This window comes from Tauraco erythrolophus, chromosome 4 (assembly GCF_009769465.1).
Source record: "Tauraco erythrolophus isolate bTauEry1 chromosome 4, bTauEry1.pri, whole genome shotgun sequence".
Taxonomy (NCBI): Eukaryota; Metazoa; Chordata; class Aves; order Musophagiformes; family Musophagidae; genus Tauraco; species Tauraco erythrolophus.
The window spans coordinates 3,707,716-3,769,173 of NC_141468.1; the positions used below are offsets into that span (position 1 = coordinate 3,707,716).

General features: G+C 49.7%; 1 protein-coding gene across 1 annotated transcript; it reads left to right on the forward strand.

Annotated features, from left to right (window-relative positions):
- The first annotated feature begins 11,445 nt into the window (after positions 1-11,445).
- PODXL (podocalyxin like) lies at positions 11,446-57,064 on the forward strand. Its single transcript, XM_086609854.1, has 9 exons — positions 11,446-11,491; positions 42,193-43,026; positions 45,204-45,358; positions 46,151-46,216; positions 52,455-52,611; positions 53,477-53,535; positions 53,638-53,805; positions 55,485-55,541; positions 56,863-57,064. The coding sequence occupies exons 1-9, from the start codon at positions 11,446-11,448 to the stop codon at positions 57,055-57,057; spliced, it is 1,737 nt and encodes a 578-aa protein (XP_086465980.1). The 3' UTR covers positions 57,058-57,064.
- The last annotated feature ends 4,394 nt before the right edge of the window (positions 57,065-61,458 follow it).

Genomic DNA, 61,458 nt, shown 5'->3' on the forward strand with positions numbered 1-61,458 from the left:
TTCCTTCACTCTCATAAGTAAGCTAAATCCAGTGAACCTCTGGTTATTTTTTGTGGTGGATTCTTTTGCAGCCAGAGGGTTAGAAAGCTTCAGCTCTCTTCTACTGTAGGGTTAAATATATTGGCCATATGTTGTGATGCAAGCACGAATTTCCTTGTCTCCTCTGCACTTGTCCAGCAGGGAAATACAGAATTTGTATTTCCATTGTTATCAGTTTTTTGGTGATGCTGCATTCACCTGAGACAGACTGAATTTCTTCTGCTTCCTCAAAAGATGCTGCCCCAACCAGGAGTCACCAGCTACTATTAAGATCCATGCCAAGGAGTGAGCCAGCACGTCTTACTGATGCAGTTTAGCTCTGTTGTCCATTAAACATGCCAAATAAAACTGAAATGTGCTCTGATTTGTACTTGCCTTTCTTAGGCTGCAGGCATTTAAGGGGATCCTTTGTGCAACCGATGTCTTTCTGTAATTCCCATTACTGCTGATGAGAATGACGCATTTCCACTAACTGGATGAATGTCCCTCAAATTAATCTTCACTAAAACATGGGAGTAGGGAAATAAAAGGGAGGCAGTGTTTCAATTAGCTTCCAGTTTGTTTTTCATCTTGTCTTTAAATACAGGAAAACTCCATATAAAATGGATTAAAAAAAAAATGTTATTAAGCAAGAAGAACAAATGAGTTTATCTGTAAAAAGCTTTAGTTCTTGGAAATAATAACATTTATTATATCTACTGCATGCTCTTTCTGTAGATCTCAAACCCTTTCATAGACCCAGTCCACTACTATCTTGTTAATCTTCTTGAGATGCAGGATCCAATTTACAGCTTGCATTGGGAAACTGAGGCACCGGAAGAGAAAAACACATGCTAAAAACTAAACCAGCATCAGTATTAGAACTGAGACTTAGGAGTGGGGTTCATCTCATCTGGCTGCCATAAGTGACCCATCTGGCCTAGAGTTCCCAGATTTCCCGCTGAAGAGGGGAATTCCCCTTACAAAAAGCATATTTCTGCCCTTCATCTACCATAAGCAAATGCCAGCTTAAGGATCAGAGGTGCTGAGGTGACACGGGATTTACACCAGCTCTGCCATGCTGATATCCCAGAGAGCAGTTTTGCAGGAGGAAGGAAGGAAGCCAGCTGTGGTGACCCATATCACAGCAACCCACAGTTTGCACCAGACATAAGGGAAACTGCTCACAAGATGAGCTGGGAGCATCAACCCCATAGTCAACACTGGAGTAGGGGAGAGAGTATGAGTTTTTTGATGGTACTGAAGGAGGTGGAGGGGTCAACCACTATTCTGGGACATGAGGTTTCCATTTGACCCCCTCTTTACACTTTCTTTTTCAACCACATCTAAAAAAGCAGAAGATGTGAACTGAAATGCTTGCAATCCAGGACAGGACAAGAGACAGAAGCAAACAGAACTTGCCCAAGGCTACTCGACTCAACCAGACCATTAACTCTCCCATCCCAACTCCCAGCTCACCGCAACTCTCAGCAACCCTCGCTGTCCCCCATGCACCCCCACGCAGCCCTAACCACACCCTAAATCCACCGTGCCACCAATGGATGCTTCATGGAGGGGGCCCACGAAGAAAAATCACGTACAACAAGCTCTCCCCCATCCCTTTCCCCGGTCTGGGCTCCGAACGATTCACCTCATCTCTAATAATTCCATGAGCTTTGCCATGGCAGGGCAATGCAGTTAATGGAGAGTGAAATTGAAGAAGAATGTGTGGAAGTTGCAGCTTTTATCTCTAAAACAAATAGTGAATTCCTCGGGGCGGCTGCAGTCCTGAACAATGATCCGGGCTGCCGGACTTTCCCAGGTTGCCCTGGTAACTCCCAGGCTGTTTCAGGGTAAATCCTTGTCGCAGAGGGAAGAGAAGGTGGAGAAGCGCATGGGAAGAGATGCGGAGGTGATGTTTCAAGAGCAGCATGAACCCAGGTGGGAGGTCTGGAAGATATTTGGGTTGGAGGGACATGCTGGATCCAAAGCCAAGACCCAAAGGATCATCCTAGGAAATTCTCACCAAATCCAGGAGAGTTGGACCCAGAGGAGTTGCCCTGCTCCATCTGGAAGGCAATAGTGTTGATCCATTGTCCAGCAAAAAGGAGCAATCCACCCCAAATCTGTTTTAGAGGTCTCTTACTGGTCCTTTCCAGCCCACAGACCTCTGCAGGAGTTTGTGAGAAGGGTGAACAGAAGGCACTTTGGGGCAGGAGTGGTATAATTCTCCATTCACTCTGGGCTTGAAAAAAGAGATGCCTGTTTAGCTGGAGACATGCAGAGCAACAGGTTTCCACCAGTGCCTATTTCTAGCAGTGAAAAACATGCCCAGCTGCTTGCCTGTCCCTCCTAAAGGGCTGTTTGTTTTTCTTTCCTGCATCCCTCCCCCTTCCCTTTTAATACAAACCATTAGGTGAGCTCTGCATGAAGGACAATGCAAGACAGAAGCAATATGAAGCTTCCAGATGTGTCGATGAATGCTCCTCAGCCCCCATGGGGAGAGTTTCACCTCTCCATGCTGCCCTTTCCAATGCACCTGCCACATAACAGCCATTAATATCCAAAGCTGTAGCTCCACATCTCCTCCCTGGGAACAGGCTTCTTGCCATGAAGGCATCTCCACTTGCCATAATGACATCTCCAGGACCTGAGATGCCTCCAGGCACCTATGTCTAATCCATCCCAACCCCCCCACACCAATAGCTGAACCAGGGCTGCCGTGGAGCCTGCAGGGCAAAGGAGAAAAGCGACCATTTGAATGGAGCTCATCAAAATCATTTTTGATTGATTTTGAGAACGCAAATCATATCCTGGGCTGTATCAAAAGAAGCGTGGCCAGCAGGTCGAGGGAAGTGATTCTGCCCCTCTACTCTGCTCTCATGAGACCCCACCTGGAATACTGTGTTCAGCTCTGGAGTCCCCAACACAAGAAGGACATGGGGCTACTGGAGCGGGTCCAGAGGAGGGACACAAAGATGATTTGAGGGCTGGAGCACCTCTGCTATGAAGACAGGCTGAGAGAGTTGGGGCTGTTCAGCCTGGAGAAGAGAAGGCTCCGGGGTGATCTTATTGCAGCTTTCCAGTACCTAAAGGGGGCCTGCAGGAAAGCTGGAGAGGGACTTTTTACAAGTGTGTGTAGTGATAGGACAAGGGGCAATGGATTCAAACTGAAAGAGGGGAGATTTTCATTAGATATAAGGAAGAAATTTTTTACATTGAGGGTGGTGAGGCACTGGAACAGGTTGCCCAGAGAAGTTGTGGATGCCCCATCCCTGGAAGTGTTCAAGGCCAGGTTGGATGAGGCTTTGGGCAACCTGGTGTAGTGGAGGGTGTCCCTGCCCATGGCAGGGGGGTTGGAACTAGATGATCTTTGAGGTCCCTTCCAACCCAAACCATTCTGTGATTCTATGATTCTATGATTTCTCTTCCCCCACAAAGCCCGGTGATGTGCAGGCAGAACTTGGTGCTTTCCAAGCCCTTGGAGGTGTGAGAGCTTGATCTCTTTGTGCAGGATTCACTGAGGGGTTTGGAAAGGATTCAAGGAGGTGGCACCAAGCCAATGCAGTTACGTGATCTGGTGTGCAACATGGACTTCTTCTGAGATTAGGTTGGCTCTTGAGCCATCTGAAAGCAGTACTTCTCCGTGCACTATGTGTGTGACTCAGTCCCAGATTCAAGTGCCTGATAAAGCCTTCTGCAGAGACCTGAAGTGCCCTAGGTGGTCTGAGACATACCCCTGCGGCTGGTGGATGTGACATGGGACATGTGAGACAAACATGCCACTCTGGACTGACAGGTGGAGGTTGGGCAGGACCCCCTACCAAGCAAGGTACCTGCTTCTAGGCAATGGGTTGAATCTAAAGTCAAGGCAGCGAATGGGGTTTAGAGAGCAATTCAGCTGATACAGTGTCTTTGTGTCCTTCAGGCTGATAATTTCTGTCCAGGCTCTTCAGAGTAGGGTCAGGATTTGGTTGCTTAAACAGAGGCTGTAGGGGATGATTTTGCACACCATGGTGTAATACCAGCTGGACCAGAGCTGCTGCCTCAGGAGTCTTGGGTTTCACAGAAGCTTATCCATCCCCGTGAAGACATCTGTAGCACCTGAGATGCCTCCTGGCATCTATGTTTAAGCAACTGCCCTGTGCCCTTGTTTTCCAGCGATGATAACGGCAGCTTGAACACCACCTCAAATGGAGATACCGCAACTACCCTGGAGACACAAACACACAAATGTTCGTGCCTTGGTCCAGACCCAAAGCTGCCCACAGATGGGTTCATGTGAATACCTTTCTGTGGTCAAGGTGGTGACCAAGCTCCTGGAGCACGTGTGTTGCAGAGGGTGAGCAGCTTGCTGAAATCAAAAAGTTCCTCACTTCCTTCTCTTAAAAAACTAAAGCCAAGGCAATCAGAATTATACCTGTCTGAGGAGCCAAGTCCAAACCAAAGTGGAGGAACAGAAGTCCTTCAAAATAAAATCTTAGGAGCTTTTTTCAGAGCTGAGGACTGAACACAGATTTTATGTCTTTGTCTAATATGCCAATTCCAAAAGGATTTTTGCCTCTTCACTTGCAGGAGTTTGGGAAATTGCACTTGGCATCATGAGTGGCATCCCGGACTGTTCTTACCTTTCTCAAGACAATTTCTGCTCCCGAGGTAAGTTGTATTTCGGTTCCTCCTGCTGGGTCAGGTCCAGACTAGGGAACAGACCACCACATGACATTTCTGACTCCCCATCTTCTGAAACACAAGGAAATCGCCTTCGTTCTCCATCCTGTGCACACTACGAACTTTTTCCCTGTTTTTTTCTCATGAACAGCCCCTTTTCCTCACTTCAGATTTAGCTGCAAGCTTCACTCCATCAATGGTCCCATTTCCTTGAGACTATCTGTCAGGCAGACACAGAATCATAGAATCACAGAACGGTTAGGGTTGGAAGGGACCTCAAAGATCATCTAGTTCCAACCCCCCTGCCATGGGCAGGGAAACCCTCCACTACACCAGCTTGTCCAAAGCCTCATCCAACCTGGCGTGAACACTTCCAGGGATGGGGCAGCCACAGCTTCTCTGGGCAACCTGTTCCAGTGTTTCACCACCCTCATCGTAAAAAATTTCTTCCTTAGATCTCATCGAAATCTCTTCTCTTTCAGTTCAAAGCCATTGCCCCTTGTCCTATCACTACATGCCCTTGTTACAAGTCCCTTTCCAGCTTTCTTGTAGGCCCTTTAGGCATTGGAAGACGTCAGACCATAGATAATTTTGTCGCTTGCTGAAGGGAGGGTAGTTGGGATTGCTGGGTTTTTTTTGCTTTCCTTCCTGAAATAGCCACTGGTGATCATGACCCCAGGAGCTCACGTGCTGTTGTTCATGATGTCACTCACACCAGAGGTATCAACCTCATGTGATGCTGTTTGTCCTCCCATCTCAACCCTAAATTTGAATTCTAAACATTATTGCTTTGTGCCCCGCCGCACAGGGAAGATAGGTGATGACATTCAGTAAAATTGGATTATCGGCACGTTAAATGTTCCTAAGCTGGATCTCAACCCGAGGATTTTCATGCTGCGTAGACTTTCCTTGGCCATTTTCTGTCAAAAGTGGTAAGTATTGCAAGGATGCCTGGAGATGTCAGTCAAATGTTACGATGAATCTGACACAGCTGAGAAGGAATTACATGGTATAGAGAAGAAAAAGCTTTCTCTGGGAATATATCCCAGTGCTGTGAGGCACAAGAATGCCTCCTATGTTACATTTTCTTCTCCTTTGTTCAGTCTGATTTTAAATGGCAGAAGTTCAGCTCTGGAGCTCCCAATGTAAGAAGGACATGGAGCTGTTGGAGCGGGTCCAGAGGAGGGCCACAAAGATGATCCGAGGGCTGAAGCACTATGAAGACAGACTGAGAGGGTTGTTTAGCCTGGAGAAGAGAAGGCTCCGGGGAGGCTTTCTAGCAGCCTTTCAGTGCTTAAAGAGGGCCTGCAAGAAAGCTGGAGAGGGACATTTTACCAGGGCATGCAGTGATAGGACAAGGGGCAATGGCTTTAAACTGAAATTGGGCAGATTTTGATTAGCTGTAAGAAATAAATTTTTCTCTCAGAGGATGGTGAAACACTGGAACAGGTTGCCCAGAGAAGTTGTGGCTGACCCATCCCTGGAAGTGTTCAAGGCCAGGTTGGATGAGGCTTTGGGCAACCTGGTGTAGTGGAAGGTGTCCTTGCCCATGGCAGGGGGTTGGAACTAGATGATCTTTGAGGTCCTTTCCAGCCCAAACTATTTTATGATTCTGTGAATCTATGAAATGGGATTTGGTTTGAAGAAACATGAAAACATCTTAGGGTTTCCCCAACAAAGAAATTTTGTGTCATGTGAAGTCTTCCTCCTTCTGAGTCAGTTTCATGCCAGCTGAGTTACATACCTTAAAACCACTGGCTCGCTCTTCCAGTCTTTCACAATCTTAGATAAATATTTAGCTGGGACACAAGGAACCAGATGTACGTGAGTCTGTGTGCCTTATCACATCAATATCAAGCTCAAAAAAGACACCTGACTGACTTAAGTCCATGAGATTTTAAATAATAATAATGTCAATAATAAATTTTAGAGCAAATTCTTCTCTTTTTGTTCCTGTTTCTCAGGCAGATGTGCAGACCTTACTCCCAAGGGTTTCTCTGCACCTCTAAGGCACATCTTTTCATGTTTGGAGTTGAAAGCAAAAGCCTTTACATAATTTCCTGACCCCGTGGTGCTGCTATTTAGGAAAACTTCTAGAGCTGGGACATTCATGATAAAGCTCTCAGTTAGCAATGCTGCACGTCGTCGAGTGTAAAGGGCTGTTTACCTCTTTTCTATGAAACATCGGTGCCTTTTTGACACCCCTAGAAGCGCCTGGTTTCCCAAGTTAGAGCATTTTCTGACCTTTTCCCCCATCTGATGGTTAGGCATCGGGGTGGGATTTGCTTTAACAGCCATCCAGCTTTCAAAGCAGTCGTGCTAAATATCCCTTCCTTTTTTCCTTCAGCTGCTCATGATTCATAGTCTTGATCTGACACCCTCTTAGTAATTATCCCCTTCGCGGCAGAGACGAGAGGCAGATTCTGAGCCGATGCAAGTGGGCAGGTGCCTGTACCCTGCAAAGCAGCAGAAATAGTGTGAGTCCTTTCTGCTACCCCCTTGAAAAAGGAGGTTTAACACCACGTTTCTGGATGAAGCTGTTTTCCCAAGAAGCAGAGGCTGTGCCGTTATTTCAACCACCATGGTAATCACCAAGGCTTGCGTCAAGGGAGGAGCTGCATGACCACGCAGCGGGGAGCCATCAGAGAAGAGGCTGCAGACCTTCTGGAGATAGCCCTGCTAAGTGAGAAACAATACTCAGCACAGATAGCAGAGCCGTTGCAATTTGAGTATCCAATGATAACCACAAAATCCCCCAAAGGAAGCTTTCTGCACAGCATCCATCCTCCCTCTGAGGTGGCTGTGCTCTCCTCCACGTCTCTTAAGGAAAAAAGGAGGTCCGCAAGCATGCTGAGAGCACCCCTGCTGAGAACCGACAGAACTCCCTGCGTAAAGTGGCAGGATGCCTGTTCTGATGATTTAAGAGAAATCCTGCAGCCCAAATCAGCAATCTAAAAAGACTTAAGGCATCAAACGCTCAGGGAGGGAGGTTCCCTCCCCCCTGCACGAGGCCAAAGGACCAGCAAAGCCCAGACCTGCTGATGAGGGCAGCCAGACAGATTTCTTCTCCTCCTAACTCTCAGGACAATCGTTGCAGTGTAAACACAATGGCTGTCGAAACCAGACTGATTTTTAAGCGGATCTCAGGCTGTTCTGCTTTCCTTAGGTCTATTTTTGTTGCTGCCAAGGGAGCTCTGCTCTTGTCCGTTCTTGCTACAGCCCTCACCCACCGTGGAGACCCAACACACCTTGGGGGAACCCCAGTCTCCCAGGAAATGTTACCCCGGAGCGATGTCCCACAGGATGTTTTTGTGCTGTATTACGGGTGCTGGTGCAGTTAAAAGAGAATTCAAGGAGCTCAGCATCACTTTCCTCCTCTCCATCCCAGCGACACTGCTATACTGATGCAGCTCATGATTTCCCTAGGCTGTCTTGACTTGGCAGTTAACACCGAAACATGCTGATTGGGAGAGTGTGTGCGCGCAGGGAGGGGATGTGATCTGTTATTAAAAAGAGAAATATTCTGCAGGGAGAGAAGGAACTGCCTGTCTAATACTGGCAAGATTAATAATGTGCATCGACACATTCATTCATTTATTGCAAGTGGAGTTTTGTGGCTTTTAGGTACTGGGTAATGCAGAGTCGTAGCAAGAGGAGGTGAGGCTGGGCTGAGGGACGCGGAAAGTCTCGCTCCAGCACTGACCCAGAAGCTAAAATCAGGACAAGAAGCCTTTTCTGGGGACAACGTGCAAGGGAAGGCTGAGCGAGCTAAGCCAAGCCTCTCCTCAAGTCTTCTCAAGGTGACCTTGCAACGAGAAGGAAGTCCACCTTTAACTGAAGGCATCAAGAAAACCATATTTGAGAAGTCGTTTTTGGAGTGAAGGTTATTTTTACCATCTCTGGTGCCAGGCTGGGAAGGTTCATGGTTTCACTGGATCTGCCAGTGCAAGGAGGAGGATTCAGTGCAAAGCTCTGAGCTTATTTTCAGTCTCCTCCTAGCTGCGGCGAACGCTCCTTGCCTGAACACTAGATAAAAAACTTCCCTCTCACCACAAAAAAAAAATGCAAAGATTTGATAATAGTTTTGTCCTTAGTGCTTTGGGTACGTTGCTTCCTTCGAGACACTCTCAAACTGCTGCAAACCTTTCTTAGAAAACATCTTATGCAAATATGCATTAATTTATTTAAATAATATTTGAAAGCATCGCTTAGTTTCGGAGGGGGTGCTGGAATAATGTGCAGGTCCAAAGCTTGGATGTGAGCCCCGTGCCCAGTCTCCAGATCTAGGAGTCACCGTAGCTGCCGCAGCGGTGGGTGCTGCCCCCCAACAGGGCAATGACCCCCCCAGCAAGCCCCCACGCTGTGCATCCCCTGGGCCTTCGCCATCTCCTGTTCCCGACTTCTCATGTCACTAGTGGGGAAGAGAAGGGATCTGGGGAATTTTGTGCCATGAGAGCACAGGCAGTGGTGGGGGTGTACCTGCAGAGCGCAATATCAAATTCATCTCCTCCTCTAAAACCAGGACAGAACCCCAAATCAATCCCCAGCCATGGTGAGAATGTCAAATTAACCCCTGTCTAGATGAAAACCCCCAAATAAATCACATCCAGATGGGAATCCAAAATCAAACCCCAAACTCCCATCCTGATGAAAATCCCAAATCGAACCCCAAATGCCCATTCTGATAAAAATTCCAAATTTCCCCCATACAGGTGGGAATCCCAAACTGACGCCCACATCCCCATCCAGATGAAAATCCCAAATCTTTACCCATTTGAGTTGGAATCTGAAATGAATCTACAAACCCCCATTCAGATGAAAACCTCAAATCCCCCCCAAGCTCCCATCCTGACAAAACCCCCAAATCCTCTCCAAGCCCCCATTCAGATGAAAACCTCAAATCCCCCCCAAGCTCCCATCCTGACAAAACCCCCAAATCCTCTCCAAGCCCCCATCCTGATGAACACCCCAAATCCCCCTAACATGCAAGTGGGAATCCCATCCCCCTCAAGCCCCAATCTCAATGCAAACCTAAAATCCAGACCCAATTAAACCCCCGAATCTCCCCTCAAGCCTCTAACTCCAGCAAAACCACCAAATCCCTCCTATGCACAAGGGAATCCCAAATCATCCCCACTCCCCCATTCCAATGATAATCTCAAATCTCCCCATGCAGGTGGCAGTCCCAGACCCCCCTGCCTCAAACCCCCACCCCAACCAAAGCCTCAAATCCCCCCCAAGCCCCCATCCCAATGAACATACCAAAATCCCCCCATGCAGAACCCCAAATCCCTCACGAACTCCCATCTCAACAAAACCCCCAAATCACCCAAATCTCCCAATTCCAATGAAACCCCTAAATCCTCCCATGCAGGTGGGAACCCCAAATCCCCTCCACGTTCCCATCCTGACAAAACCCCCAAATCCCTCTTGAGCCCTCATCCTGATGAATATCCCAAATTCCCACCATGCAGGAAGGAATCCCACCACCCCTCAAACCCCCATCCCAATGAAAACCCCAAATCCTCCCCAACCTCCCAATTCCAATGAAACCCTCAAATCCTCCCATGTAGAAGGGAACACCAAATCCCTCCCAAACCTCCCACCCTGTCGATAACCCCAAATCCCTCCCAAAGCTTCATCCTGATGAATACCCCAAATCCCCCAATGCAGTTGAGAATCCCAAATCCACCCCCAAATCCCCATCCCAAAGAAAACTCCAAATCCCCCCCCTGCAGTTGAGAGCCCCCATCCCAAAGAAAACCTCAAATCCCCCAAACCACCCAATTTCTTGAAAGCCCCAAATCCTCCCGTGTAGGAGGGGACCCCAAATCTCCCCCAAACCTCCCACCCTGATAAAAAAAAACCCAATCCCTCCTAAGTCTTCATCCTGATGAACAGCTCGAATCCCACCATGCAGTTGAGAACCCCAAACGCCCTCCAAATCCCCATCCTAAAGAAAACCCCAAATCCCCCCATGCAGTTGAGAACCTCAAATCCCCCCAAACCCTTATCCTAAAGAAAACCCAATTCCCTCCCCCATGCAGTTGAGAACCCCAAATTCCCCCAAACCTCTATCCCAACGACACCCCAAATCCCCCCCTGCAGTTGAGAACCCCAAATCCCCTCCAAGCCCCCATCCTAAAGAAAACCCCAAATACCCCATGCAGTTGAGAACTTCAAATCCCCCTAAACCCCTATCCTAAAGAAAACCCCAATTCTCTCCCCCATGCAGTTGAGAACCCCAAATCCCCCCCAAACCCCCATCCCAACAAAACCCCTAACCCCCCCCCGCAGCTGAGAACCCCAAATCCTCCCCCAAATCTCCATCCCAACGAAAACCCAAAATCCCTCTCATGCACTTGAGAACCCCAAATTCCCCCCAACCCCCCATCCCAACAAAACCCCTAACCCCCCCCTGCAGTTGAGAACCCCAAATCCCCCAAACCCCTCCTCCCAACAAAAACCCCAAATCCCTTCCATACCCCCCACCCCGACGAAACCCCCAAATCCCCCCTTACAAGTAGAAACACTCCCCCCATCCCGCCCCCACCCCCCCCCCGCGGGTCTCTCCCTTCCGAGCCGGGGGGGCGGAGGCGGGGGCGGGCCGGGGCCGGGCTGCACCTCCCCCGGCGGGGGGAGAAGCGGGCGGGGGGGGGGGGGGACCGGGGCCGGGGGAGGGCAGCGGCCGCCCGCCCGCCCCGCCGGGGAGAGAGCGCCGGGAGCCGCGGCGGGGACGGCCGCGCCGAGGCACCCACCATGCGGGCACCGCTGCTGCTGCCGCTGCTCCCGCTGCTGCTGCTCGGTAAGTGCCACCTCCCCGCACGCCGCTTCCCTCCCCTCCCCGCTCCAGCTGTCCCGCTTTTTTGCCCTCGCCTCGCTTTTTTTTTTTTTATTTTATTTTTTTTCCCCTCTTCAAGCATCCCTCCTCCTTTTCTTCCCTCCCCCCCTCCGCCTTTTTTTCCTTTTACTGTTGGGTAGTTTTGAAGCAAATTGGGCGGAAAGGCGGAAAATAAACTGGGGGATGCTGGGCGCCCACCCGCTTGCTGAACCCAGGCTTACCGAGCCTCTTATTTAGAAACTGAGCCCATCAAACCATCCACGGCGGCTCGACTCGGGGCGCGGGAGCCGCAGTGCTTGTTTCTTTATGCGACGGTGCGAGCCAAACACGCCGCTTCTTCGCTCCCTCATCCAGCTTCACAAAGCCCCTGGTCAGGGGGGTGGGCTCTTGCAAGACCCATGTGCAAAGCATTGAGCCTCACACCCTTCTTTTGGGGTCCCGTCGAGCGAGGGGAGACCTTCGGTTCAGTTTGGTCCAGCGTGCCAGGTGCTGCATGTGTTGAACGTGAGCCCTCACCCCTGGTCCGTGGAGGTGTCATGGGAAAAGAGGGGAAAAATGTAGTTGGAGACAGCAATTTCCTGATGGAAATTGCAAAAAGAATAAACTTTTGGAGACCCGTCGCTGTAGGGCAGCCGTGGACCTGTGTGGGATCCATCGTGCTGGGCAGGTTTGGGAGTCGGAGTGGAAAGAGTGGGTTGGGTCCTGTGGTAGTGCTGGGGTCAAGGGTGCTGTGAGTGATGCAGCGGGAGGTCTAGTTCTTTGGTGGGGTGTTTTGGCAGAGAGATGGCCATAAAGTGCACCAAAAAGTAACGGGGAATGGGAATGCACTGATTATTTCGGAAGTGCATAAAGGTAGGGAGGAGTGGGGTGTTTCTTCCCTGTATTCAGGGAAGATGAAGGAGGGGGAAAATGAGATGAAATGACATGAAATAAATTGAATTGAAACGAAATAAAATAAAATAATAAAATAAAATAAAATAAAATAAAATAAAATAAAATAAAATAAAAGTGAAATCTTGCTTTGGGTCGTGTCTCCCAACAGAGCCTCTGCTGAGCCAAATGTGCTTTTATTCAAGGTAACAAAAGCTGAGGAACGCTCCTGGAGGCAGGGCCCTGGAGATTTAACCATGGGGGGAATTCACAGACGTCTGGCTGAAATCTCTGCCTGCCTGGTGTTTTCCTGCTCCTCTCGAGACTCGAGGTGCTGGGGCTTGGTGGGCGAGCAGGTGCGAAAGCCCCGTCACTCCCTGATGCCAAGGTGGGCTTTAAAAGAGAAGATTTCTCTTCCTGTTAAAACTCGGGAAGCCTCAGCCTCATTAATATTGGCAAAAAGTAGGAGCTGCTAATGCAATTTTTCTTGTGCCGGCCAGAATTTTGCAGAGTTTAGCTGACTTTGCCTTCTCAGAAGGTTTTGTTCAGTTTTTCGAAACGGAGTGATAAATATGCTGGGATTGGTAGGAAACAGGCTTTTGGCGGAGGGATGGTGGAGGGACCTGTTTCTGTAGAACTCTCAAGTGATCCTATTGCATTTTTCTCAGAAATTATTTTATTAAGTCCTTCAAAACTGTTTTCTGCCATTCGTTGCTGCTCTTAAGTTTTGAAATAAGCTCCTTAGAGGAGCTTCTTTGGTGCTCCCTGTGTGTAGGCACCGGGATTTCCTTCCCTAGGAGGCAAAATAGGCATCCTTCCTTGCTGGGTGTTTGGGCTTGGAGTCCCAGCAGTGCTTTACTCTGAGGCTGGTATCTGCTGCAACCACCTGAGTTTCTCAAAGCCTAAAATTCACCTTTTTTCCTCTCCTGAAATGGGAAGAAGTTGGGTTTGCAAGTGACACTGTAAGATTTTTGGTGTCTTAAAAAAAAAGTCATTGGGATGGAGCCCGCGTGATTTGCTCTGTTCAAATTGGACATGAAGTGGGTGGGTGAGCAGGGAGTTGGGATTTCGGAGCGTGTTTTTGGGCGTCACGAGGAAGAAAGTGACAACATCGTGTGCGGGGCAGAGCAGAATCAGCCCAAAGTTGCTGAAGTTTTTAAAAGCAGCTATTTTGGGTACGGCTGTTTCGCTAGAAATACTGACTTTTGGGTTCGTATCATCCCAACCCCCTGATTCTGCCGAGCTTCCCCCTTATTTCTCTGCTGTAAATCAGAATAAAATCAGCCTCCGACAAGGCACAGCCAGTGTGTACCAGAGATGTGGCGAACGTGACACGGGGCAAATAACATCTTTAAATTCAACCAGCCTGCGAGGGGCTCCGAGTTACCCGTTACGGTGTGTTCACATGACATTTTATTTATTCTTTCCCCATATTAGACCTTCTATCCCACAGGGCATATGATAGCAAAATTGCATGAGGAAGAGAAAAATTATACTTTTTATCCTCAGAGGATTAAAAAGAGCCACAGCTCAGACCTGTCCTGGGGGCAAAAAAGGCAGGAAGGGGTTTTAGGGGAGTTGGGCTCAAAGCAAACCACAGATTGATGGGTTTTAAATCCTTGTTGCCAAAACACTCCTTTTCATTCCCAAAGCTTCCCTGGCTCCCTGGTACTGGGAGTTTGTGTTTGTACCCAAGACAGGCTGTCAAAGATGTGCATTTTTTAAAATCCATTTTATCCATTGAATACTAATCTGGCGGGAGCAGGCAACCGAGGCCATGTCTACGGGAGGAGAAAAAAATTGTTAACCAGAGGGTTTTAAAATCAGTACTGAAGCGGAGCGTGTCTTCTTCTGTGTTTGCTGTTGGAGGAACTTTGGTAAGATTTTTGCAACCTTTTTGCAAGCTGTTTTAGCAGCGCAATGCCTTCGATTCCCCAGTGGCAAAGCAGATAGAGTAGGGCTACCCCGTGGGTCTGTTTAGGAGGCTTAATTAAAGAATTGTTTATGAAGCACTTGAAGATCCTTGGATGAAAGGAGCTGGAACCGTGCAATACGCTGATTTAGTTCCAGAGAGTTGCTTTAAAGGCTTGTGACGAGGAGGCTGGTGATCATTCATGTTGGTGGTGACGGGAGACCGGCTGGAAATATCTGCTCTCAGCATTTGCTGGGAGGCTGGGGCTGTGCTTTGGTTATTATTTGCCTGATAAATCACGCGTTTTCTCTCCCCGTCTGCACCCTCTAAAAGACCTAAGCCTGCCAACACGAGCTCTGGGGTGTTTTGGGGTGCAGGCTGTGGGGACTGATGGTGTTCAAGGCCAGGTTGGATGGGGCTTTGGGCAACCTGGTGTAGTGGAGGGTGTCCCTGCCCATGGCAGGGGAGTTGGAACTGGATGATCTTTAAGGTTCCTTCCAACCCAAACCATTCTGTGATTCTATGACTGATGGAGGTTCATTATAGCCCATGAGGATCCCTCCAGCTGTGCATTAGTCCCCGTGTTATTCCAGGTGTTCTATCGCTGTATGAGAGCAGAGAGGAGCTGTTGGGGTTTAGGTGCAGGACCGCATCCATCCCACCTGCTGCCCTGAATTTTGCCCTCTTCTCCACGATGCTGGACTGGGTGGCCCCTTTGTCTTGTCCCCAGGGACCCACCGTAGCACCCAGAGCCCTCTGGTGCTCTGCGGAGCCAGGGAGGCTGGGGCAAGTGGGACTTCATCCTTACAGGGTGATGGTTTGGGGAGGTGAGATCTTGCCATAACATCCACTTGAGGTTCTCTGTGATATGGAGGCTTAAGCCCCAAGCCCAGACACCTTCAGTAGCTACATCTCCAGGTGGTCCAAGCAATAGCAGGACCAAGCATGTAGCAAACAACCCACCTGTGAGCACGCAGAAATTCCTCCCTCCCAGCTGCTGAGCTGATAAGAGAGCAACACATAGACAGGAAAGTGCAGGTTGTGATCCTGAGCATCCCGCTCGCCCTCAGCCCTGCTCCCATCCTGACAGCACGCTCGCGTGACAGGTGGCCACCCTCCGCTCTGCCGAGAGCCGAACATCACGGGAGGGTTTGAACTTTGCAGGAATCCGGGTGGCCAGGTTTGGTCCATTCCCCGTGTGCAGGCATGTGAAATCTTGCAAACCCTCCGAAGCATTTTCAGATTCTTCTGCCAACTTCCTCGTCGAAAGCCTGTTTACGTGCACAGCTTCTTCCATAACCAGCCAATCTCCACCTAAGGATGTTGTTTCTGAATTCTTGCAATGCCTGCCCTTTCCTTCACAGAGAGTTCCTGACCAAACCTTGCCTTTTTTTTTTTTTTAATCTAAACAGTGCACGCAGTCATCTGGCATTTGTTGTTCTCCACCTACCTGAGCTCAGTTCACTGCAACCTCTGGGGCTTTGCCGAATAGTCCACGTTTGGTCTTGGCATTGCCGAGCAAATCCACTCAGTCTTTCTCTTGCAGCTTGTGAGATGACCAGGCTAGAGCCTGGTTCTGCATGGGGGTCTTGCAGGTCCTACTGTATGGTGGGGTTTGGGGATGGCTTTAAACTGAAAAAGGGGAGATTTAAATTAGATATAAGGAAGAAACTCTTCACAATGAGGATGGTAAAACACTGGCACAGGTTGCCCAGAGAAGTTGTGGCTGCCCCATCCCTGGAAGTGTTCAAGGCCAGGTCGGATGAGGCTTTGAGCAACCTGATCTAGGGGAAGGTGTCCCTGCCTGTGGCAGGGAGGTTGGAACTGAATGATCTTTAAGGTCCCTTCCAACCCAAACCGTTCTATGATTCTATGTACTACTCATCTACTCCAAAACCCTGTCCAGTGCCATTGGTGCTTAACCATAAAAAAAAAATAATAATCTCTATCTTTTCCCCCAAGCTGCCTGGTGTGATGGTGTCCCACACCCCAGAGCGAGGTGCTTTCTCCTGTTGCTGCTTTGTTATTTGGGGGGGATGGGGACAGTTCATCTGAGCTTCATCAGGTTTTAACTGTGCTAATTGCATGTTCGTCTGTTGTAGCGCTGGGTTGAAGCCATGTTGTGTTTTGCTCTGGAGGTCCTTGAGGAATATGTAGATCCATTTGAAACTGAGTGGAAGCAGGAGGGACGTGCTCTGGCTGTATCACAGCTCCAGTTTGGAGGTGCCTAAGCATTGGGACTAGCCTGTATCCAAACAGCCCTGTCTGAGCAGGTAGACCGAGCTGGGAGGAAAAGATGAGCTTCCTTGTTATGGTACAAAAATCATCTGTGATCTGCTAGGGTCTGAAGAGCTGAAATGCTATTTAAAGCACTGGCTGTGCCGCAGTTTCTCTCTCCATTTTGCATGTGTCTGCTTAGACTGCGCCCTGTTTGGTGGAGAGACCACGCAGTGAGTGTTCAGGGATGGGGAGATGATCTTGGTTGGGGTTTCCAGGGCTGCTGAAGTACAAATGGCATCAACGAAGGCCTGGTGAGCAGGGAGCTGCAATGCAACAACAGCTTCCCACGGCCAGAAGCAACCTAGCGATGCTGCGAGGGGAGGGTGGAGAAGTCACGAGCCGCATTTAGAGGGCTTTTATCGTGGCACCTAGTAAACTTGGAGCTGGGCCCTGTGCTGTGATTCAGGAGGTGCTGACTTTGCACTGCTCATTACATCGTGACCACCTGGGGCCATACCAACACAGTGGTATTTTTCTTCTAGCTAAGCTCCCAGGTGATGGGTATCAGTGTCTTCACCTCCTTCCACAGCCAGGGCAGAGGGACAGGTTCCTTCCAGGATGACTTAGCCTGCTTCAAGTTAGCTGCTGGCTTTGAATTGCAAATAGTGTTAGAAATAGTGAGTGCCTGGGGGAGTAAAGTGCCAATAGAAACATTACTGCCTCCTGGGAGTGCAAAGCTCTGTGGTGGGTTATTTCACATGACCTTCTTGGGGGTTGCATGAACATATCCACGTGACTTGAGCCATAGTGTGTCTCAGAGTCTGCCTTCGGTACCAAAGATTGCTGAAAGCCATTGGGAACCAGCAAATGCCAGGATGCCACATCCACCCTAAAGAGAAAAAAATATCTCTCTTCTTCAAGAGATGGAGTGAAGTTACTCCAAACCCCAAAGGCACCAGTATCCCCCATTGATCATGGGTCCCAGGTCTTCTCGCTGAAGTTCTTCTTGTCAGTAAATGTGGCTGAGGGGGGACCTCATTAATGTTTATAAATATGGAAAGGGTGACTGTCATGAGGACGGAGCCAGGCTCTGCTCACTGACATCCAATGATAGGACAAGGGGAAATGGATATAAGCTGGAACATAGGAGGTTCCTTAACCATGAGGAAGAACTTCCCAGTAAGGGTAGCAGAACACTGGAACAGGCTGCCCAGAGAGGTTGTGGAGTTTCCTTCTCTGGAGATGTTCCAAACCCACCTGGATGCGTTCTTGTGTGATCTGATCTAGGTGGTCCTGCTCCGGCAGGGGGATTGGACTAGATGATCCTTTGAGGTCCCTTCCAATCCCTGACATTCTGTGATTCTGTGATCTCACGGCTCGCTTGGCCGGGGGCCAGGAGCGCTCGGCAGACGCCGGTGACAGTTTGGTGACAAAGTATTGCAAGGAGACAGGGCGAATGCCAACGACTCATTGCAATTAACTCGGTGTAGTACCTCAACGCCCAGCGTAGAGCAGAAGGCGTAACAAAGGGGAACGAGCCTTTATTTTGGGCGGCGGGAACTCAGCGCTGCTGAAGCACCTGCTCTAAGATGAGCATCCGCAATAAACCAGCTGCGGGAAGGCAACGTGCCAGGTTGGGATTTGGCTTTCAGCGTGGCTCGACTTGTGTGGAACATCCAAGGTCCCATGTCTTGTTGTAATGTTGGTGCTGGGTGGCAGCAGAAAGGGAACAGGCCCGGGTTTGGGCAAGCTGGGATGAACTGCTTTGCAGAGGAAGGGAAAATTTGGAGTCCTGGTGTTGCAAGCTCTTCTGCAGTTGTGGGCAAGTTGCTTTTTCCTCTCACTGGGGACCCAACGTAATGCCGTGTAGGTTCAGATGCTTAACCAAGGTGGAGCTGACTTGTCCTTGAGTCTAGCTGCTGTTAGTGGAGAGAGAGACTGACGTCTTCTGAAGGCAAACCAGATGTGTCTTGGGATGATTTGGCCCCTAGAGATGCTTGTCTCCATACATGGTCCCCAACATGGTCTGATGTTACACAAAAAATGTCCAGTATCTGCCCCTGGAAACTCTTATGTCGCATAACAGTATCTGTATTTGCTTAAAAACGTCAAAAAAATAAAGTAGGTTTCAGGATTTGGAAGAGCTTCTTGGTGGTGAGTCAGGAGTACACCCTAAAGGCTGCAAGATGGAAAGGCAGATAAGAAGAACATGGGCTTTGGGTTTAAAAGCCAAGTCTGTATTTGAAGCCAGGTGCAGGACAGATGCCTTAGGAAAAGGCAGATGTGATCTGCATTAAAACCTCCCCCAAAATGGAAAAGGTAATTTTTTATTTCTGAGTAGATGTTGCTTTGAGGTCTGGCTCGTAGTCTTAGCATCCTTAATAAAAATTGGATTAATCCAGCAGCTTTTTCTCTGTCTTACAAGCTCTCTGTGCAGGAGGCTCTGGTCTTATGCCACGTGGCTCATGAGACCGGTGAAAGGGAGGAGGAAGGTCATTTTGCAGTGGAAGAATAAGGCCTTAGTTATTAATGGCAAAGGCTGAAATTTTCTCTCTCAGCCTTAATTGATTTTAGCAAATTTACTGGAGGAGGAGGTAGAAATTGGCTTAGAGTTATTAAGCTGTAGTACTTAATGATATGTTAAATCTATTGTAGAGAAATGATGAGACAACCTTGTCAGGCATTTATTCTAAGTGGTTTCTGCTAGGTACAGGCAAAGAGAAAACGCCAGATTTCTAACTTCAACAAAGGGGACTTGAAAAACTCTGCAGAAGGGTTTACAGAAACTGTGTTTGAGAAAGTCCTTCTTTGAAACCTAATAGCAAAGGCTACTTTTTTTTTTTTTTCTCCTCCTCCCCGGAGTCTAAAGGCAGGAGGGTGAGATAAGACATTCCACCACGTACGCAAATGGGGAAAAAAAATAGAGAAGTTTAAATGATACTGCCACAGCCTGTGGAAAATGGATAGCTCTCAGGGTGACCATGGCACGCTGCTTATCAAGATACGGTATGCCTTGACTATGAGAAAAAGCAGAGTAGTTAAAGTGATGCTCTGTGTTCTCCAGCACGGGTCCAGTTAGCAGTGGTTATACTGGAATAACATCAAGTAACCAAGGTCTTGGACACATATATATAAATATATATATACTAAATAAGCAATTAAAGTTGTCCTCATTGGACATTTCTAATTTGTTACGCAACAGAATAAATGTTTAAAGCACTGGGAAGGGAAGCAAGTTTTCTACCAGGTGCTAGGCCAGCGAATAAGAAGCACCCTCAAACCACATAATGATTGCACGACTCCAAAACCAGCATTTTCATTCATGCATTTTTTCAGCCATCTTCCCACTCTCTAGCTGCTGGTGACCTGATTTGGTTTCGGAGCCTAAACAAATAAAAATAACAAATAAACAAATCAAAATTTGTTCCCGTGGGTTTCTCTTGGCAGAGTGGAGAAAGTAGCAACACGCAGTAACGGCATGAAACGACCCCTTCTTGTTTTATTTTCCCTTTTTCCCTCTTGTTTTATTATCCTTTTATTATTTTTTTGTTCTAATATTGGTTTAGTTTTCAGCAGTATCGGTCCCCTGATCTGGTTTGACACAATGCTACGAAGTGTTTGTGCTGTCCGCTGCCTCTGTCAAAGGGCACGTGAATTTATCCCAAATCAAAGCACGTGAATTTATCCCAAATCAAAGCACGTGCATTTATCCCAAATCAAAGCCATGCCATAAGCACACCAAATTCACTTGTGGCGATGAAAATCTGGGCAGCAGCGATACATGGGCTGCAAACGGGATGAACCAGCAATCGCCGTGGGGCTCCCGGCAAAGCCTGATCCTGATCCAAGAGACAACCAGGGCAAAACAGGAGTGAGATGGGACACACATCACATCGGCTGTGAAGCTGGCGAGGGAAAAATCAAACCCTTGACCCCGTTTTCCGAGCGTGTGGGAGTTAATCTCAGCCCACCTCGGTGGCTCTCATCATCGCCTCCACGCTCGCCCAAGCCTCGGGGTAATTCACATGCCAAAATAGCAATGAGACGTGCTGACCTCTTTGGCACAAGTGATAAATTTTCCTGTCCTGAACAGTCATGTGGAATATTGCAGAAAAGTAAGTTTTGGGCTTATTACAACACCCCAGTACCGAAAATTATTTTGTTTCTTTAAAATTTTCCCAACCAGCTAAAAAAAAAAAAAAAACAACAACAAACCCCTCAAGAAGATAGTTCCTACCCATGAATAGTACCAATAAATCCCCATTAACTGCATTCAACAGGAGAACGTCCCTTTTTCTCATTAAAGCCTCACAAAGGGTTCAAAACCTCCTTTTATGGCAGGGTACTTTGATTTAAATTGATGTGGCTTAAATTATGAATTTTAATCACGATTTAAAATACGGAAGAAGAAAGTCTTCATTTGAATGATTCGATTTTAATCGTGTTTTTCATTTACAATTCACAGCTATATCCCTTAAGCAGGGCTGATTCTCCTCGGCTGCTCGTTGTAAAACTTGGAGATTTATATTCTTGCTTTTCAGCTGTGTTTTTTAACCAGGTGGCCACACTGTGAACGTATTTGTTTCAGCAGTTATATAGCCTGTCACCACTGTATTTTGATTTCTAGTTTATGCATCTTTTAAGCCTGCCTAGGTAATGATGGATAATGCTAATTTGGGGCTTACTGGTGGCAATCACTCTTTACTTGTAGAGGAAATTTCTGTTAAACTGACAGATGCAAACCAGCATTTTAAAATTCCTTTAAGATACATCAAATAAGCAAGGACCTGGATACCTAGCAGACAAACTTTTGAGTTTAACGCTGAGCAACTCATTGAGCAAATCTCAAGCGTCAAACTTTGATGGAGTTAGTGACTGGAGCGAATTGTTCCATGTCTCTCGAGGGTTTTGAATAAACAGAAGTCGTTTTCTTAAAACTCACTTTTACTGTTCAAAATGGGAGAGGAAGCAATTTTATTTTTACGCTGCCAGTTTCCAGTTGTTTTTGTGGCTTAGAATTAGCTACTGATGGAGCAGCTCAGTATGTCTCCCCTTGATCTGCAGAGAGAATTTAAATGGCTGGCCAAGGTTTATATGCATAACTTTTGGCCGTCTAACTGACGGCAGAAGAACCCCGTGCTTAGTGTCTGGATACCCTGGATATCTGCCCATGGTGTGGGCAGACAGCGATTAAAGGAAAGAAAAGCAAGAATTAATCAGGCTTCCTTTAATTGGCTGCCCAGTTTTTGTCTTGCATCCAAGTCCAGTCCTATTTAGTGCTGGAAAATCCAAGTTCCTCAAGTGCCGTGGGTGTCCTGGTTGGGTTTAGTCCTGCTGCCATGTATGTAATCTTCTCTTTGGTGCTAGTTGACAAAATTTGGCCTTTCACAAATTAGGAGGAGATTTGGCCTTGATGGATTGTGGCCCATGGCAGTGCACAACCCCTTTCTCAATGAGATAAGGCCAACTTGGAGCAATCCTTCTTGTGTCCAGGAAAACAATACAGCTTAGTAGATCCTGGTGGACCTCCATCCATCCACACTGCACGCCTGTCGTGGGGCTCTGAGGAGGATGGGAGTGATAAACTCAATTTCCCCTATTCTTTCCAAAGTTAAACACTATTGGTAGACAATTCTGCAAAGCCTGCTGGAGTCTGGAGCCCCTCATTCATCCTATTTAGATGCATTTCCTTGCTGGTCCTACATGAGAGCGTTTTCTCCAACAGGTTTGAAAAATAAAACATTGCCATTTAAGGCAACAATTGGGGGGGAAAAACAAGAAGGGAAAAAAAAAAATCTTGACAACTGACATATCCTTGGTGCAGTGTCTTGAGCTCCTCACCATAGGAGGCTCTTTTCAGAGGACATCTTCATTAGGCAGGAAGCTGCCAAGAACAATCATTGCCACCGAGACGATTGCAATTGCCACTCCTGCCATCACTCTCTGCATGTAGCCCTTACAGCTATTGGGGTATCACCTCCATGGTGAGGACACACCTGCTTCTGCTACGACACCTCAGTTAAGGCTGATAAAGTTGTCTGATATGCTGCAGTTAGGCCCACCTCGAGGTGGAAGATGCACTAACATCATTCAGACCCTGGGCCAGATCCTGCAGCCCTCACTCATACGTTTCACCAGGCCAAGTCCCTCTCAGGCTGTTGATGGGGAGGCAATATCCCATGATGGCCATGCTCCAAAGAAGTTCTGCCACGGTGAGTGGTTCTCAAAGTCTGGGCTATAATGTACCATTTCACCCAAACCCCTGTTTTCTGTGGGGTTTTCCAACAAGGAGAAGGTTGATAGTGGGTGGGGTGGTGCTAAGCAGTTCCTAATGAGGTCAAGGATGGCCAATACAATCACCACTGTGGGCTACATAACCAAGCCACAACGCTTGTCACCCATACCCATCACCATCCATATTCCCCATGTCAGTGTTCCTCCAAATCATGGCTTCAGCTGCTAGGGGTTGATTTAGGGCAGCCAAGTTGGGAAAAAAGAGTTGTTCTTTTGACAAAGGAAGTGGCACAACAAGCGGAAGGGTGGACTGGTGGGAGAGGCATGGTGAAAAGTGGGCATGGAAGGTTGGGTTGGCAGCAAGAGAATTAGAGGACCTCATTGTCGATGTGTACTTTGGACAGTCATTTACAAATGCCCTTTATGAATGGTTAGGGAGGGAAATGCAGAAGTCCAAACTGATGGATTGATAAAAGAAAGAGCTGATTTTCTGTTATGAAAAAGAAAAATCCATCTTTTTTGTGTTCCTATTATAAAGTGCGACCATGGGTAGCTGATAGCTGCGCAGGGTAAAGTTTGGGGGTTTTAAAGGGTTTTTCAGTGGAACAACCAGCCCCCCGAGGGAGCAAGCCTCTCCTTCCCCTGAGCACATTAGAAACAGAGATGGTGGCATCTCATCAGCGTCCCTGATGGAAGAAGAGTGACTCGGTCCTGTCAGCAGCTCCTGCTCCCACAGAACCCTCTGCACACACTCCCTAGAAACTCCTGTCATTGTGGGACACGGTATGAACAACTGGATAGACATCAGGATGGGTGCAGAGCCCCAGCATGGTGCTTACCAGTGCGAAAGTGGTGGAGGGAAACGCGGAGAGCGTTTTGGAGAAGACCCAACACCAAGCTCTGGTGTGGTGGTTACTGAGGTCCCGTATCTCTCCGTACCTTAGCCGTGCTCTCACACAGAAAAATCCCACTAACAGTCCCCATAAAAACCTGCAAAAAGCCCCCCTGGGGAAAAAAAAAAATGGTCAGGAAACCACCAAAAGAAGAAGCCGCATGCGGATTTGATGGGAAATGCTTGGGGGACAGCCATGCCGAAGGAATGCCGGCTATTTCAGGGCTGTATTTGTGTTTGAGCTGGCGGGTGAGGGTTGCAGCTCTCCTCTTTGTCTTCCGTGAGAGTGTTTTGCGTGTCTGGTGGGACTGCTCGGATCTGATTAGGAAGGGGCTCGCCCCGGGGGGAGATGACAGCCCTACAGGGATGTAAGCTGCTTTCCCCTGGGAGCAAGCGCCCTGGTCTGCTCCGAGCCGGTGAACACAGCCCAGCTGGTCTTTTAGGGAAGGTTTCCTTATAATCCAGCTCAGAAGCAGTTTTGGGGCAGGGGTTTATCTCTGTCTTGGCTGAGAAAATTACTATCCCGAGGTGCTGGAAAGAAGGAGGCTGATAACGCGGATGGGCAAGTGGAACCTGGGCTAGGAAACCTCTGCGGGGGAATTGGCTTTGAATCTGGTTTTTGGAGAGCGCTTTTAGGATTGGACTTTTTTTATTTATTTACTCCTTCATCCTGAAGGCTGACGCTCATCGCAGCGGGGGGCTCGGGGGAGGGAAGAGTAAGAAAAGTGCAGCCCGTGGCTGTTTTGCAAGGATTTCGGATCGATGTGAGCAGAGGCACGTGCCCCGTCGAGGGATAGGAGAGAGCAACGGGGAGTAAGATTTTTGCCTCTGCACAAATCTGACAAGAGCAGGTGCTCACAACCCAGCTCTGAAGTAGGTAAAGGTATTCCTGCAGCAGGAATTTCTTTCATAGAGGCAGAGAAAGACCCTCAGATCTCTCAGCTCCTGTTTTAAGCAACAAGATTGCTCTCTGCTGAGATGGACAGATGTGTGTGAGATGCCTGTGGGCAGATTTCCCATATTTCTTCTCCCAAAAGGCAGGGAATAGCTTGTTATAGCAACTTGATGCCACTTGGATCTTGTAGGACTTCCCAAAATCAGAGGGTTGCAAATTGTCCCAGCCCTGTTCAATCTATGGCTGTTACCACAAAACTTCTGGGAGCGGGGAAAGGAGGAGCCCTCTCCTTCATAATATAGTTTAAGAATAATGCATTAGTTTCATAGCAATAAATATCAGCCTTTGGATCTGGTTGGATCAGAATTCAAGCCAGCTTCTCAGGGGTGAGAGTCTGTGCAGCAGCAAGGTGCCAAACGTCCTGCTGCTGTAGCTCATCTCCATCACAGGTGCCTTCAGCCCTCCATTCCTCCGGCCTATATGCAAAACTAGGGGTTTGCTCCACTTCTTGCTATTCTCCAACATGGTTCTGCTCCCGTTTGGGAGAGCTGGTTCAAATCCTGCAATGGCACAGGACTTGGCCATCCGCTATGTCCACGGTCGCAAAACACAATGCCTGGGTTCCAGTACGCGTGTCCTATTTATTTGGCCGCTGTGCCGTGCAGAAGCTTGCTGGGCACAGGACCTGGCGCTGTTGTTTTGCATCGTTCGAGCATTTCAGCCTCTCAGCCGTGACACTGTGGCCCACATAGAAAGGTCTGCCTACTGGAAGCAACTGGTGATTGACAGGCAGAGATGCTCCTGTGCTAAGCAACCTCAGCTAACGGGAGCCAGGAGCACGCTTGCACCATGGAGTGGTGTCTGGAGGAGCTGGGCTTGCTAGTTATTAATTATTTAAAGCAACAATGCAACAATCAATTACTGAGAGTTATCAATAAGCATTGCTAAAAGTCGCTGTGTGCTTTTGATGCCCCAGCTCTTTCTTGCCTCCGTGGTCAGCAGGCTCAGGGCTTGATTTCTGAGAGCTGCCCCAACGGGAGCCAAGGAGAATCTTGCCCAGATAATGATTTCCAGAGTCGTCTGGATGAGATGGGGCTCCGGGTGACAGGAGGGTCTCTTTGCACGTCTGATCATGCTTCTCCAAATGTGGATTTGAAGTCTGTGTGGGGATTTTCCAGTTGTCTCTTCTGCCTTTCTGTAATCAGGGATACTGATTTTCTTGTATCTCACAAAATAGGGCACTTTTTGCAGCAAAGCCGTGCTTCGATTTGGCAGCGATCACTTGCAAACATGGCAGGGCTGTTCACGTAGCTGCAGCCTTCACCGGCTTCACCGGTCCCCAACGTGCTCTCCCTCACCCTCCCCACACCTACCCCCCAGCTCCAGGATTACAACCAGGAGCACCCATGGAATCCCAGCTCAGTGCCCTCTCCCTCGCTCTCCTCTGCTGATGGCTTTCTGCTCATCCCATCACGGACCTGGCCGGCAGTCCTTGCCCTCTCCTCCCATCTCCAACCCCACCGTGACTCCAGCTCAGTTTTCTAAAGGAAACGTCCGAGCTGATGTGTCAGAGTTTCACTGCTGAGCCAAAAGCAGGATCCGGTCTCCGTCGTCCCAGGAGCAGAGTAATTTGGATATTGTCATGAAGCCCAGCCCGTGTCCCCCTCCTACATCCAGAGGTGCTGGTCACCTCTCTGGGTCCTATCCAAGGTGGAAGCCCAGTGTGGGGTTTGCAGACCTGCTGGCCACTTTTAGGAGAAAGAGAAGGATGATTAATGGCAGGGAGGGGATGCAGCTCCTTCTTCCTTCCTGCTTCCTTTGCTCCCTTCCCTTGCCCTGCCATGGCCTGCCCTGCGGCACGACTGCCAGACACTGCCCCAGAGAGAAGAATTGCGGTGGCAGGGAGATGTCAGTGAAGCCCTGAGCTCAAAAGCTGACACAGACGGGGGTCTTTTCCATCCAGACCACCCAGGGTGTAAGTGCTGCCAGCTTTCCTTTCCATTAGATACCATTTAGCATTTTCCTGCCTAACCAGTGAGTCTCTTCATGCTCAAACCCGCTACCTGGACCTACCTGTCCAGAGAACAGATGCTGAGTTTTTGAGAAGCTGAATACGATCACCATTGAATGACATATTTGTATTATATCTTATAATATTTTTTCAACTGGAATTTCTCAGCACACAACCATGCCATAAAAACCTACCGCAGCCGGCTTGCACTGAGTGCAAAGTGCTGCATCCCCGACCCGGTGACATCCCACAACTTCCCATGCTCTTCTGCTCAGCTGTAACCACGCAGGAATCCCACTCCTTGCTGGGCTGCTGGGTGGACAACATAGTTCCCCTATTGAGTCATAACAATGAGATCATGGGGCTGGAAGGACAATGTCATTCAGCAGCCAAGAACCCAGCTGGCTGGTCCCGGTTGTGTCTCATCTCCTATGACAAAGCCACATTTAATTGACTAATTAAAGCCGTTGCAGTCTCCATCTTGGAAGTGGTGACCAAAATGTATTGTTCTTCGTCAGCATTGTCAGGCCAGTTGGCCATCTAATGAGCAAGAACTTTCTTTCTTCTCCACCTTGCTACATGCTGCATAGGCCTAAATTCCTGATCCTAGCAATGGAAAAAACATCTTGGAGGTGTGCCACCATATGTTTCAGAGCAAGCTAACTGCTTGAACGAGGGTCCAAGGACCTCAAGAGAGCCCACCTAAAGCTCACTCTGCTCTGATGTGATCCAGCTCAAAAGACTCTGGGATGGTCTCTCTGCATTACCATCCCACTTTTTCTTGGATGCTTAATATTTTGGGTTCCCAGCTCCCATAGGAGTTTGATATCACGCCTAAACCTATGGCATTGGGGTGCTCCTATACCCTGTATACCCTACAAGGACAATTTTCTTGGCCCACATACCAGTGGATGGGCCAACATCAGCCCAGGACTGGCTGTGAACCAAAGGCATCTTTCTCCCTATTTATGGGCCATCTTTCCCTTTATGCACCTTTTGGGTGGTACAGGCAGGGTGCCGGCAGCATAAGTAGAAAGCAGGGAAACGTCCAAGCAGTGGCAAGCTAGGTGTCCACAGTAAATCTCTGCTTCCCTCAACTGAATGCTCCTGCAGTGTTTGGACCTTCATTTCCCTCTGAATGAAGATATTTTGAGCTCTGAGACCAGTGGTCAGTTCTGCTCTCGACATTTCTTGCTCTTAATGCCATTCTGAATAAGCTCGTGCTGTAAATAGTGAACAAATGTGCCCTAAGGGACTTCTCAGGATAAATGCCGTTTAGTGCTGCTAGGTTGCCGCTTCCATTAGACCCTCAATTTTTTTCCTACCCACAATGTGATTGTCTTAAATCAGATTTATCTTCTTTTTGCTGCCCAGGCCCAGCTAAGCAGGAACGCTGGGTGTATGTTTACCACGGCTGGTGTCCCAGCCCTAAAGCACAGCAGCTGCTTCTTTTGAAGAACATACAAAGCAAGGAAGAGGAGCAATTGTTTGGGAGGAAGTTGAACCATAATGTAATAGACTCCCGTGGGGATTACTGTTAGTAATTATTTGTATTGCTCTGGCACCCCACCAAGGTTGGGGCCCCAGTTCGCAAGGTGCTGACCAGCCCCTAAACGAAGACAGCCCCTCTATCCAAAACCTGTCTGCTCTTTCATGTAGAGATGGGGGAAACTGAGGCAGGGAGAGATTAAGAAATGTCACCAGGGTTGTTTCAGAGGGTTGTGGCCAAGCAAGCATGTGAGTCAGTGCATCGTCCTCACAAGAGCATCGTTCCTCTCTGGGGGGAAATGATTAAGGCTTCTCTGCTTGTGCTACTCACGGATACATATAAGAGGCCACTGGGTAGTAAATACGTTGTGCTGGAGAACCCTGCCCTAGGAGAGCACTGGAAAAGGTCATCTCTCACTGTTTGCACCTTTCATCAGTGATTCCTGTGATCATGTGTGTTATTTTAAGGAGAGGAAGTGCAGGAGTTCTTGAAGAACAGAAGTTCTTCAAATGGAAACTGAGTCCCAGTGCTCCTGAAAAACAAATAAAACAGAATACAAACAAAAAGAGTTAAAATGGATATTCTTTTTCTGTAAAACCAACTGTTTCAGGAGAGTTAAATAATGAGGCAATTAACGAATTTACCAACAATAGAAGTTGATCAGATTACACAGCCTGCAAAGCCAGATCGTCACTGGAGCCATTTGGTGGGAAAGAAATTTTGTGCCAGACAGTCTTTAAATAGTTTTGAATAGGAGGGAGGGTTAGCTGTGTCCTTCCCTTCCTAGGCTCTCCCCACCTAAAGAATAGCACCGAGCCTCCTGCCAAGTCCGCCGTGTCCAGTCAATGCCCGAAGGCTCAACTTGCTTGCACAGCTATAGAAATATATATAGGTGCATACATATACGTGTGTGTCTATATAGAGCTCCAAATTATCCGGGAAGACCCCACCCTGAGGGAGGTGTGGGTGGAGAGCTGAAATAAAAAAGATGGGATCTGAAATAGCACCGACACACAAAGGATCCCACGGAAATGTGGAGCTCTCCTCGCGGCATTCACAGGAAATCTCCGGGCTGCTGGCTCGGTAACCCCGGCTGGCCAAGGTCATGGGGGACTGGTGGCGGCAGAGGGACAGATCCTGCCACCCAGCTGGGCTCTTCTTCAGAAACACGGAGTGAGGGGTGTGCGGTGGCAGTTTTTATGTCAGAGAAGGTTTGCAGGTGTCTCAGACGTGACTGCAGAGGAACCTGTCCCCAGCATAGCCTAAATGAGCAGCAAAGCAGATGGCACTGGGGAGTGGGTATTTATCTAGGAACCACCCAAAATTTTACTTAGAGAGGCTGAGACACTTGAAGAGGTCACCAGTGCCTCTTGGTGGTGGCTCCTACATCACTTGTGTCTTTAGCCACTTCACATCACTACACCTTTGAGTCTCGATGGACCAAAGATCATAGAATCATAGAACATCTCCAGTTGGAAGAGACTCATAAGGATCATCCAGTCCAAGACATGTTTGGTTCATCATCTTCGGGTCCATCCTGGCTCAGTGGTGGGCAATGCACGGATGGGCAGGGGGAGCCAATATGACTCTGAAAAGGTTAAAAATAAAGTCACTGACTTGGAGGGCGTAAATTTGAGCTGACTCATCAAAGGTTCTGGGTGCACAAAGAAGGGTGAGGCTTCGGGTCTTATCGCCTCCTCGCCATCCCATCTCTTTTCCGCTAGCCCTTTCTTCCCTCAGGGTGGGCAAGCATCCTCAGCCCTCCCTTGAGCATGGCCCCATCAGGGACTGGCAGCCTCGCCACCAAAAGCCTCAGTGGCAGGAGCAAGCAGAGGCTGTTGCAGGAGGGCGATTCCTGCTGTAAATCTTCAGGCGAGGTGGGGAGGAAAGGGAGGTGCAAGAAGTGGGGGACAACGCTTTGCAGTGCCGCGGCAGTGCTGTGTGCCAGCACAAACTGACCTTCCAGTCACCCATCTCCATTTTATTTCCCCTTGTGCCGGAGCTGCCCGTGACCAGGCTGAGGTCTCCTTATTTCTTTAGGTCTGGAGTCTCTCCTCTCATTTTCTGCCCCTTAAGGCTGCTGTTTGGACCTCCTCCGTGCTAGGACTCCAGCGAGTGTCAGCCTCCAGCTGAGGTTACTATCCTTGATTTTGGTGGCATGAGTTTGGGCATTCCCTCCCTGCTGCCAATGCCACCTGTGGTCTGGCTTTGTTGGGCTGTGAGGTCCCAAAGAAACCAATAGTCCCTGTTTGGGTTTGAGGTTGACTCTTTCCCTTTAGGAAGAGGCCTCGCCACAAGAAGGGGTACATTTCCTCCACTCCCCTTCCTCATTGCAAGAGTTAGTGTGATTCTCACAAAAAGTGGGGATTTTTTGGCTGCAAAACCTACTCACAGGAGATCTGCATGTTTGTTGCTTTGCGAGACCGTTGTGGCTCTCGTCTCTCATGGGTAGAGTCTAGACACATTGCCGATGCACGGTGCCCAGCTTGAGTGACATTAGATGTGACAGCTCTTCCACAGTGCTGGCCAGCTGGCAGAAGTTCAGCCGGCAGGATGAGTAGCTCAGGGCCAACTCCTTCCCACATTGCTCAATGTGAACCCAAATATGAACCCAGCCAGCTGGAGAAGAGGGCAAGGGATGAATTCAGCCTCCCCATGACACCCAGCAAGGCTGCTCCTCGCTGTCGATAGGCAAACCCACCTTGCCTCTCTGTCCCCTTGTCTATCCTGTCCTAGAAGACAGTGGATGGACCCCAATGCCTCCTGCACCATGCACCCATTCCCCAGTCCTATAGTGGGGTCTGTCCACTGTCTTCTTATCGTCCTGCCTTTCTCCACGACAAAAACTGAGCAAATAGCAAGAGCCGACCTTGGGACATCACATCTGACATCAATCAGAGCTTTCCATGTCCAGGAATCAGGAAAGGCCAGCCTCAGCTGGGGAGGCAGGTGTGCCTCATCCCCGACGTTTGGTCAGTGCCCAATGTGACATTTTGGGGTTTGTGTGGGGACCATCACCAGATTTCTCCTGAGTTTTTTTTTCAACTGCATCAGCTCCCCCTTGTTGGCTTTCAGAGCTAAGGAGACTTTAATTTGATTTAACCTACTTTATTTTGGCTAAATTAAATGAGGGCCGATTTAAAGCCAAACAAGAGTGGCCACCTGGTGGGTTGTGTGCACTTTGACTAATCCACTCTGAAATCATACCTTCTTTTAATTTTAGATTAATTTTCCCGAGTACTTCTGTGTAGACAAGCCATCAGGCTGAATAAAAATGAGTTCCCGTCTCACAAGCTCATGTCCTTACTCCTTCTCAAGTTGTCTGGAGTAGTCCTCCAGGAAAAGCCAGCAATGGATGATTCATCTTTCTGGGGTGAAAAGCATGAGGAGGAACTTCTGCTCTTGTCTTGAGGAATAACTCTGTCCCCCTAGTCATCCCCATGCATCAAGCTGCAGCTCTGGGCTAGAGAAAGGAGGTCAGGTCTCCAGGAGAGGCTGCTGTGATGTGACAGCTCAGCTCTCAAGAGCAAACTGGTGACTTTGGTCAAGCAGCTCTTATTGTTGGCTTCTCTGAAGATCTCCTTCCCACCACCTTGCTGCCAGCTCCTTACTGCTGAAGTCAATTGATGGGCCAGGCTTCAAACCTGGTTGGAAGAGGTGGTAAAGCTGGGCAGTCTCCTCGTGGAGTCAAGGTGGCATTGCCAATCTGGTCGTCTTACCCAGGCTCTCAGTCCTTCCTATGGACCTGAGCTTCCTCTCCAAATTCATACAAAACTAGGGTTTTAATCTATTTGCTTTTTTAAAAAGCAGGCTTTTTTAGCACTCTTATTCACAGACAAAAGCCTGACAGAGTATCTTAGAATCACAGAATGGTTTGGGTTGGAAGGGACCTCAAAGATCATCTAGTTCCAACCCCCCTGCCATGGGCAGGGACACCCTCCACTACATCAGGTTGCCTAAAGCCTCATCCAACCTGGCCTTGAACACTTCCAGGGATGGAGCATCTACAGCTTCTCTGGGCAACCTGTTCCAGTGCCTCACCACCCTCTGAGTGAAAAATTTCTTCCTTAGATCTAATCTAAATCTCCCCTTTTTCAGTTTAAAGCCATTGCCCCTGGTCCTGTCACTACGCGCCCTTGTACTCTTAAAGACTTACAATACAGAACTTATACAAGAAAAACCTCAAATGTTCCGCGTGTAACAAAGTTGTGTGGTCTTACAGTGTTCTTGGGACTTTCAGTACCATTTTGATTCACGAACGCTGTTTAGGGCCAGAGGCATCTGGGCTTTACCTTGCTGCAGAGCAACTTTTGTGGCCCATTACTCAATGTAAACCTTGAGTTTCTTCCAAAGTCCCTGGGTGACTTTTGCCGAAATAGAGGGGTCTCGGTGCTAAACGTACCAGACGTTGTGTCCTTCAGACGATGGGAGATTGATGCTCGCTTGGTACGGGAGGAGGCTGTACTGCCACAAATCTTGCTTCGAAGCAGCAAGGTCATCACAGGACAACTCCACGCCAACAGTGTAAAGGAGGCAGGAGCAGGGCAGGAGCGTGACTACACTCTGTCCTTTGGAGGGTCTGGTTGGGACATGCAACTTTTTTGGCTCATGCTCTACGTTTTTCCTCTCCAGTAGCTCCGCTACCATTTCCTGCGCAATGTGGCGTTTCTGTTCAGGCTGCGAAGAGTCCCTGATTCATTTTGCAGCCTGGGAAAGGTGCAAGGCTGGAGCTGAATCCTTTACAAATCCCGGCTGCCCACAGTGGAAATAGGATGTTTCCAGGCGCGGTGACGAAAAACATCTGGGAGTTGCGTGGATAGAGGTGTGCACGTGTGTCTGTGTTTGTTTGCCTCCTTGACAACCTCGTGTGAAGGATTTTGGAGCCTTAGTTTTCCACATTGGTCTTCCTATCTCCTTCCAATTATTTTTTCATCTTCCTGTTCACTTCTTAGATAGCTATCGACTTTCCATGGGAAGAGTTGTGGAGGCACAATCCTAAATAGGATGTCCTACGTTTATCCATAAGAGAGGCTGGACAGGTGCTTCCTCCCACTACTGGCATCCCTCGCCTCTGGCTGGAGCTGGCCATGGGATGGAGCACTGCCTGGGATGGACCAGTTGGGTCTATTTGGGTGAAAGATGCCTCTGATCACAATTTTCTGGCAATAACCAGTCTTGGAGGAAAAATTCAGGAGAGGTCCAAGAGTGTCACGGAAGACAATTCAAGAATGTTTTTGAGAAGATGGGAGTGAAGATCGTTGAGATACTTCTGCTCCCTCAAATCTACTGTCTGGTCATTAATTAGTACAACAAACGAGCCCATTTCTGCCTCCCCAGATGTGGTGTTTAGAGAGACCAAGGGAGCGAGGAGGAGACACGTCAGGGCTGCAGGGGAAGAGGAGTGTGTCCAAGTGGGGACACATGCCTTGGAATGATTTTTTTTTTTTATATTTGTCATACTTCCAAATGAAACAGCAGACAAGCTGAGCTGGCTCAAATACCTGCAGGAAGAGCTGATGGGGAATTTGTTAATGAAGCAGGTTTCTCCTCAGAAAATGCCAGTTCATCAGAACCTGGATTTTGGGGCCGTGTGTTGCAGTCCTGGCAGGAAAGGCATCTCAGGCTGTGGATGGGCTTCTTGGTCAAAACTAAAGAGGTTTAAAGGCTGTCATGTGAATAAAATTAAGTGAGGCAGATCTAACGGGAGGGACGGAGCAGCCAAAGCTTGCATGAGGTTTGGTTCAAGTCCTTCTCTCTGAGCTTCAGGGTTACGTTCACTGGGTAAAATAGGGACATCTTACAATTTTCCCAGGTCTGAATTAAAGCAGAGCAGCTTTGGGCTGCTGTAGTGCTGTGAGTGACTGCAAAATCCTGCAGACTGATAAAGTCCTCAGGATTACGCTAAGGTGCTGAAGGGACATGCCCCAAATCTCCAGCCGAGGGGTATCTCCAGGCTGGCAGTGCAGCCATGCAGGAGGAAGCCCTGGATGCTCCTCTCCATCTGGCGATGGAGCAAAACCCCTCAGGGCTTGAAGCACATCCTTTCGCCCTGCCATGTCCATCCAGTAAGGGTTTATTGGGTAAGTTTTTCAGGACAGAGGCTGTGGTTGAAGGTTCATTTCATTTGACAGCAGAGAAGAGGACACTTGTCAGTGTCATTGCCTTGATTTTGCTGTCACTTGCATGCAAGATCTAAACAGTACCTATCTGAAGGGTCTTTTCAACAGAGCCTTTTCACAGTGGGGTACAGGAGGTTCCCTGCTAAAAACAAACCCGGTGGCTTTAAATCGGAGTCCAGACATACTCGTTTCCTTCCTGAGTGATATCGTAACACTAATTAAATGCAGCCATTAGGTCTCATCTTTAATATTTTGTGGCGCAATCAAGACTGTTTTGCAGCAGTTTTTGTTCTGGCAGGGTTTTGGAGAGGATAGATATCCCTGCAGTGGATAATTGGACTGATGGATTAGAGTCTGAAAATGCTCTGGCACCGGCTGTTGGACCTTTCCCCATCTTCTCACCCAGGAAGCCAAGTTGGTCTTTGGCCTGGCTGAAACCGTTTCATGATGTTGATGGTGAGACTGGCAACAAAGGGCTTGGGTGATGCCGGTTGCGAAGTGTACCTTTTGACATGGAGAGTGACTCTTTGCAGGGGCGAAGGGTGGTGTGCACACCAACAGCATCCTCGTACCACATCCCTCACCGAAATCTCGACAGGTAGCTAGGGAGGATGGTGCTGTTTGGAGCCCCTCTTTCCCTAAGCAGATGGAAAGGAGACAACCTCTATACAGGCAAAATTTTAAAACCCTGTGAGATAACCATTTGCTCTGGTAGCCCAGCTTAATTCCAGGATAAATAACGCCGTCCTGTGATATTCTGCCAATCTGATCGCTCTCACAGTTTTAAAAGGAGGTGACAAATTTCCCGTCCTCTGCAGCGACTGGTCTCTGCTCAAGCTCAGACATGGCTGCATTGCAGTGGGTGGATAAAACCCTCCTTTTGCCCAGGAGCCTCTTGCGATGCAAAGGAAAGAGCAGGAGCCTCCTTGCTTCCTGGCACACGCATTCCCCCAGCAAAGGCCACCCCTGGAGCTTCAGCCCCCGCTTTCCCTTTGACAAACCCAACCCGTTGCCCCTATTTAATCAGGAAAGGCTGCAAGAGGAGAGGCAAATAGGAACTTCCTCAGGCCTGTCTCACATCCCTTCCCCTTCCCTGGGTTGCTCGGGCTCCTTAGCTTTCTCATCCCGCCTTGGGAGGAGCAGGAGCCGGCTGGCCTAAGGCTCCGAGCCGGGCTCAGCCCGCCGGCATGGGGTGTGTCACCCACCGTTTCCTAAGTTATTCTTTGGAGTTTCCTTTTCTCACTATTAATAGATTTGCAGCCAATCTGAGCTGTTTCAACAAGGTAGATGGTGGGGGGGGGGAAGGCGTTACCAAAATAGGAAGCGGGAAGCTGTTGGGCAGGGAATTAATCAGAGGAGCTGCACGGAGAGGTGGTGGATTCGGGTGGCCTGATGGGAGGAGGGACAGGACACGTCCTTTCGCTTTGCGTTTTGCGTCAGCTTGCTTTTCCTTTTGTGCTCCAAGCCGTGACCTTTCCAAACAAGCTGCACCCCCCCAAGCATCTTCCCCAGCCTCCAAAACACCACGCATCTACTGGAACAAAATCAGTGGTGATGCACAGTAGATCAAAATTGTGGCCTTCGATTGATACTGCAAGGAGCCGCGTTGGCACAAACCACCACAACTGTCCTTCGACATTTTGGGTGGCTTTTCACACCCCAGCAGCTCCTATCCAGAGGTCTCCCACACGTGCCCTGTCCAGGAGTGCCTGCAGCGGTAGGGACCGATGGTGGCACTTCCAGCTTCCCATATATTGCTCACTGAGGGCTGAACAAGCCCATCGTGATAGCTAGCAGTAAGGGAAAGTTCTCTCCCCTCCGGGGTTGTCCCCATCGCAGAGACACCGTGTTGCAGGCACGGTCATGGGATGCACACATGAGGAAATGAAATCATGTTTTTGCAGTGGACTCATTTCCTCCGGGCTGTTTGGCCGCGGTGCACGCGGATGCGTGCGTGGAGGACTTGGGCTCTCCTCCCGGGGGTCTACCTCGGCCCCAGCACAGAATTGCAAAGGTTTGGGGTTTTTTGAGCGATACGTGCAAGAGGAGAGGTGCGGAGCAAAGCATTAGACTCGCTGCAACCAGTGCTGTCAAAATGCACTGGTAGCTGCTATATTGCTCTCATTTTGCTTAAAATGAGAAATTGGTGACGGTCCAAAAAGTGAAATCAAGTAAGTGGCCTTGCCCTGCCAAAATGCAGCCAGGAAGGTCAGGGGCAGGTAGTTTTTTCTGCCTTTTGGGAAACAAGGTGAGGGACTCTGGCTGAAATTCAAGTGAGTTTTCTTTTGGAAAGGATCTCCTCTTGGTAAGGGGAGTGATAGCTTAGAGGACCTCTCCTCCATCCTCCTTTTCTCTCCTTGCATGCTTAAATCCTTTTATCTCCAGGGCTTACAGCATGAAAGGGTCATTTGTTTCCTGCAAAAGGACATACTGTGTCTTTTGTGAGTAATTTTCATGCTAAAGGGGCACTTAACAATCCTGTCCTGTCTGGCCATTATTACCACCAGTCTGTGGTTACAGGGGTTTTCTCCTCCTTCGACCAGGTCCTTTTCGTTTCTTCCTTCTTCTTCTTTAGATTGGATATTAGGAAAAATGTCTTCACCAAAAGGGTTGTCAAGCATTGGAACAGGCTGCCCAAGGAAGCAGTTGAGTCACCATCCTTGGAGGTATTTAAAAGACTTGTAGACCTGCTTAGGGACATCGTTTAGTGGTGGACTTGGGAACTTAATGATCTTAAAGGTCTCTTCCAACCTAAACGATTCTGTGAGTCTGTTGAGGACAGTCATCAGGCAATACTAGCTACCAGCCCAGGCAAACAGGGGCTCGTTACCAGTTATTACCCCTGGGTCCACCACCAAGATTTGGCACGGATGGCCATTTAGGGAGGAAGAGATAAAAAAGTAGTTCTCTGGCGTTTGAAAGAGATATCATAGAATCATAGAATGGTTAGGGCTGGAAGGGACCTTCAAAGGTCATCTAGTCCAACCCCCCTGCAAGGAACAGGGATATCTCCAACTAGATCAGGTTGCTCAGGGCCTCGTCCAACCTGGCCTTGAACGTCTCCAGGGATGGAGATATATCACGTGTGGAAGGAAAACGGCGACTCCTGGGCTTGCGGTGCTCTCGCTGCTTGTTCTGTATTAGTTTCTACTTCGCAATTAAGTGTTTACCAGGCTCTGAAAATGAGAGCAGTGAGTTTGCATGAGCCAGGTCTGCTGCGGTTGGTGAACCTGCAAGACACCAAAAAAATGCCATTTATTTTTCCCCAGTCTAAATAAAATACATCTTTTTCCCAATGCTGCAATGAGACAGAGTCCCTGGAGAGGCAACTAATATTAAGCCCAGAGCAATAAAACTGCAGAAAGGTGTGGAGCCCTGTGACTGCTGCAGCATGTGACTCCTCGTGCAACAGCGGTGAGAAAACAGTTTAATTTAATGCAACTGGAGAGAGAAGGTAAATTTCGCTGACAGATAGGGGCCCAAAAATCTGTGGGGCAGGTGTGGGGATGGATAGGGATGCCCACCCTCCATCGAAGGAGGGTCTCACCCAGCTTTAGCCATGGCATGTTGTGGGGCTGGCCCACAATGGTGCGTGTTGTCTTGAAGAGTGTCAAGTTTGCAACCTGCCTGGATTTCCTCTTCCAGTGGCCATCTCCATGGCTGCTGTTCACCACAGCCATTGCATTTCAGCCAGCAATGATAACTCTTCAAAATAGTCTGCTTTGAGACAAGCAAGCTGTGGAAGAAGAAAGGGGAAAGGGAAAATACAGTAACAGCCCATCTGAGCTGGGGTGGAGGTAATTAAAGAAATGTCACCTTCAGATCAAGTTTGGGATGGGAGATCTTTTGCAAAGGGCTTCCCAATGGTCCCATCCAGCCTGATACAGCAGAAGTGGGTTTGTAGAGAGGGAATGGTGTGGTGAAGTGTTTTCTGGCTCATATATGATTTTGTGTTGCCACTTGCCAAAGGGATGCAGGTCATTACCTACCCAAAGGAGAGTGATTCTACATCTGTGGCGCTTAGCATTGCCTGAGCTCAGCCAGGCCCATGTAGTAGGGTGTCCTACCTGCCCGTGTGGTTAGCATCCATTGAATGCATCCATCCATCCATCCATCCATCCATCCATCCATCCATCCATCCATCCCCCTGCATGGTGGCTTACCACTTCCAAGCAGAAGTGTGCTGGCCCCTCAAGTTGCTTTGAGTCCACTTAAAGCACTGGTCCTGGCTTAATGAGGAAGAATATGTTGATCTTCTAACATCTCTTGACCTTAGCAGGAGAGGAGTGCTAAGCGTGGAAGCAAAGATATGGAAAGATAAAATACTAGGAAGCTTTGTGGGCGTCAACTTGAGTCTTGGTTCTTGTCCTAGTTGCTTTTTTGGGCTGTGTCACCCTGCGATCCTTGAAAGACGCCCTACTACCAACCCAACCAGGGCAAGCATGGAGAATCACACCAGCTTTCTCCATAAGCCGAGCAACCCCTTGCTGGGGGCTTTTTCCCCCAGTTTTTGCTAAACGTAGCTGCAGCTCCCTGAGGTGGGACGGGGAAGCACTGGAGCAGGGATGCTGGTTTCTTGGCTCGCAGGGTCCCATCTGGCCACTGGGACTGGCCCAGAGCCAAAGCATGGGCCTGCCCCTTTCTCCTTTGGACTGAGTTGAATTGAATTGTCTTTTCTACCTCTCCTTCGGTGCGTGTTCGCATCCTGCCTCTCTGGGATGGGCCTGGAGCATGAAAAGGAAGCGAGAGCAGTGGGGGATTTCCTCCACCTTCCTTCCAACCCTTTCTTTATTTACGTCTCTTTTGTACCATTTCTACTTTTAGGGGATTTTTTTTTTTTTTTTTTTACCTTCCTTCTTGTCAAAACCCCTGTCAAACTTTTACAGCCCTGCTTATGGGATGGACCCATTTTGTGGCTAACTGGATGCCTGGTCTCTAGCTTGGTGCAAACATCACTGAGGATTCAAGCCAGACAAGTTGAAAATACAGCTAAGGAGGGTGTTGATGAAAACTCCCTCCTATCTTTTGCACCCAGGTTTCATCTGCTAGGTGTCCATGTCTGTGTTTTGCTTCCTTACCTCTTCTCCTGCAGACAGTGGTCAGTCTATAGGAAATATGACTCCTGACCACAAAAACTCTTTTCCCACAGATGTAGCGTTGCAGCCTCCCCATCTCAAACTCCACTCCCTGGGTCCTATCTCAAACATACCTCCACACCCTCTCTGGGGTCTTGATGTGGTGGGTTTAGATTTCTCCAGTGGTATGAATCTCAGAAGCTCAAGCTTTCATCAGATCTTTGAAGCACAACCAGTGTTAATAAAAAGGCTCTCTAAGAGTAAATACCTTGCCAGCATGGCAGCATGGAGGAATGAAGATCATCTCTGGAGAGCAGCATTAGGATATGGCTAAAAATCAAACCTGGGATGTGTGACTCCTGTATTGGAGGGTTGGAATAATATACAAGTGGCTCATGGGGCACAGTCATCAAACAGAAGAACCCCACCCTCCAAAATCAGGTTGTTGTTGTCTTGACTCCAGACAGATCCACGGATGAAGTGGATCAGTGCAGGTTCCTGAAAGGTGAAAAATTGGTAAAACCTTTCCTGGAGTGAGTTTCAGCAAGAGCCTAGAGCTGGTGGTTCCATGTGCTATGGGAAGGAGTTATCTCCGTGGCAGTAGATGGAGCTCCTGCAGTGATTACAAACCGAAAAATGGACCCAAGTTTTTATACCAGTCTAGTAGTGAATATACCACGTTTTAATGCTGCGGGACTTTGCAGAGCTCTCTGCTGTCAGAGAGCTCTCTTTTGTCAGCCAAGCTGTCCTTCAGCTGCATCCCTCGCTGAGAAACAGCTTCATAATTTGAAAATTTGAAGTATTCTTCAGAAACCAACTGCAGATCACCTTATGTATGATAACATGAGATAACTGAGCAACAACAACCCTCTTTGCTTTGAGACCGAGCTTTTTTCCAACTTAGGTAATGTCAGCTCTTAGTGAAATACCTCGTGGATTTCCTCAAAAACAAATAAGCCGTGATAAAAGTTGCATTTCTACACAATATACAAAAGTAGGGTAAAGACCATGGAAAAACGCATGGGAATTTCATGGTTCAGGTGGTGACATTAAGGATTTGTGTAGGACATGTAGATGGAGTGCTTGGCTTTCCTGGCTTGCTTCTCCTTTTCCTAAATGCAATCTTTAATTATTTTTTTTTTAAGGTTTTCCTTTGAAAGTGAACACTGATTTTAAACATTTTTATGTGACTTTCTCAGGCTTTTCAGAATAGTAAAATAATCAGCTAAAGAAGCATGTGATTGTAGACAAGTGGTATTCGCAGTGGGCAGCTGAACTGAATACCCTTAAAATTAAAATAATGCAGCTCCAAGTAAATGCTTTTTGTATTTGCTTGCAAACTCTGTCCAGTGTTGATCCATTCTTTCAGAGCAAGTAGAATAAATACTACTTGCACAGTTCACCCAACTGGGAATTTCAGTGTGTACAAATTTTCATAGAATCACAGAATGGTTTGGGTTGGAAGGGACCTTAAAAATCATGTAGTTCCAACCCCCCCTGCCATGGGCAGGGACACCTTCCACTAGACCAGGTTGCTCAAAGTCTCATCCAACCTGGCCTTGGACACCTCCAGGGATGGGGTATCCACAGCTTCTCTGGGCAATCGGCTCCAGCGTCTCACCGGCACCAATGGTTTGATGCTGGATTCAAGTCAGAGTACCTGTTTTACGATGGTTTTATAGTAATTATCTGAGTTTGGGAGGGGAAAAAACCCTGAGTTGAAACGTGAGCAGTTAAAGAACCAAAGCTTGAGCCTGCAAAAAGAATGTAACTTTCAGAATGGTCAGCACCAACTTTGGTGCTGGTCGACAGCCGATTGAACGTGAGCCAGCAGTTTGCCCAAGCAGCCAAGAAAGCCAACGGAATCCTGGCATGTATCAGAAACAGTGTGGCCAGCAGGAGCAGGGAAGTGATTGTCCCCCTGTACTCAGCACTGGTGAGGCCACATCTGGAGTACTGTGTCCAGTTTTGGGCCCCTCACTTCAAGAAGGACGCTGAGGTGCTGGAGCGGCTTCAGAGAAGAGCAACAAAACTGGTGAAGGGTTTGGAGAACTTGTCCTATGAGGAGCGGCTGAGGGAGCTGGGACTGGTCAGTCTGGAGAAGAGGAGGCTCGGGGGGGACCTTATCGCTCTCTACAATTACCTGAAAGGGAGTTGTAGGGAGATGGGGGTCGGTCTCTTCTCCCACGTTATGAATGACAGGATGAGAGGGAATGGCCTCAAGTTGCGCCAGGGGAAATTTAGGTTGGATATAAGGAAAAATTTCTTTACAGAGAGGGTTGTGAAGTATTGGAAAAGGCTGCCCGGGGAGGTGGTGGAGTCCCCATCCCTGGAGGTGTCTAAAAACCGTGTGGATTTGATGTTGATCAATATGGTTTAGGGACCCTGACAGTGCAGGGTGAATGGTTGGACTCGATGATCTTGAAGGTCTCTTCCAACCAGACGATTCTATGATTCTACAATTCTATGATTCTAAGTGTCACCTTATTTCTCTGAGGTGCCTCACCACTTCAGGGATGGGAGAGACCCTCATAATGGGGTTAGACAAACAGCATTCAGCACATCCCTTGGCTGCTCCCGTACAAGAGCTGGACATACTTTGTTTCAGGAATGACTTGTAGTGCTCTACACAGGAGTTGGTGCACCTCTCATCTGAGGGAGACCTGCCTTCTGGGAACCTGCAGGTCTTGCTCTCCTGCTCACCCTCCAACCCCTCTGAAGTCCTGTGAGTTTGACTTCTCCTCCTCCTCTTCTGTTCTGCTTTCTGCTTGACACGGTGGTACCAGAACATGGCATTTGGTGTGAGTTTAGAGAGAATGAGACAAGCCCTGAGTGAATGACTCATGGTTTCTGGTCAGTATTTATTTCTACAAACACCCATTCTGGGAGGAAACCGAGGGCAGTTTCCTTAGTTCAAAGTATGTCTTAGCGTTTTTACTTTTCCCTAGGTGTCAACTCTCAGAATGATACACAGACAACTGCCACAGGAAAAGAAGGGCAGATCACCACAACTGCAGAAACCAAGAAGACACAAGCGACCACCACAGCAAATAATTCAGGAAACTCAACATCCATGTCTGCAACATCACTTGCCACAGATCAAAGTACCAACACTACAACCAAGCCAGGAGACCCATTGTCCACCACTGTGACACAATCCACCATTGTTCAAGTGACCACCTCTACAAACAGTTCAAGCTCAACACCCACCCCCACGACATCATCTGGCCTGTCTCAGCAAGTCAGCACATCTCAGCAAGTCAGCTCTTCAGCCAGCTCCGGAGCTTCGACAGTCACCCCTGCTATAACCTCCAGTGTGACCCAGAAGAAAATCAGCCCTCCAGACGCCTTGGGAAGCTCCACAACTGTCACTGCTGCAAGTCCCACTCCCACCCATACGAACAGCTCTACACCCACCCGAGGAAGTTCAGGGACTGCTGCTGCCACATCTCGTCCCAGCATGGAAGGTCAACAAAACCAGTCTTCACACCAGTTGGCCAGCACTACTGCAAGCACCAGCGTCCCAACGAGCCACCTTTCCCCTTCCCACAAGGACTATGGTGTCTCTTCCCCCACATCGGTCACCAAGCAGTCTCACCCTTCTTCCACTACTCCAGGCCAGAGATCAGACTCTTCCAGCAGACCTGGAAGCACCAACACTTCTGTTGCTACCCGTTTTGATGGACCCGTCTCCCCCATCACCAGTAAAGCACCTCTGTATTCATCACCTGGCAGCACCAACAAAGTCTCAGAGGCAGCCACCACGCCAGCTCTTGGAGCAGGTACCAGAAGACAAGAACTTTGATTTCTCGGGTTGGAGATCCCTTTTGTGGTCTTTTCCTTTGACTGCCCTAAACACCTGTCATTATGGGGTGTCATCACCTTGTCTCATTTTAGGACTTCCCAGTGTAGTTGTCTCCATGACAAATGGGTGTTTAGGTCCCTGTTGTCATCAGTGGAGACTGAGTCAATGCAGTTAGTGAAATGCAAGGCATGAAACAGCTGGCAAAGTGTGGACATTGGCTTTCAGATGGACTAAACGGTGCCTGAAGCACCATCAACTGTAATGACTCGGTCTTCAGTGACTGCAAAAGGGAGCCAGCAGCGATGAGTTTGAAGGTGGAGACTGACATTGTAGAGCTGGCAAAACAGACTGACAGCACCCTCAGTACTGACTGTAGAAGGTCCCTAGTATGGCTGACAGCTTAGTGAAGGCTGTCTGGGCATGCACAGAAAATAAGCTTTAGATAACTAAGGAGATTTTGTGGCTAAACTCTGAGCCTACAACCTCTAAAGAGTCTAAGCAGTTAGGTGGGATATTGATTCATCATTGCTGGGGAGGGTTTGGCTGCTGACTTCTGTCTAAGCAGCATTATGTGTCCACGTGGCTGAATCTCGCTGAACACCATTAATATGTTTTTTTCTAGACCTCTGGAGCTTTATAGAGCCATGTTAGTTCATAAGTGTCCTGGTGAGGCACAGTCTAGGGTCCCCTTTGGCATTTTGTCTGGTAGTCTTTACAGGGAAGCAATCTCACTGCAACTGTGAGGGCTCCCTGGAGCCTTCCGGACTTGGGTGGGATTGTGGGTTTGGCTTACATCTAGCTCTTAATATGAGCTGTGATGGCACTGAAGCCCTTCATTACCTTCCTTTGGAGAAGGTTGTTCTTGACCCGCTTTCCAGCTACCTGCAATACAGAAGTCACTCAAGAAAACGTCTCCTTCCCTCTCAGCCTTCCAGCTCCTCCTTGCTGCCAGCATCACTGAATGGGGCAAGGTCTTAATGCTAGACCATCTTCACTTGCTACATCCAAGTGATGCTTTGAGCATGTTAGCAGGCATTAGGAGGTGAAATGGGTGTCTTCATGAAGGATGTTTCTTTCCCCTCCTGCTCCACAGGACTGTTCTCCATTAAAGGATGATATATGAAATTATGCTAATTCAAATTTGACCTCAAGCGTTGAGCATGAAGAGGTTTGGAAAAACTTTACGTTTCATAAATAGGTGAGAGAATGCAAGAGAAACAGATGGCTTTGAAATTATTTCTCTCCTGAAGCCTTCAGAATGGGTCTGGGAGAGAAATATTCCTCATCTTTTCTGTGAAAGAGGCAGGAGTCCCAAAAGCAAACAGTCTGTGAACAGGCCGTGCATTTTAATTTCCTTTGTCACCATTTAAGGATCAATTAGGAACCCAGGGATGGAGATTCTTAAAAAGGAGTTGGGGAGGCAGGAGGCTGCTAGGTTCATTGCACTATTCCTATTGCACAAGAAAGTGTAAGATGCTACAGACCTTAACAAAGGCATCTGAGATGATCTCGGGTATCTGAGATACTTGTATGGGTCTGGTAGATGTGGGCCATGTGCCCTTCTGGAGTAGTGGGCAGGCAAGACTCCTTCTAAGTGTGTCACCCTGTGCTCTTCCATAGCTGATGGAGATGCAGTCAACAGAGGTTATGACGTTTCATCCCCTCCTAACGGAGACAGTTGCAGTTGCCAGTGGGATTGCACGGTGAACTCCATTCACTGGGAGGTCCTGGGTAGCCAGCTCAGATAGTCTACCTCTGTTGTAGAAACCTCTGTGGAAGACACTGCAGATAGAGTGAAATGAAGGCCATCCCGTTTACCCAGCAGTACTTCTTTTTTAAGTGATTGCCCAGCTACCAACACACAGCTATCACAGCCGTTGGGTTCATCTCTCCAGAACAGCCTGATGGGTTTCAGCAGCAGAAAATACAATCTGCAATAATATTTTTTTTTTCATATCACAGTTAATTAAAAAAAAGAAAAAAAAAGAAAGAAGAAAACCAAAACCTCTCCAAGCTTTGACACAGTGAGCTTCAAGGCAGGGCTAGAGCTGAAAATTTATCTTCAGCTGCTCACGAGCGGACCGGTGTCAGCTCTGTCCTCCATACTGTATCAGTGTCTGTCTGCTTGTTTTTTGCTGTATATTGGGGACCCAGACCAGAGAAGCCATGGTGCCAGATCCGTGCCAACCAAACCTGTAAGCACTGACCAGAGCCCTACCAGTTCACGGCCATCAGCTCCAGCCCCAGGGGACCAGACGGTGAGCAGCACTCCTGGCCACCAGCGCCCTAACGCTTCTCTCCGAAATGAGGTAAGGACGCCGACGGGAAGGTGGGCACTTCGTAGTGGTGTCTACTAATATTTAGGTGGCATCCCACGCACATGCAAAGCCTGCAGCCCTTCTTGCTGTGCATGTCTGTGTCAGAGAGATCTGCCTTAGGAAAACACGGGGCAGCAAAATAATTCCAGATTAAATCCCTTTCTCCTGCAGCTTTCCAGTGAAGAAACATAGAGGATGGATGTGAAAGGGATTATGGTCTGGGAGCTGAACAGGGAAGAAGTGAATTTGGGGAAGAGAGAGGGAAGCATTATAGAGAGCAGAAGCTGGCTTGGGCATGATGAGAGGATAAAGACCACGATTTGGCGTCAACCGTTTGTGGATGATATTAGCAAAAAATGGTTTGGGAGCATAGCGGGGTCTCAAAACACAAGCCAGGATAACTGAAGTGCTGGGAAGGAGGGAAAGGGATCCTGTTTCTAGATGCTCATCTTTTGTAGGGCAGGACTGCATCATGGAGCACTGGCATGGATCTTCCTACTGCCCGAGCCAATTCCTGCTTTACCTCGTACTGCAAATCCTAAACCTGGTTTGGGAAGTGCACTAGGAAATATCCTGCAGGCAACCATGTTGGTTACCTGTGAAAACCCGTTACACATATAAAGGGTTGAGTGAAGGGCTCCCAGGCCTGTCTCGTTTCCATAAAATGGATCAGAGCTTTGGTTGGGATGTCTCCTGGCTTGGGACAGTCTGATGTATCAGTGACCAACTGTCCTTCCAACCTATATCGAGGATTTGAGAGTTGCTTTTCTTCTGTCTTTCCAGCTCATCTGCAAAGACCAGGTGCAAAAGGATAGGCCCGTCATGCATCTGAAAGAACCTAAAACCTGTGTAAGTACCACTCTTTTGGACTTTTATGTAGGATGAGCAGCTGTGTCGCTGTTGGAGATCAACTTTTAACCCGTGGTACTCGGAGCACATGAGCCTACAGAGATGAGAGTAATTATAAGATGCAACCACTTTTGGGGTGTAAAATGGCAAATGCGACCCCACACTCAGCAGTATCACCCAGTGGGGGATATGGCAGAAGGAGAAGAGGCTGTGTGGTCTTCTTCAAGTAGAAGGACCAGCAGAGCCTGCCCAGGTCTCAGAAAAAGAGCAATGGGAAATTTTAGAGGGTGAAACTTTCCCTCTGCAAAGGCTAATGGGAAAGCTCTTTGCTTGACAGGAGGTGTTTAGGGTAGCCAAAGCAAAAAACGTGGAGTTCCTCCACAGTTGTGTATTTGGTGAGATCTTGCAACCTTCATAGCTGGGGTAGGGTGCATCAGTGTCCTCGGTGCTATATCAGCTCTCATAGAGCCCTAAAGTGAGAGCACAAAACTCCACTTAAGTTGTTTCAGACCCTCTAAAAGACCAGGGAGTAGTAAAATGTAGTGCCAAGGCTGGGGAAAGGCATGCCCAACCCAAGACTATACACCAAGACCCCTTCTTCTGGTGGGTGAGTACTGTCTGCTGGCGTTTCTGAGGGATACCCACCTTCAAAATGATTCTTGTGGAAACTATGAGTTTCCTGTAATAGGAAAGATACAATATATTGATAACTTTTAAACAGGCTGAAGTTTTAAGTTTATAACAAAGAAGAAGAGACAACTCCACAGGGCTCGTGAGTCTTGACAGAGTGATTGTGTCTATCATCTGAGCTGTGGGTAGGACTTGGGGTGGTTTTTGACATCATAATGCTCTGGTTTCTGGATCTCAGCACTGCCAAGGTGGCATAAGCATTGGGAAACTGGCACTTCAGGGACCTTCTCACAGCTTACGCTGCACAGCATCAGAAGTAGCCGCTCAGGTTCATGAACCTCTGCTGTCCTATTTGTAAAGTGCACTGACTCATGACTTCACCATATGGTGATGAGACGCAAAGCGAAGCCACGCTGTGTTCATAAAACCCCTTGAGATACATGCTGAGATGAGCACGAGCACTCCTACTGCCCACGGCTCTTGAAATTCCCTGTGGCTTGGTGGTGGCCCTGCCTGGCAGCCTTGGAGAGGGCTTGGATGTCTCGATAGCACCCACCATGGTCTTGGAGGAAGGGAAGCGCCTGGCTGCTGCTGTCTCATGGTCATCACCTTCCCACTTTGGCTGCTGCTGGGTATAAATGCTCCTTGTCCACACACCTGCAGAAATAATGATGTTCTTGGCCATGCTGCCCTTAATGCTGAGGATGACTCAGTGTTCAAGTATTGAAGGCCAGGTTGAATGAAGCTTTGAGCAACCTGGTCTAGTGGAAGGTGTCCCTGCCCATGGCAGGGAGGTTGGAACTAGATGATCTTTGAGGTCCCTTCCAACTCAAACCAGTCTATGATTCTATGACTCCAAGGAGAGACCTTATGATCATGATGCCCGTGGCCCAAATGCCACAGCGGGACAGCCTTTCCTGAGAGCATCCCCTGCCCTGCTTTGTGCAGTGTCTGAGCCTGCGGCCGTGTCCACGCTGGCAAAGCTTCTCATCAAATTTTGTATTGAATACATCAAAATATTTCATCAGATTGACAAAATCTAATTTCGGAACCTAAAGCACCCTGGCAACTTATGACCGCGCTGGCGTTTAAGGCTTCCCTCCTCCTTCTGGGCACAGTCACGTTCTGTGCAGAGCTGCTGTCCCCCTGGAGCTGCACCGGGAGGCTTTTTGGAAAGAAGGATGCTAAAGTTGGGAAGCGCCGGTGCGCAGTGATGCACCCACGAGCGAAGGGGTGGGTGGACGTCATGGTTTGGCACCATCCATCACTCCCCTCTGCCTGCTCCGCTGGGCGATGGCATGCTGGAGCCGGCGAGTCTCCCGCCCTGCTTCCCTGAGGTTCCTCTGGGCATAATAACGAGCCGAAGCATTGTTAGTACAAAATGCCAGTTCCGCCTCGAAACAGCTGCAGAAAGTCTGCAAGGGTGCATCCTCCCGGAGCATCGCTCTCCTCAGCTGCCAAAACACCTCCCACCCCTTTGCCATTAACTTTCCACTCAGCTTGTTCCTGAAAATTGCAACAACTTTTATGCCTCCCAAGCCGAGCAGATAACAGAGAAATGGCACTATCTGGTTTCCCTGCTTTGTAGGCCCGGTAAACAAGTCTCTAGCCAAATCTTGACAGCAAAGTGAAAAAATCCTTTGCATTTCACAACCCGTGGGAAAACAGGAAAGTGCACGCTATAAGGAGAAGTGTTCCAGAAACGGCTCCAATCCTGGTCTGCAAGAACGAGCCAGAGTTGGGGCAGCGTTGTACTAAAAGCTCAGCTCCAGAGAGAAGCTGGAGAGGCATCGAGGGCAACGTGGGGGTCCAGTGGTGGGACACGTGTCCAGATGGCACATGGCAGGAGAGAGGGCAATGCAGACCACCCCGTCCATGCATAGCTGGGCTCATGGGGCAGTGACGGTGATGCAGGGACCCCAGCAAAATGGTTGGGACTGAACCTGGGAATTGCAGGCATTGAACCCTGCTGCACCTCAGTTTCTCCAGATGCAGTTAATTTAAACATTAAAAAAAACCCAAATGGCTCAATCTGTAAATCTTAAAAAAAAAAAAAAAAAGATCCAAATACATGGCTGGTACAACTTTGTGGACCAAGGGTACTTTATGGGCTGGTTGGTTCCCACCATCCTTCCTCTTCACGTAATGCTTTTAACCAGCACTGAAGTTTGGTCCATGTTCCCCCACCCTCCCTTTTACTCCTTCTTCTTTGATTACAGCAGGATATTAATGAGTTTCTTAAAAAGGCTGATTAGCTCAATGCCTTGTGTTCCATAGGATGGCTTTCCCAAGGTCCGGCTCACAGATTGGGTATTCATTAGCTGCTTGGGGTGCTCTAGCCTTGGGATGGATGGATGGGTGGATGGATGGATGGATGGATGGATGGATGGATGGATGGATGGATGGATGGATGGCTGCTGGCTGCTCTGTTCCTCATCCCAATCCCAAAATGTGTTAGGTGAAGCAAGAGGTGACCATGTCACAGGTGGCTGGTGTCCCTCAAGCTCTGGTTGAGCCACACAACCCTGTGGCCACTTCCCAGGGGGCCAGCATGGCTCCTCCATCATGTCCCCAGCTGGGACATGGGATCTGTCCAGCAAGCTGAGTCAGAGGATGCTGGGGAGGACCAGAGTCTGCTTCAGCTGGGGGATGCAAAAGCAACATTGGGACCACCTGGACCTGCACCAAGGTGCCCAAGAGAATTTGCCTTGTGACACCCCTGGGCGAGGGACAGCAGGACGGTCCCTGGAGCAGCCGGAGGGACCCCAATGCTGAGCAGGGTCGCGGTCCCCCTCGCCCCGTCCAGCTGGCGGGGACGGTTTGTTGACTCAAGTGCCGTTACCTCATCCAGGGATGTTAGTTTTAGGTCCCCGCCAGTGTGGGAACCGGATTCGAGCTGCTCGGCAGTGCCTGTCAACTCCAGCCAAGGAATGCAAGCGGCTCCGGCGGCGGGAAGGGAGAGCTGCCGGGGCCGTGGCACCGCGGCCGGGGCATCCCTGCCAGCTGCAGTGGGCCTTTCCGTGCCCCTCTCCCACCCTGGGAAGGGTAAATCCCTCCGGTTCAGCCTCTAAAGGGGTTTAGGCACCGGTCACCATCCAGCAGCGAAGGGGTTCAGTGCTCAGCCGGGTTTTAGCTTCACGTCTGATTTCCCTTCCCACCCAAAAAAATGCATTTTTAAAGGTCTTTTTTTTTTTTTTTCCCCGCCCTCCATGGGGTGGTAGGAGGAGAAGTGGGTTATTGAGGGCTGGGGGAGGCAGAGCTGCAGCCAGACCTGGGCAGGGGGATGCAGGGAGGCAGCGGAGTGGCTCCTCCTGCCTCTGCCCAGCGGAACCCGCTGCACGGGCAGGGATGGACAAACGGCAGGATAGCTGAAGCGTAGGAGCACAACCCAGCGTCCGAAGAGGATAAAAACACCTCCCCGACCAAGCCGTAACCCTCTCCCGTCCCTGTCCCACTGGGAATGAAATTTCTGGGGGATGCCACCTTGCAGAGGTCTCGTCTCGAGGTCCCGTCTTGCTGCCCCGGCGCAGGGCTGGGTGCAGGTTTCCCACCCAGCTCTTTTCCCCGGGGATGCAGCCGGGACAGCGCGGACTCAACAGAAGGACCTGGAGGAAGTTTCTTCCCGTGCAAAGCGAAAGGACAGGCCCAGGGCCGGCAGCGGTTCCCAGGGATGGCCGGGGCCTCACGGCACCGATCTCATCCTCATGCCATGCCTTAGAGACCGGGCTTCCGCCCCGGCAAGTGCATCCTGTCTCCACCGCTGCTTCCCAAAAGATTAGATAAGATGGGGTGAGATAAAGTGCCTTCCTCAGCCTGGGCGGCTCCCGTCGTTGCAGTGGAGCGAGCGGGATGCTGCCGGGCATCGGCGGGAGCGGCACCTGGCATGGATGGTGTAGAAGAACAGGGAGGTTCAAGGTGTTGGAGCAGGAAGGAGCAGAGCCCTTCCCAGCCTGGCACCTCGTGTCATTGTGCACGGAGGACTGCTGGACGCGGGACCTGCGCGGGCAAGACCTTGCACAGTTAGCATCTGTGTACGAAGGACTGGGGCACGCAGTGCTTGTGCACGCACAACTGGTGCACACGGTGCTGGTGCACGCACAACTGGTGCACACGGTGCTGGTACACACAGTGCTGGTGCATGCACAACTGGTGCAGATACAACTGGTGCACATGGTGCTGGTGCATGCACAACTGGTGCACACGGTGCTGGTGCACACGGTGCTGGTGCATGCACAACCGGTGCACACTGTGCTTGTGCATGCACAACTGGTGCACACAGTGCTTGTGCAGGTACAACTGGTGCACGCAGTGTTTGTGCATGCACAGCTGGTGCACGCAGTGCTTGTGCAGGTACAACTGGTGCACAGACAACTGGTGCACACAGTGCTTGTGCACGCACAACTGGTGCACACAGTGCTTGTGCAGGCACAACTGGTGTACGCAGTGCTTGTGCACGCACAGCTGGTGCACGCAGTGCTTGTGCATGCACAACTGGTGCACACAGTGCTTGTGCAGGTACAACTGGTGCACGCAGTGCTTGTGCATGCACAGCTGGTGCACGCAGTGTTTGTGCATGCACAACTGGTGCACACAGTGCTTGTGCAGGTACAACTGGTGCACGCAGTGCTTGTGCATGCACAGCTGGTGCACGCAGTGCTTGTGCAGGTACAACTGGTGCACAGACAACTGGTGCACACAGTGCTTGTGCACGCACAACTGGTGTACGCAGTGCTTGTGCACGCACAGCTGGTGCACGCAGTGCTTGTGCATGCACAACTGGTGCACACAGTGCTTGTGCACACACAACTGGTGCACGCAGTGCTTGTGCACACACAGCCCGCACAAGCAGGTGCTGCACATACAGCGTCTGTGCCCGTAGGACCTGCAGACACAGCACCTGTGCACGCAGAAGGTCTGTGCAGAGCAGACCTGTGCACACAGTGCCTGTGCAGGCAGCGTCTTCGCCTGCAGGAGGGTGATCACCTCTACCTTAGCGAGCTCCCAGATGCTACGAAGCACCGAAGGGGTGCAAAAAAAGCCTCAGGAGCATCTCAGAGGGGGAACGGGCTCCATCCACCACCACCATCACCCTTCCAGCGCTGTCCAGGCTAACATCTCCAGGGATGCTCCTGTTGATCCAAAAGCAAAACTTTCTTTTGCCTGCGCAGAGCTGTGGGGAAGCCTTAGGGAGGATGGAGACCTGCGTTGGTGGGGACTGAGGGCAGAAACGCCAGCGGTGGGAGGGCTGCAGATGCCTGGGGGGGGGGCACAGGGGGGCTGCACAGCCCTGTCCTGCTCCTGCTGCAGCCCCTTGGCCTCCCCCGGTGCCCCCGCCCCGCTTCCCCTGGGGACCTGCTATTCCCGTAACACCAAAAGCTGCGGCTCTCAGATAAGGTCGGCACAGGGCCCCGGTGAGGAACGGCAGCCAAGAGCTCGGTTTCTCGTAAAGAAACTACTTTTAAACTTTTCCTGTTCCCCGGGTGGGCGGGCGGTGACTGAGCAGTGCAAAGGGATGGAGGAGGACGGGGATGGACCCAGCAAAGAAGCAGGATGCTCCTCAGTGGTCCATGGGTGGGAAGATGGTGCTGAGCCCTTGCTGTCACTGCAGGCTGAGTGGAGGACCGCCAGCATCAATACCTCCTTCTTTGAGACCTTCTGCTCGACGGGCCAGCACGTTTTCAACGCCAGCAGGGACAGCTGTACGGTGACACTGGCCTCTTCCGATCCCCACTCCCAGAGCTGGGCCATGCAAGTGGTTTTGCACAGTGAGTATGATCCCATCATCCTGCTCTGTGGGAGGTGGGATGGGACCCATTGTGGGGATGCAGCCTGAGGCTTGGTGGAGCCCTTGGGGTCTGCTCGAGCTTGGCTGAGAGGCTCCTTTCATTTGGTTGCCCCATCTCAGAGGCTTGGGAGAGGCAAAATGACCCCACAAACAAGCTTTGCTCCTCAAGGAATGCACCAGATCCCTCTCCCATCCATGATGAGTCAAGGCAGGGACCAGTCTCCAGGAGGAAAAATCCCCCACAAGTGGTTAAAACCCCATGTCCAGCTCAAATCCTTCCCCAAGGGACCATGGAGGGGAGTTTGTTGCCCACGTTGGAGCCCTTTGGGGAAATTCAGCTCAAAGATTGCTTGAGCACCAAGGTGTCTGGAGGATGGAGAGGTATCACGGTGCCTTGGTGCCAGGGGGAGGAAGGATTGAGCCCCATTCTCATCATCAGGGCAGGGGCTAGGCAGGGGTCCAGTCTCCAGCACCTGACCACAGGCAGGGCAGCCCAGCCCTAGGAACTGATGCTGCACTGCTGTGGCATGGCCTGGAGTAGCCCATTACGGCCCCTCTCTAGTCTCACTGGTAAATTGCCCACCAAAGTGGAGACCCCCACCAGGGTCAGGGCACCCCACAGCACAGGGCAGGGCAACAGTGGGGACTGGGGTCTCTGGGGCTGTCCCCCTGCTAGGAGAAGAGGTCCCAGCAACTTGTCTGGCTGTGGAGGCATCTGCAAGGCTTGGCTCCACACTGACACATCTCCGTCCGCCTTCTCCAGAAAGGGGGTGACCCCATTGACCAGGAGATGGCACAACCTGCCCCTCACCCCCGTGCTCATTACAGCTCCTTTCTTCCCACAGTCCCTCTGGACTCTGCAAAAGTCCTTGAGGAGCTGAAGGAGAAGGGCAAGTTAGAGGAGGTAAGCAGGTCCCTGGGAAGAGCACAGCTTCCCTGCGGATGCCGGTGAGGTGGGTGGCAGGGGAAACCCCCACTGGGGCCTGACCCATCTCTCCTGTGGCAGCTCGGCATTGCCAACATCACCTATGACAAAACGGAGGAGGAGATCATAATCAAGGATGAGTTCAGCACACCCCTAATCATCACCATCGTCACCCTGGCCGGCTCCCTGCTGCTGATCGCAGCCATCTACGGCTGCTGCCACCAGCGCTTCTCCCAGAAGAAGGACCAGGTGAGGTTGGAGGGGCATGGGTCAGGTACCCCAAGACCTTTTTGTCCCAGAGGCATCTTCAGGAGATGAAGAGCTCTGAATGAGATGAGTGTTGCCACCTCTGCTGCTGGAGACATCCTGGCTCGCCCAGTGGGCAACACCCTTGAGTGTTGCTCAAGGGGTGCCCAAGTGCTGCAGAGGCTTCAGAGGGACAGAAACTGCCCTTTGGGGGTGTTGGGGTGGGGGGCAGCCAGGATGAAAACCAGGGAAATGAGGAGCTGGTGGTGGTGGGGTATGGCAATGAGCAGCATCCATCCCCACTGCCACCCAGGGCGGCCGAGCAGCATCCTTGGGTCATAATTTTGACAAGAAAGGCTTTCTCAACCCAGAAACCCTCTCTCCAAACCCATCCATCCCTCCCAAAATAAATATCTCAGAATAACTTTGAGCAGGGGAGGAGAGTTAGGTGCCCAGCACCAGCCCGATGCCTTCCCAGGGGTGCCAGGGGCTGCGGGGTGGGATGATCAGGAGGACCAGCCGCAGGAGGGCATCAACACTCTACGCCGCACGGCTCAGCCTTCAGGAGAGCTGGGCCAGGGCCAAGTTTCAGGGCAGCAGCAGCAGGATTTAAGGAAGAACGGATATGGAAAAAAAAAAAAAAAATCATTTTTTATCTCAGGAAGCAATTCTGGGTGATTTTAGTGTCGCATCCACCTGCAAGGGACTGGCTGTTCCCACACCCTGCGGCACCGGCGGGGAGAGCTCTGCCCACGGTCTGCATCGGCCTCTGCTGCTCTTGCGGAGGATTTAGCTCTGGAAGAGAGACAGCAACAGAAAAGGGGAAAAAAAAATAAAAAAATGAGGCCATATGATGCAATTAGGGTAAACTGTCCTCCTGATGGAGAAGCAAAGCCCTGGGTCGTTTCCTCCCAAACCAGCTCATCCTTCCCAGGGGGTCCCAACCTCTGCCCTACGTGCCAGGAGCCATGCCACTGCGAGGGATAAGGCAACTTCTGCTTTAAATGTTTGCAGCGTAACAGAGAAGGACACAGGAGGCAGGGATGAGCCAACTAATGCTGGCATCAGGCTTGTTTTTTTTGCAAAGTTTGATTTTTTCGGGAGGGAACTGGGGAGGATGCAAGAACTCCATAGATGTTTGACCTCTGCTGTGGTCCCCTTGGAGCTTACGGGGTTTCGCAGCCGGGCTGTCCCTCAGCTGAAATCTCCCTGGTTGGGGTGAAAACCATCCTGACGGGGAGCAGCGTAACACTCTTGCCCTCTATTGTTCAGAAAACAGGGAGAAACGGGGTATTTTTAGCGATGGGAATGCACATCCCTGAATTGGCACGCTGCAGAGAAACAGGTACCAGCCCTGGCTGGATGCTTTGGAGGTAAATACCCACCAGCCACAGGGTAAGGTGGCAAAACCAAAGCAAGGGATGCCAGTTCCTCAGTATGGCTCTTGCTCAGAGCACAGGAAAAGATCTTTTTCCAAGCAGCTGCATTAAGTTTTTAGAAAAATCAAACACGTTTCTCCTTTCTGGATTTCTTTTCGGGTGGTTTCTTTTGTTTTCCTCCTGCTTCTTTTCCAAAAATGACTTGAAAGTTGTTTTTTTTTATTTTATTTTTATTTTTCTCCAACCCCTCCCTCCCTCCCCCCTTTTTAAACCCTGCTGTTGTTTTACCTTGGAAATAACCAGCACATCCACCCTGATGTCCCCGGGTTTGATGATGGACATGTGGCCCTGATCTTTAATGTGAGTTCCAACACAGGGATCGGAGGGGCGGGCACCGCATCCGTAACACCCCCAGCTCTCATCCTCTGGTGCTTGGTAGAGTTCAGTAGCTTTTAACAGGACTAAAACCTACTAAAGCCCAGCTTGAAAGACCCTTTCCCCTTGCTGCACGGCGGAGTTGGGGGGGGTGCCTTGCCACAGAGAAGGTGCTACAGGAGCATCCATCCAAGGGGTTGTACCAGCAACCCCACGGGGCAAACCAGCCCCTGCTAGAGCCCCGGTGCCTCCTCTGCTTTCGAGCATCCTGCCATCCCTGCCCGCATCCCCCCTGCCACGTGCAACGTGGGGGACCCCCAGCAGCGCCTTCGCAGCCCCCCCTGCTTGCACCAAGCCCTGCGGTTTCACTTCTCCACCCCTTTCCTTCTCCGTGGATTCCCTCCCACGCCTGTCTCCTGACATTTATTAGGAGCACTGTCATAAACCAAGCTGTAAATCCAGGCGGATTTTAACAAGCATGACTATTGAGAGCCCTGTGCTCCCCAAAATAAAGGGCTGACAGAGGACTGCAGCTCTCCGGTGAATCACTCCGGGGTGGGATGGGGATGAAGTGAGCTGCCGTGGCGAATGCAAAGTTGGGATGGGGGTCTGCCAGGGGGCTGAAGGGCTGGGTCAGAGCCAGGAGCACGGCGTACTGAAGGACCAAGGCGATGCAGTGCCTGATTCACCCATGAATCAGCCAAAGCCACACGTGGCCAAAGGGAAAGGGGCAGGAGGGGCTGTTCTTTCCCTGCCTGGTTTCCACCGAGAGCTCCAAAGCAGGGCTCCAGGATGACGATGACGGAGGGGCAAACGGGCCGGCAGCATCTGCCACGTGGGAGCTGCCCCAGGTCCAAGGGTAAATTAACAATAAAGCAGCTAAAAAGGGACAGGGGTGCAGAAAAGGGAAGAGCGGAGCTGAGTTCAGGAGGACGGAGTTGGGATGCAGGGTCGGGGTACAGAAATGATGCTCAGCCTCTTTCTGAGGTCCTGAGGGGACCACGCCGTGGCCTCGTGGCCAGGCTGAAGCTGGCAGCTGCTCCTGGAGGTTCTCTGTGCATCTCTGGCTGCTCTTTCCTCCCTGCCACCATTAGAGTCTCTCTCTTGCCAGTTCCATGCTATCCCCTCGCTGCGCTGGCTGCAGCCCCCAGCCTCAACCTCACTGTGAAAGTCTCTATATGTAGTTATATACACCTATATATACACCTATATATACAGCTGGCTGAGAGGTGACAGCCCTGAGGTGGCAGGCTCAGCACAGCCAACCTGTTTTTCATTGGGGTTTCTGGGTTTTCTTTCCTGGCAGCAGCGCCTGACCGAGGAGCTGCAGACCATGGAGAACGGCTACCACGATAACCCCACGCTGGAGGTGATGGAGACCTCCTCTGAAATGCAGGAGAAGAAGGTGAACCTCAACGGTGAGCTGGGGGACAGCTGGATCGTTCCTCTCGACACGCTCATGAAGGAGGACCTGGAGGAAGAGGAGGACACGCATTTATAGGATACAGAACTCCACCAAGCAAAAACGACCACCCCACTCCCCCCTAAAAATAAACAAACCACCTCTAAATCCCTACACACACACAACTCCAAAACAACACAAAATTCCCAACGAATCCCAGAAATTCCCTTAATGAACTAATCATGGCCCCTCGTGCCACCACGCGGAGTGCAGGATGGAAGAAGGAGGGACACAAGAAGACACTTCTGGCACATATCATCAACACAAGCCACCTTGGTGGCCGCATCTGGATGAGCATCCTCCATCACCCACAGGTGCTCAGGAGGACCTACCACGCCAGATCTCACTGGCCACAGGCAAACGGGTGGCTTTGCTCCCAAAGAGCTGCTGGTGTCTCCTCCAAGAGAGTCCCTTCCCATCCTGCATCCGACTGCAGCCTCCAGCTATTGAACAACTCAAAAAATAAAAAAGATATAAATGTAAATAGGATGGGAGAGGGAGCACAACTCCCAACAGCAAACCGGCACCTGGCAATTAGAGCTAGAAAAATCCTCTGGCCCACGCTGTTTAGTCATCGCCCTGCCCTCCCCGACACCAGGTATCGAGCGGAAAAAGCTGGAACAGCTTGTTCCTTTTTAATTCAGTTTCCATCCTCTCCCCATAAACTGCCGGCTGAAACGCACAAGAGCCCCGCGTTGTGCCGTAGGCAAACGGATGCATCCGCACCCGGCTGGATGGGAGGGATGTGGCAGTGCCAAGTGGTGCCCGGTCCTGCATCCCTGCCAGCTGCACTGTGAAGGGCTGTGGGATGGATCCTGCACCTGGCTGGAGACCAGGAGAGGTGCAGCAGCTTCTTGTATTGACGCAAAGGGGAGGGAGAGGAAAAGAAGTCATTCCTTGCGTTCATTCCTCCTAGGAAGGGCTTAATGAGACCAAGAGCGATGCCTGGTCGCAAGCCCAGGTACAAGGTTGGGGGTTTCACGGTGCAGGAGACCAGCTCTGCTGCTGCATTTCACTCCAGAAAGGTTGATTGCCTTGCAGGAATTACGCAATGGCATCTCATGCCCCACATCCATCCTCCTCCGCGACCGTGGGTGACGTGCGCCGTGATGGTTTGTGATTTTTGTGGTCCTGTTTTCCTGCACAAGCAGCAGAAGAGGTAAAAGAGCAGCAGAAGCGTGAGCCAGGGAGCTGGGTGGTGTTCAGGGTTTTCCATCGGTATAGTCCATGGTGTTTCCTCCCCACGAGGTTTATAAGCTTAGTCCACATCCTCAAGTTTTTCTTCAAAGCAGGTAAAATTGCAGAGACTTGCAAAGAAACTTCCAGCTCAGCAGCAAAGCTAGGGCAGAGCTTCACCCATAGCCCTTGGTCCCTTGTCCAGAGTAAGTCTTTAGAGGGGGAAACAAACTATGCAGGAGCAGAAAGCAGCTGGACTGAGGCTATTTCTGATTTTCCACTCCCCATCACAGCTCCTAAAGGGCTCCAAAAGGATGGGGAGAGTTTCAGACCTTTGCTCTACCTTCGGAGAAGCAGCTCAGAGGCAGGGATCAGAGTGGGGCATCATCCTCCAGCACATGAAAAAGAGAGGAGAGGACCAGAAGGTCACTTGGGCAATCGCATCTCCTGGCACATGAGGATGGTGGTGGTCCCAAGCCTTCTGCGAAGCAGAGGAGCTGCAGATGAAGAGTGATCAGCCCTTCCTCTCCCCTGCTCACCATAAACCATGCGTTCACCAGCGAACGATGGGGCGATTTCCTTCGGGCTCTGCCACCCACACCAGGTCAACACGATGGGGATCTGCTCCCACGGCCACCCTGAACAAGGGGAAAAGCAGAGCTGAGCAATGGAAAGCTTGGAGAAACCCAGGTCAAGCCGATCCTTGGGAGTACTCAGGAAGGAGAGGGTCGGGGTAGTTTGCTCGGCCCAGGACAGAAGCTGGCAGAAGATATGTCTTCTCAAAGGGACTGGCTCTTCTCCCTTCTCTGCTGTAGCAAAAGGCAGAGTCTGAAGTGTTCAAAACCTATATATTTTTGTATGTAAATACTCCTGCTATTCATTAGCAATGTATTCAGCACACTTCACTTACCCGTGCACTGCACTGTGGGGAAGTAATTTTGGAGGGGAGGGGGAGGGAATTAAAAAAATTTTAAAAAAAAAAGCAAGCAAAAGCTAAAGGCCAGTCTGGTAGGGGATCAAAATTTGACAGGAAGCAGGAGAACACCTCCCACCCAGATAACCCCACGCCACCGCTTCGTCCCCGCTCCAGCAGCATCGCCTTCAGCTCTCCGGTGTGGCAGCAAGAACGTTCCCAGTCGCTCCGTTTGCTTCCCAGTCGCCCCAGGGACGAGCAGTGGGGTCGGTGACCTCCTTCCTGTCCTTGGCAGAAAATAAACGCGGCAGAAACACGCGGCAGCAGCGAGGCTCTGGCCGCGGGGGCTGGCGATGCCCTGCGGATGCCCCTGGCAGAGCATCTCCTGGCATGTGCCTGAGATCCTCCTTCCCAGCGAAGAGATGCCAAAGTGCTTTAATGAATCAGGTCCAAAGACTTTTTCCAAGAGAACCCTACAAAGGCTTGAGATCAAGCAACCTTAAATCTTTCCGAGCAGAGACCAGTGAAGATATTAACTGCTCAACAAGTGCTTATAGTGATTTATATTTGAATAGGAATTGTACATTTATTTATTTTTCCAGACACCATATTTTTAAACCACTAATATTTTATAGTAGATTTTCCTTCCCCTATTTAAAGAACTATTTCCATGGAAAAACAGTACTTTTTTTATGTTGAGAACATTCTTTTTTTGCAAAAAAAAAAAAAATAATAATAATCAGGTAGGAAATGCAGTGATGAGCATCTTTGGCCTTAATCTTTCCCTTTGTAGACTGTAGCCATAATTGTTACACCAAAAATAAATTGAAAATAAAATTAAAAAAAAAAAATCTACCCAGGCATTTCCTCCCTCCCTGCCCTTCCTCCCTTCCCCACGCTCCTCTTCTCTCCCCCAAACCAGCTTTAACACACAACATGTTGTACAAAGAGATTATTGCTCTTGCCTTTCGGTGAGAGTTCCACAAGCAGCTCAGATGTCCTTGCAAGAGACTTTTCTATTTTCAGATTCACAAGGAACGTGTAAATATTTTAGGGCCGTTTATCTCCCGCTCACAGTGCCAAGACCCCATGGATGAGGTTGATCCTGTGACTGTTGCCTACAGAAGACATACAGGAGAAGACATAATCCATAAGGGACTGTAAAGCAGCTACCCACTGAACCTTGCACATATACTAGAGCTCTTACGTACTGTGTAGCAGCATCTCTCATGGGGACAGGAGTCTGATTTACACTGGAATTTACTGAGGAACTGGATTGTAGAGATTATTCTTGCATTTTCCTACAAATATATTTTGAAAGCATCATGTATTTCTGTCAATAAATATTCTTATCTAAAGGACCCGTTTCTTGGCTGACTGAAAAGGGGTGGGGGGAGCAGAGCTTGTGCTCTAGAGCCACAGGCATCAGTTACACAGACGTTACAACTGGCTTGGAGCTCGTTTGGAAACCCAGTGCAGGCTCCACATGGTCCTGCTAGCAAGAACACGTGAAAACGTTACGTGAAAACGTTGGACAAGCAAGAGCACAACCAACCCAGACCTTCAGAGGTAGCCAGCCATGGACAAGGCTGTATTTTTGCCACGCAGAAGAAAGTAGGATAGTGGTGAAAAACTTCCCTTAATTAAAAAAAACCCAGAAAACCCAGAGGGGCGGGATGCTCAGTTGATGTGGGTGAGGGCAGCCCCACCACAGCCAGAGTGCTTGCTGGAATGTCAGTGGCTTCAGGGTCATGTTGGGGGGAAGGGAGAGGGGGCTTGGCTGTATTTCTGCATTTCATCCTATTTTATCTGCATTTCAGCCTGCAACTCCCCCCCACCTGGTACTTAGGTCAGGCTGTGGAGGAGGGAATCAAACCTCACGCCTCTAAGCCAAACCACCCCAAGGAAGGAGGACCCTCAAGCAAGGGCGACAGCAGGGGCAGCAGCAGAGTGGGCAGCTCAGCATCTCCGTTTGCCTTCAAGTGCCTGAAATAAAACATTTTGTTCTGGGTTAAGTTTTCACTTAAAAAAAAAAAAAAAAAAAGAAGAAAAAAAATTTGGTTTGATTCAAATATTAAAGCTCAGTGGTTTGCATCAGCCTATGTTCTAACTCCGGGGTGAGCTTATAGTGGTCTTCCAGTACCTCAAGGGGGCCTATGAGAAAGATGAGGAGAGGCTGTTCAGGAGGGCCAGTTGTGATAGGACAAGGGGTAATGGTTTTAAAATAGAGGGAGGTAGATTCAGGTTGGATATTAGGAAAAAATTTTTTACCATGAGAGTTGTAGAACACTGGAACAGGTTGCCCAGAGAGGTGGTGGATGCTCCATCCCTGGAGACGTTCAAGGCCAGGT

Excerpts from the sequence above, each read along its gene's own strand:
- PODXL (XM_086609854.1), top strand. The coding sequence starts at position 11,446 with ATGCGGGCACCGCTGCTGCTGCCGCTGCTCCCGCTGCTGCTGCTCG. Across the intron at positions 45,359-46,150 it reads ACGCTTCTCTCCGAAATGAG|CTCATCTGCAAAGACCAGGT; the intron begins GTAAGGACGCCG and ends CTGTCTTTCCAG. Across the intron at positions 46,217-52,454 it reads TGAAAGAACCTAAAACCTGT|GCTGAGTGGAGGACCGCCAG; the intron begins GTAAGTACCACT and ends CTGTCACTGCAG.